Here is a 72,089-nt window from a genome sequence, read left to right as displayed (position 1 = left end):
GACTACTCTTTCTATTCAGCCCCCCATCAGTCTTACTCGCGGATCGATTATTTTCTAGGCACCAACAATGTACTCCAGGCATCCTCCCACTCCGACATAGGCCCAATAACTTGGTCTGACCATGCCCCTATCATACTCACCCTCTCTCTACCTTTCGTCAAAACGTCAGTATATACCTGGAAACTCAGCGACTCGCTTCTCAATGACCCACAAGTGATCAAGACAATTAAGCAAAAACTACACACCTTTTTCTAACTAAACGAAGGCTCAGTCCCTGCAGCAGCAATGCTCTGGGAAGCGCACAAAGCCACCATAAGAGGGGAACTCATATCACTAGCCTCCCATAAGAAAAAAATAAAACAAAAAGCCCAGAAAGAACTTATCGAAAAAATCTTAACGCTAGAGCAACTGCATAAACAATCCCTATCGAAAAAGGTGTTTAGGACCCTTGAGAAAGCGAGATCCGATTTAAAAATACTCCAGCTCGACGAGGTAGAGAGAGCCCTGAAATGGACCAAACAGCGGTTCTATGATAGGGGTAACAAAGCGGACAAACTTCTGGCCTCGAAATTAAGAGGCATTAGGACAAAGGCCCAAATTACAAAGATCAGAACCAAAAACAGCCAAATCTCATACAATGAGAAAGATATCGCGCGCGAGTTTGCGGAGTTCTATACGGACCTCTACAACCTCCACCCCATCAGCCAATCAAACGCTAATGATAAGAGCACCTCCGACTACTTAACCCAATGCAACCTCCCGTCCCTCTCACAAGAAGAACTCGAGTTCTTAAACCAGAGAATAACCCAAGAAGAGCTAGATAACGCAATATCCTCACTCAAAATAGCCAAGACACCCGGACCGGATGGATTCTCCAACGGTTACTATAAAAAAACTAGCAGAATCCCTGTCCTCCTACCTACTAGAAATGTTTAACTCCTTTCTCCAAGGAGAACAGATCCCAGGCACTATGTCAGCAGCCAATTTGGCCATCATACATAAAGAGGGCAGAGACCCACTTCAATGCGGCAGCTACCGCCCAATATCCCTGCTAAACACTGACCTCAAGCTTTTCAGTAAAATTCTAGCAAACAGACTGAACCCTATTCTCCCAAGACTAATTCATATAGACCAGGTGGGATTTGTGTCAGGAAGACAGGCCTCTGACAACACCCGCAAAATTATTGATATTATAGACCACGTGCACCTCAAACAGTCCCAGGCCTTGATACTCAGCCTCGACGCGGAGAAGGCCTTTGACCGGATCAAATGGTCCTTCCTTGACCAGACGATGCGCCAATTCGGCTTTTCCGGCCCATTCCTTGATGGAGTCCGAGCCCTCTATACTAACCCCACGGCCTTATTAAAACTCCCGGGTGGCCGATCCAACCCAATAAAAATCCAAAACGGTACCAGGCAAGGCTGCCCCCTTTCCCCTTTACTCTTCGCCCTGTCCATAGAGCCCCTAGCCGCCAGAATCAGAACTGATCCCACCGTAAAAGGAATCCTAGTCGGAGACAGGGAGTATAAAATCTCCCTGTTCGCCGATGATATTATCCTTACCCTATCAGATCCCCTCACTTCCCTCCCCAACCTAGAAAAACTATTAGACCAATTTGGCCGCCTCTCAGACTACAAAGTCAACACAGACAAGTCAGAGGCCCTCAATATCTCACTACCGAATCCCATATGGACATCCCTACAAAAGAAATTTAAGTATAAATGGAATAGCTCCCATATTAAGTATTTAGGGATTAAAATAGCGAGCTCATATGGCTCACTATACCAAACCAACTACCCTCCCCTTTTCCGTCAGATCATAAGAGATCTCGAGACCTGGCAGTCCCACCAAATATCCTGGTTCGGCAGAATAATATCCACCAAAATGAATATCCTCCCCCGCTTGCTTTACTATTTTCAGACCCTCCCTGTCCCCGTTCCACTAGCAGATCTGAAGAATATCCAGTCCCATATCCTGCGTTTCATCTGGCAACAACGAAGAGCCAGGGTCCCACGGTCAGTACTCTTAGCGTCGAGGACGAGAGGGGGTCTGGGGGCGCTGGATGTAGTACGATACTATCAGGCAGCCCAGCTGAGGCAGGCGGTGGTTTGGAACAACCCCCCGACCTCTAATTGCTGGTTAGAGATAGAGACGCACCACGCGTCCCCGACTCCCCTCTCAGCCCTACTATGGACCCACGTCCACAAAGGTAGGAAGCCCATGAGACAATGAGATGCACGTGGTCGACATGGTTGAAAACCAAAGGGAAATATGGCCTAGCTTCAACCCCCTCTCAATTGACCCCCCTATTCGGGAACCCGGATTTCCCGCCCGGTTGCTCCCGACCCCAATTCAGCCAATTTCAAGGCCTAAACATCAGAGTGGTTGCGGACTTACTGGAAAACGACGAGGTCATGCCCCTCCGGGAACTACAAATTAAACTAACGTCCCCTGATCTCCCTATATTCCAATACCTGCAGATTCGCCACTTCCTGAGAACCCAATCCCCTAACCTAAAATTCCCGCCGCGCTCCAGATTTGAGACACTCTGCCTCAGAGGCGAGTACCAAAGAGGCCTCATCTCTGAGATATACAAAACACTAGAGGCGGCCCAGCCCTCCCCTAATCATTCATATATGCAAAGGTGGAGCGAGGACCTGAACACCAACATAGATATTGAGGACTGGGAGGATATCTGGGAGGCAGCCACCAAAACTTCAATTTGTTCCGTCACAAAAGAAAATATTTACAAAATATTATTCCACTGGTACCTGACCCCGAGTAGACTGAGCCAAATCTACCCAGCCACCCCCGACGAATGCTGGAGGAGATGTGGTCAAAGGGGGGACATGTCCTACATATGGTGGACATGCCCGGAGATCCAAAAATTCTGGACCCGGATCCAGGGCCTTCTGACCGAGACCCTGGATGTAGAGATACCCCTGGACCCCCTGACCTACGTGCTGGGAAAACCAGTCGATGACCTCCCCACCCCTATAGCTAGGCTCACGACAGCGATCCTAACGGCTGCCAGATGCTGCATTGCAGCAGCTTGGAAGAAAATCAAAGCCCCTTCTAGAAGAACGGTAATCACTAGGGTAAATGGAATTATGGGTATGGAAAGACTAACGGCAATGCTGAGACAAAAATGCCGCAATTCTACTCAACGTGGGAACCTTGGCCAGGATCAGACTCCCTGACTATCACATATACTCTACCATAGGACTAACCCCCCCGACCCCCGCTCCCCATCACCGCCCTCCCCCCCCCTCTCCTCTCTTTGTCCAAGTCGTTCCCAACTATCCACCCCTCCTTCGTCATCCCCCCTCTTTTTCACCACCGAAAATAGGAAAATGGACTATTGTGTGTCATCAACTTCTCCCCAAACTTTGTACATGTACCGTGCCGTATCCCTGTGCTGGTTCGCTTTTCAATGTCTATAACATGTACCGATACGCTGTCTGACACCGATAAAGGAAAAATATTTAAAAAAAAAAAAAAAAATGGTTTATTGTAAACACACCACAGTACAATGTATATTTTGGTGACATAATAGATGTAAAAATGTGAGGCGTGTGTCCTGCTAGGGTGTGAGGCGGCCCCGATGTGCCGTCCGGCTGAGTGAGGCGTGCAGGCTGCGGCAGGAAGCGCCCTGTGTGGGCCTGAGGCGGGAGGCTGTGCGTTTGGGACGCGCAGTGACTTACCTGAGGGGGAGGTAGCGCCGGGGAGGTAAGGGAGCGGCTGGGGTAGGAGGGCCGCGCTTCCCCTCCGTCCGGAGCCGGTGCAGGGCGGCGCACGTGATGGGGGACGGACGGACAGGGGGGGGGGGTGGTGTGTGTGTGTGTGTGTGTGTGTGTAACCGGCCAATGAGAGGTGTGCGGGGGCGGGCCAAGGGAGCCAATCTGATTGCCGCCAGGGACACAGGGAGGGACACAGGGAGACACATACATACAGACAGACAACGACACATAGGACACTTTGAGAAATATATAGTAGACTAGCTGAGAGACCCGGCGTTGCCCGGGATGTAATTTTGGGGGGGAGGCGTACGACAGGGTTAGGCTTCCACCCCCCCATTGACAGCTAGGTGGGTGACTGAGTTGACTGAGTTTGTGGGTGACTGTGTGGGTGGGTGGGTGACACTTGACTGAGTGGGTGGGTGGGTTGGTGACTGAGTGGGTGACTTTGGGTATATAGTAGATACACACATACGCATGCAGAAGCATTATCCAGGAAATTATATATAGTTTCTGTCACGTTATTGCCATTTTTTTCTGTTCCGTTGTATTAGCAGTACAGCAACCAAGGGGTTAATTGGAGATCTAAAAATACTTATTTTACTGCACAGTATTGCGGGGAAAGTTATCTAAGAGTGACCTAGTCTGAGTTTGTGGGATAATAAAACAATCCGTTGGATGATAGTATATATGTCACACATCGACCTTGGCCCCCTGCAGACGCACTTACCAGAACACCCTGTCTGTACGTCCCTCCTAACAACCAATTAGATTGCCAGCTCTTCGGGGCAGGGACACGTTATCCTTAATCTTACTTTTATGTCTGAAGCCCTTCTCCTCTTTATGCTTTTTTGGATAATGTGTTATTTATATGATTGTCGCGTGTATTACTGCTGTGACGCGCTATGTACATTAATGGCGCTATATAAATAAAGATATTAATACATAAAATTGAACAACAAGCATGTTGACAGTGAGTTGACAAGCAGTGAATATACCGGCTGCCCGGGCCTGACAATGGATCTTCAAACGCTCTCGTAAAACCTCTCTAGCCGGAGACAACAGATGACAGAAGGGTCACTATTGATTTCCTCCCAGATTTACAAAATGTAAGGTAAAAAAAAATCTGATATTCGCAATGACGAAAAATATTGCACAAAAGCGCGATCTAGGATGTTTGGCTGCGACCAAAATGCTGTTGGCATTCTGCCGCTGGGACATTTCGCCGCGATGTCCGCTCTCGCACCCGACTCAACAAGCGACGTGTGCCGCGGCCGCCCGCCCAATCCGACAACTGCAAGTTGAAATGTCCTGCGGCGCATTTAAGGATGGCGCGTTGGAGCAGACTCTCTAGGCAGTCCAGCGGTGCCACCCCAGGCATTTAAACCTGCAGGTGTCGGCGTAGGCGATCGGGACAAGCAGTTGTCGGAGTGGCAGCAGGTGGTCGAGCACAGGAGTGGACATCGTGGTGAAGTGTCCCACAGTGAGCTGTTCTATGGCAAAGTGCCCCGGCGTTTTAGTCGTGGCCAAATGGCCTGTTCCGTGATAGCAGGCAAACACAGGCGGATGCATTAATATCAAACGTGACAGAGTATCTGCATGCATATCTCAGATACCTGTTTACTCATACAAGACTAAAAAATTGCATTTGCAAAAGTGGTAGCTACACCTTCGGGAGAATCATACGAACACATTGATGCAGTTAGCATTATTCTAGTGGTTATGGGGGGCAAGTTATAGGGTATTTCATACTCTCGGATTCCTTTTCTCTTCCAGCCAGACATGTCACAAGAGATGAATGAGTGGGAAAATATGATATGCCCAGGAGGATGGGCGAGCGGGATAATTGCAGACGCCCATGAGGGTGGACAAGCGGTATAACTGGACACGCCCAGGAGGGTGGTCCCCGGCGTGCGCTGTGTGCACCTTCTCGTTTTTCCTTATTGTGGTCCCATTGAAAGATTTGAGGATAAAAACCCTGTATTTTGATATTCAAACTAGAACTCAACAAAGAGGTTTTTTTTTTATTCCAAAAACATGTGAATTCTCATAACTTCAACTCCACAACCTCTAATATTGTTATGTGGTAACGTTAAGTTTTCTGTTTTATATCCCGTTATTTTCTGAAACAGTTTGCATTTATCTATTGTGTCTTTCTGACATTCTTTTTTTCTGTAAACAAGCACTGTACTCTCTTTTTTGTATATTAAATCTCAAATGTAATAAGTATTGTCTTTGGGCTCTAATTGAACCTAGTACCTTTTAGAAGAGATTGCTGCCTTTTTGGACACATTTTGCTACATCGGGTTTTTGCGTTAGTTACATATTTCAACCAGTAAACGGGAAACCCTGAACTCCTAAGATCAGACCTTCAATTATTCTTGGTGGTGGCAGCGTATTGAGGGCTGTGAAGGTTTTTGGGGAGATATTGCTCATTTTGACGGTTTTGAGGACGAGGAACATGAGTCAGCTGGATAGCCAGAGGTATTAACCCTTTCCACATACACAAGTCACGTGCTCACAGGTGTGGCATTGCTGACAGCTACCTATTAATTAGAACACATCGGCTCATGTTTACTAAGCGGTGCTTTGTCATTGAAGTGAATGGGCTTGTGCGTGTCGTGAGCTAGAAACAGTCTTCTGATATAGCACTGCTCAGTAATATGTGTCACAGGGAAGGACAACAGCTTGTAAGAACACACATACCTATAGACAGCAGACACAAAAGCGTACAGACACAGATACACTATGACACACAGGTGTGCCACTGACCAGTGGTCCTGCAGGACAAGCACCCATATGCATCAGCACTTTCTGCTTTGGGTGACCTTCTGTCACTCGATCTCTGCCTGCAATGCATTGCTTAGATAAGGGACAGTATTGCATTGGAACGTACAGTAGATAAGGGACAGCAATTAAAAAGTTATAAACAAATGTTATTACCATTGGCACCCAATGAAAACCAAGCAAAAGAGATAAGCTGGCTGTGGCAGCAATCACGTACATTAATTATTGGCTCTGCTCGTCTCCCTGGAACAGAATCAGGATAGATATGACATTATGGGGCCAATGCAGAGAACTGCGAGAATGGCCATTCTCCATACTTTAAACTCTCCATGTTTTTTGGCGGATTCCCCTCGCAGTATGCAGGAAAGTGCGCATATCTGGGAGAGGAATCCGGCAGAGAGATGGCGAGCCCTATAGTGTCATTGAACTGAAGGTGTTACTGGTGTATTATTTAGTTATATATATATATATATATATAAGACACACAGATGAAAAGAACAAAGACAATCCCCTTAGTAGCACTCTAAATTACACCTAAACTAATCTATAAGATAAAGATGGTTATAAAAGAAACAGATAGCACTATCTAGATTACAATCGGGATTCAAGGTTCATGGTCATTAAGGTCACTGTTAGTGGCACTGAGTTGATGTCACTATCATTTTATGTTGCAGTTCACAAAATATGCTTTGCTTTTTCCTTTTTGAAAAGTGCCGGGGGAGATACTCCCCTTCGAGCATGTGTCCCCTTCATCGGTCCCCAAATATGAGGGACCGATTCCAAGACCCAGGGTGGGATGTCTTCAACACAGGAGACTGGCCCATCTTTAAGATGGAGTCAGAAGACCCACCCTTTGGGCACAGGAGCTACTCTCGGGGGCTCCCGAGACACGCCCTTGTTTTTTGTTTATCCCTTTTTACAATTTTGTTATTATTTTCCCTTTCCCGTTTTAGCCCTCTTATCGCTTCCCCTGTCTTGTCTACCTTTCCCTGCCCTCTCCCTTTCCCTTCCCTCTCCAGGGAGCATAGATTCCACCCAGAGCGTCTAGCCGACACGATAGTTTGGGACACATCCGCCAGAAACCTCAGATATAATTTCACAAGTAAGTATGCAGATCACTATATATATCATTCCCTGCTTCGTAATACATGGCGTTAACATTAATCTCTCACAATGTGAAGGGCTTTAATAGCCCAATCAAAAGAAAGCTTGCTTTTACAGATTACAAGAGAAAACAAGCGGATGTGCTATTTCTACAAGAAACGCACTTTAGTAATAATAGCTCCCCCAAGTTCCTAGATAGGGGCTTCTCCCAATTTTATACAGCATCAGCATCGGTCAAAAAACGTGGGGTAGCCATCGTATTTAACAACTCAATCCCATTTATTCTCCAGACAATCAAAAAAGATGTAGATGGTCGTTATATCATTTTAACAGGGACCATACATGAGCAGCCTATTACGTTGGCCTCCCTCTACGCGCCCTGTACACAGGATGCGTCCTTTTTTGACAGATTCTTTCGCCTGCTAAACTCAGCAGCTAAGGGATACACTATAATAGCAGGAGATTTTATCATCACAATGCAATCTTCAATAGATAGATCAGGGGGAAATGACTCCGATAATAAAAAAGCTCAAAATTCCCTGCACAATGCCCTGAAAGATAATCAATTAGTAGACATATGGAGGGAGCTCCACCCTACGACAAGGGACTACACTTTCTATTCACACCCACACACCTCATACAGCAGAATCGATTATCTCTTTGTTTCGTGCCACCTGGTCCCTAAGGTCAATCATACAAAGATTCATGATATTTCATGGTCTGACCATGCACCACTTGAGCTCAGGTGCAACAATATTCAGACCAATAGACCAGGCGCAAACTGGAAACTTAATGAATCTATTCTTAAAATACCCGAAACCTGCGAAACGATAGGTCAAGAAATAACTCAATTCTTTGAGATAAACACAGGCTCTGTGGAGTCCCATATGACTTTATGGGAGGCTCATAAAGCAACGCTAAGGGGCATAATAATTAATCTCACTGCTAAAAGAAAACGAGTGAGGGATTCCAAAATTCGGACGCTCCAATCCAAATTGCATTCCCTCTCAGCGAGTCATAAGATCAATCCCGATCCACTTACGACACAGGAACTTAAAGATACAAAAATTGAATTAAATATGTTATTGACTTCCCGGGCGGATAACTCCCTATGTTGGTCTAAGAGGAAGTTTTATGAAAAAGCTAACAGGCCGGATACGATGCTGGCGCGCGCACTGAAGGATCGGCAATCTAAGTTTAATATCCAAGCTATACGCTTAAAATCGGGTGTACTTACGGCCAATCCTAAAAAAATAGTGGAAGAATTCGGTTCATTTTATGGCTCCCTATACGACGGTAAGAAGGTGGCACACAATAACAACACGAGCAGCGCACTGAGATATTTCTTAGCCAGCTCAAAACTGGAGAGATTGACAGAGCAAGACAGAGAAGCTATGGGCGCTGACTTCACATTGGAAGAAGTGTCGCTGGCCATCAAGGAGCTTAAGCCATCAAAGGCACCAGGCCCTGATGGCTTTTCGGGGCTTTATTATAAGAAATTTTCCGAATCACTTGCTCCGAGGCTGCTCCAAATGTTTAATGCTATCTTAGCAGGAGCCCCTATTCCCAGGGACATGCTACGAGCGTCTATATCACTTATACATAAACCTGGCAAGGATCCGCTAAATTGTAAAAGCTATAGGCCAATATCTCTAATTAATACCGATATCAAAATATATGCGAAATTATTGGCCAACAGATTAAGTCATATCCTACCCAGACTAATACACCCAGATCATGTTGGGTTTGTTAAGGGGAGGCAGGCAGCGGATAACACCCGACGATTTATTGATCTGTTGGAATTGGCTAACAAAAATAACACACAAAGCATGCTATTAAGTCTGGATGCAGTAAAAGCTTTTGATAGGATAGACTGGCCATACTTAAAAGAGACGCTCGCGGCATTTGGCTTCGGAAATCGGGTGAGTAGAGCGATTATGTCACTATACTCAGGCCCAACCGCCAGGGTCATACATCAGGGCTTCCCCTCGGTCCCATTTCAAATTCAGAGTGGCACAAGACAGGGATGCCCTTTATCTCCCCTCCTGTTCGCCCTATGTATTGAACCCCTCGCGGCACGAATTCGAGATAGCCCGGATATCTCAGGGTTAAACGTTTACTCCCAATCACATAAAGCGGCCCTGTATGCTGATGATATCCTATTAATCATCTCCAAACCCCTTACGTCATTACCTAACCTGTTTGACCTACTAGATAAATTCTCCAAGGTCTCAGGTTTCAAGATTAACCAATCCAAATCTGAAGCTCTGAATATCAACCTCCCTAGACATACAGAGAAATTACTGAAACTAAATTTCAATTTTAACTGGCAAAAGAACTCGATAAAATATTTGGGGACCTATATCACCAAAGATGCAAAAAGCATCTATAAAGCAAATTATCCCAAACTGATCTGGACTCTAAAACAAGACCTAATCAGATGGTCTTCCAAGAAGATTTCTTGGATCGGAAGGATTCACAGCGTTAAGATGAATCTACTTCCCCGTATCCTATACCTCTTCCAGACACTACCTGTGCCACTCAAACTGAGGGACATACTCTCACTTCAGTCTGGAATATCTAATTTTATCTGGGGAGGTAAAAAACCGAGAGTAAATAAATTATCTATGAAGAGACCTATCTTAGCGGGTGGCCTAGCGGTACCCTGCCTGTTGTCATATTTTAAAGCGGCTCAATTAAGCCAGGTCATACAATGGCATTCCGACCCCAAATTAAAAAGATGGGTTGAGCTCGAACATGCGGCTTGCTCCCCTTTAGAGCTTAACAATTTGATTTGGCTACCTAAAACATCAAGGAAAAACACTATTTTACCGCTCACCTCAATGGCTAACTCCTTATCTGTTTGGGAAGCATCAAGTTTAAAAAATTCACTTACTTCAGCAAATTCCCTGAGGTCACCCATTTGGAATAATCCTAGCTTTGCGCCGGGTCTTATTGGTCATAATCACTCAATTTGGAAACAAAAAGGCTATACTAGACTCAAAGATCTGGAGGGCCATGATCTAAAAATTAAATCTTTTGACCATCTCAGACTAGAAAAAGACATTCCCCACGCTGAATTCCATAAATACCTCCAGCTCAGATCATTTTATAATAAATTTGCCCCATACCCCCCATTGACAAATTTTGAAAAGCTCTGTCGGGCAGAAACCGACACTAAGGGACTCATATCTACGATATACAGAGAGGTAGTCGAACCTGCAATCTCAAAGCACCAATCACCTACATTCCGTACCCAATGGGAAAGGGACCTAGGGGAGACCTTGGACGACGAAGAGTGGAATGCTATATTCCTAGGAGCCGCAAAAAGTTCTATATGCACCACACTGAAGGAGAACGCATATAAAGTTCTTATGAGATGGTACCTCACCCCACTCAAATTATCTAAGTTTGTACCAGGGTCCTCCCCATTGTGCCCTAAACAATGTGGAGGAACAGCTGACCTGTTACATATGCTGTGGTCTTGCCCGCTGATATACCCGCTATGGGAAAAGATCAGAAATTGGATCCAGAGAGTATTTGATCTCACTATTCCCCCAGACCCGTGGCTGTTTCTCATGAACAGACCCCTAAAGGGCCTATCAAAATCAAACAATAAACTAATTGCACATTTTGCTCTAGCTACGCTGTGCGAGATCGCAGCACTATGGAAAAGCCCCGATATTCCAATTATCCCAAAGATTCGGAATCGTATTTGGTTTATTTGCCAGATGGAAAAGCTAACGAGCTTAGTTAATGACACTGGCGACAATTATCTAAAAGTTTGGGCCCCCTGGCTTGCCCAAACAGACATCCCTGGGGTAGAGCATAACACAATTTGGCTATAATAGTAATAAATGCGTTCTCCTTTGGGGGCATGAGAACCAACCCCACACCTAGAACCTCATACTCCTTACGCCCAATCACTTATTCTACAGAAAGGCCTCACTAGTTGATACATAATCCTCATGCTGTCCTGGTGTTCCCCAGATATATTCTTATCCTTGGATACACCTTCCCCCTCTCCTTCCCCCCCACCCCCTCCTTTACCTCCTCCCCCCCACCCCCCTTTTTTTTTTTTTTTTTTTTTTTGTTTGTTTATATATTATTATTTACCCCAGTACCTTACACACATGACGATTCCCACTCACGTGGTTAAGTAGGGCTCGAAAAACTACGTGCGTTTAATATGCTTTTGTTATTGTAAATGATATGCTAAATATGCACCTGATGTCTTTTTTTATGTATATCATGCATTTATGTATAATAAAATACAAGTTATAAAAAAAAAAAAAAGAAACAGATGCTCCGCCAATTCAGAAAAAATGAACAAGATTTTATTGATTAAACAACAAGACACACTAACTTAAAAACATAAAAATACTAAAGACAGCCTATGAAAATATATATGTATCAAAAATATAAAGAGAGGACTACTAATCAAACACTATCAGTATTACAAAAAGAAAAAAAACTAAATTGTGTCTAAATAAAGTTTAAATAATGACAACAAAGTAGTTTAGTCTAACATAATAGGCAATACAAAATATATTTCCACTGACATATGCATGAAAGAATAATAAATCATTGCGTTGGAAAAGTATATAGTCAATGACCCAGTATATAGCCTGGAAAAATTAGTATGTATACCAAAAGCAGAGGGGGAAAAAAAGAGATAAAGCAACCAGGGAAAAATAATATAACAATAATAATAGTTATACCCTGAACAGCATTTCCCCAAAATGAAATCAATGAGAACTGATGCAGCAAATAAAGAAAAATATGACTAATAAAGACATATTAGCAAACAGAGTCATACATATTGAAAACACCACAAAGCGCAGCACTGCAAGGACAGGTAATGCCCAAACAGTGTTTACTTTACTACAGCCTTTATGTAATCTTCTATTTTGAGGGACTTATGATGGATCTGATGCAGCATTTTGGACTTTATTTTTTGTTCCTGTTATAAGCAGACTTTGGAAACACATCCTGTACAATCAATATGGACACAAACTCTACACAATCTAGCTGCAGCTGAGTATTACCCTCCTTACTGTTTGGGCATTACCTGTCCTTGCAGTGCTGCGCTTTGTGGTGTTTTCAATATGTATGACTCTGTTTGCTAATATGTCTTTATTAGTCATATTTTTCTTTATTTTATTTCAAACATTTTTATTGTTTTCTGACAGGGGTACATTCACATCACATGGTTGTTTATAGACAGTAAACTTAATTAACATATACATTTAAAAGTGAACAACCCGAAGCATCTCAAAGTTGATTGATCAAGAAGAGTCGATCTGCTCCTAGTATTTTGTAACCTCCTATGCATTTAGATTCTATTATGTAGATCCCCATCCGGGAGAATTAACAGTTATAGGAGGATCTTAGATCAAACCCCTTATATTAGTACTGTAAAGGATAGACAGAGAGAAAGAGGGGGAAAAGAGAGAAAAACAGAAGGAGAGGGGAGAGACGGGATAGGAACGGGGAAACCATATCTCATTTTTAATCTCTTTAATTATAAGGCCACTGTGCCCAAACTTTCTCATATTGTACTATATTCTGTTTCAGGAGCGCCGATAGGTATTCCATAAGCTTGACCTCGCTTACCTTGCGAAGGACCATTTGCTTCGAAGGGGGTTTAATCTTTTTCCAGTTAGCTGCTATTGAGCAGCGAGCCGCAGTCAGGATGAACGAAGCCAATTTTTTAAGAGGGACAGAGATATCTTCGATGGGTTTCGCGAGTAGGCATATCAGCGGGTCCATCCGTATCTCAACTCCTACCGTCTCCTCAACCAATGAGCATATCATATTCCAGAAAGTCTGGATCTTTGGGCATGTCCACCATATATGCACCATATCTCCTCTCTGGCCGCACCCCCTCCAACAGAGGTCAGACAAGCCAGGGAAGATCCGGCTCAGCCTACTCGGGATTAAGTACCATTGATATAGAATTTTATATATATTTTCCTTAGTAGTAGTGCAAATAGAAGTTTTGGCTGCTGCTTCCCAAATATCCTCCCATTCATCTCTGTCTATATCAAGATTGAGGTCTTCAGCCCATTTCATCATATAATTGTGGTTGACGGGACTCCTGGACCGTGCTAGCCCCGCGTAAATCTCTGAGATCAGACCCTTCCGGTATGTGCCTACCATACACATCTTTTCAAAAGACGTTGGACCTTCAAATTTGGATGTTTGGGAAATTGTTAGGAGAAAGTGTCTGATCTGAAGATAACCATAAAGTGGGAGTTTCAAGGGGAGGCATTTCTCCTGTAAATCAAGTAACGGAATAATAGTCCCTTTGTCTATTAGATCTCTTGCTGATTTCATATTAGCCAAACTAAATGCTTTAAGGTTCCCTGGGACACAACCCGGAGGGAATTCTGGGTTACCAAAAATGGGAGTGAGTATGGAGGGTGAAGACGTCAGTTTATATTTTTTTCTTGTTTTTGTCCAAATTTTCCACGTGCATCTCATTGCTCCCAGGCCTGTTCTGTCCGATATTATCTTCTCTCCCCCTCCGGACCAAAGTATTGCCCCGAGTGAGAGGGGAGCGACACAGGAGGACTCAATTTCCAACCAGCCACAAGACACTGGATCGTTGTTCCAAACTATCGCTTGTTTTAGGTGGGTCGCTTGATAATAATTAATTATATCTGGTACTCCCAGACCTCCACACTCCCGTGGTGCCAACATTACCGATCTAGCCACCCGCGGCTTTTTGTCCTTCCAGATAAATTGGAAAATACTATTTTGAATGCTTTTGAGGTCTGCCAGCGGAACACAGACCGGGAGTGTCTGGAAGACGTATAGTAGCCTGGGAAGGATGTTCATCTTAACAGATGTCACTCTTCCGAGCCATGAAATGTGGTACTTGTTCCAGCACTGGAGGTTTTTTTTAATTTCTTTAAATAAGGGGGGGAAATTATATTTATATAAGGTAGTATAAGAATTTGCGATTCTGATCCCTAGGTATTTAATGTTGTTAGGGCTCCATTTATAACTAAAATTAATTTGCAATAGTTTTACCTCGGGGTCGAGGAGAGATAGGTTCAGGGCTTCAGATTTATCGCTGTTAATTTTATACCCTGATACCCGGCCAAATTTTTCCAGCTGTGATTGGAGGTTAGGTAAAGTCGTCATTGGGGACGACAATGACAAAATGATATCATCGGCAAAAAGAGATATTTTGTATTCTCGCTCTCCAATAACAATCCCTTTTATATCATCGTCATTTCTAATTGTGGCCGCTAGTGGTTCAATCGACAATGCAAACAGAAGTGGAGATAAGGGACAACCCTGCCTTGTACCATTCGTAATTTTTATGGGACTTGAGTCTCCTCCCGGGAGTTTTACAACCGCTGTTGGGTTTTTGTACAGAGCTCTGATCCCCTCTAAGAAGGGGCCCCTGAAGCCGAATTTAATCAATGTTTGGTCTAAAAAGTCCCACTTAATTCTATCGAATGCTTTTTCGGCATCCAAGCTTAACAAAAATGCTCTTGTACCTGAGAGATGCACGTGGTCCACAATGTTTATTATTTTCCGAGTATTATCTGAAGCTTGTCTGCCCGAAATAAATCCAACCTGGTCTTTATGAATCAAGCTCGGAAGAATCAGGTTTAGTCTGTTTGCTAAAATCTTACTATATATTTTTAGATCAGAATTTAGGAGAGATATCGGCCTGTAATTGCCACATTGCAGTGGGTCTCTACCTTCTTTGTGAATTATTGCCAGGTTGGCTGTAGACATAGAGGCCGGGACATCTTCACCCCCCATAAATGCATTGAAAACTTCCACTAGGTGAGGAACCAGCACGGCCTTAAACTTCTTGTAATATTGGTTTGAGAACCCGTCTGGCCCTGGAGTCTTATTTATTTTTAATTGTTTTATTACTTCAAATAGTTCTTTGGGCGTTATTTTTTCATTTAATTGTGAGATAGTTTTTTCTGGAAGGGCCGGAAGGTTGCATTCCTCTAAGTACTTTGAGATGGTCGTCAATCCGGACTGAGTATTTTGGGAGGAATTTAAATTATAAAGTTTCGTATAATATTCTGAGAATTCTTGGGCAATCTCGCTTTCTTTAAATGTTTTGAGACCAGATTTGGTTCGGATTGCTGTAATTTGGTTTTTGACCCTTTGACCTCTTAATTTATTGGCCAATAACCGGTCTGCCTTGTTTCCTTTATCGTAGAAACGTTGATTCGTCCATCGAAGTGCCCGCTCTACCTCCTCTAATTGGACTCTTTTAAATTCAGTCCTTGTTTCAACTAGGGTCTTATATATTTTTTTAGTAGGCTTGGATTTATGTTCAGTCTCCAGAGCCTGGACCTTGTCCATTAATTCTTTATATTCTTTTTGTTTTTTTTTCTTTTTATATGATGCTAGAGAAATGAGAGAGCCTCGAATAGATGCCTTATGGGCTTCCCACAGCGTGATCGGAGACTCGACTGACCCCTTGTTTAGGTCGAAATATTCTACTATTTTTTGAGTAAATGTGCTCACTATTTCAGGGGAATTTAACAGGGAATCATTTAGTTTCCATTTATAACTGGAATTCTTTATAAAAGGCAAAGAGAGCTCCATTTCGATGGGGGCATGGTCAGACCAAGAAATTGAGCCAATATTCGACTGGGAGGACGCCTGGAGAACATCCCTGGTACCTAGAAAATAGTCAATCCTCGAGTAGGTCTGATGTGGGGTTGAGAAGAAGGAGTAATCTCTCTGTCCCTGGTGTTGGGACCTCCAGATATCAAACAGTGGGAAATCTTTCATTATTTCCTTAAATTTCTTAGCATTAAGGATAGTAGTCTTGGGTGGGACTGTGCCATGATCATTGGCTCTATCATGTTCCGGGGAACTGATCATATTAAAATCACCTGCAAGTATTACTGATGTGTGATTATGTCTACTTACTATCTCCAACACTGTCTCGAGGAAAGGAACCTGGTTTTCATTTGGTGCATAGATGTTCACCATGGAGATCGGCACCCCTGAAAGAGAACCCAATAGGATTAAATATCTTCCCTCCGGGTCTGCAACGGATTTATCTATCGCAAAAGGAGTGTTACTACGAAATAAAATGGCCACTCCTCTCTTCTTCTTGCAGCTTGATGCATAGTACGCCTGAGGATATGTGTTATTAAAAGTGTTGGGGGGTGAAATAGAGTTGAAATGTGTCTCTTGCAGGAAAAGGATATCTCCTTTGAGCTTATTCAGTTCCTGCAGAGCTAATCTTCGTTTCCTCACTGAGTTTAAACCTTTCACGTTCATGGATATAAGTTTTAATGTTGTTGTATTAGTCATTTCATGGCTGTTGGATTTGAGACCCTTGACTCGGCCGCTTTCCCAAGGCAGCTTAGGTCTGGGATGGGGAGGGAAGGAGGGAGAGGGGTATAGGACAGGAGATAGAGTAAGAAGATAGGAAAGGAAACAGATGGGCTTTTAAAGAGCCCTAACATTGGATCCTCCGGTGCCCTAGTGGCCGAAGGTAAGAGCTTATTGCTCTTTGGAGAACTTCCTGTGCGCCCCCGCAACGGCTCCCTGAGAGAGGACTCCGAGCCCTCCTTTCGTGCTTCATTTCTACCAGTTATGTACATAAACTAATTAATAAAGGCACTTTAACTTTTTCTAGCATACATATTATTTTCCCTGTCTCCAGGTCCTAGGAGGCATCTGTGCATTGCAGTTTTTCCCCTTTTTTTTTAACTTTAAACAAATTAACATCTTATAAACGAAATTAACTCTTCAACATATATGTGACTTAAAATATTCAGCCTATTACCCCAACCCCGAAATTGACCCTCATTGTCCACCATTGCTTCCTATACGCCAGATCTGGTTTCTTCATGTGTTGGACTCTCATTCTTTTAGTAGGATTTTGGCGCCTAGCCTTCGTGGTTTCACAATTCATCGCAGCGTGGGGTCCCCAAACCTCTCCCCCCTCCCCTGCCAGCCCCCAGGCCTGGAGTTATTCCTGAATGCAATTCGAACAGATGCTCGCCTGTTCCTCGTTTGCACCGAGTCCACGTCCACCCCCTGCTCCTCCTCTGCGACCGCCGTTGGGGGCAGGCCTATATCCTTAAGGAAGCGTGGTGCGTCTTCTGGATAAGTAATTGAGTGGAATTTGCCATTGATGGATACGATTAGCTTGAAGGGAAAGCCCCAACGATAGCGTATATTGTGGCTTCTCAGCGTTTCCGTAATTGGACGCATTTCCCTTCTTCGCTCTATCGTGGCCCTGGAGAGGTCACTGAAGATCTGGATTTGGGCATATTTTTCTTTATTTGCTGCATCAGTTCTCATTGATTTCATTTTGGGGAAATGCTGTTCAGGGTATAACTATTATTATTGTTATATTATTTTTCCCTGGTTGCTTTATCTCTTTTTTTTCCCCTCTGCTTTTGGTATACATACTAATTTTTCCTGGCTATATACTGGGTCATTGACTATATACTTTTTCCAACGCAATGATTTATTATTCTTTCATGCATATGTCAGTGGGAATATATTTTGTATTGCCTATTATGTTAGACTAAACTACTTTGTTGTCATTATTTAAACTTTATTTAGACACAATTTAGTTTTTTTTCTTTTTGTAATACTGATAGTGTTTGATTAGTAGTCCTCTCTTTATATTTTTGATACATATATATTTTCATAGGCTGTCTTTAGTATTTTTATGTTTTTAAGTTAGTGTGTCTTGTTGTTTAATCAATAAAATCTTGTTCATTTTTTCTGAATTGGCGGAGCATCTGTTTCTTTTTAACCATCTTTATCTTATAGATTAGTTTAGGTGTAATTTAGAGTGCTACTAAGGGGATTGTCTTTGTTCTTTTCATCTGTGTGTCTTATATAGTTTTCTTTATCCCCTAGCACCATCAGGTCCTATTTAATTTATATACTGACTTTAATTGGGGTATATATTTTATTTTACCCTTATAGTTAGTTTTATTAAAGGGCTTGAGTTAACCTTATATATTATGTGTTGAGCAACTTCTCCTTTTGTGTGTTCTATATATATATATATATATATATATATATATATATATATATATTATATATATATATATATATATATATATATATATTTTGTGGTTAGCAGGGATGGGTGCAGTGTGTAAGAGCCCCCCTGCATCAATCTGAGCCAGGAGAAGGGACAGATTTTTTTTCTATGTCCCTTTTCGCAGCTCAGCACCACTTTCTTGTTGGCGGAGCAATTTTGAGAAAATCTCTCCATTTTATAGCCGCGATCAGCTGATCGGGGCTACTAGAATACAGCGGGGTTTTAAATTGGCGAGATATTGCATCTCACCACCCGCGCTGCGAGATTTTTTTCACACCGGCGGATTTTCCTCATCTCGCCAGTTTTTCGCCATTTACTGAATTGATGTAGGCATATTTGGCAAAAAACTGGCGAGATAGGGCTTCTCGCCGATTTCTGCATTGGCCCCTATAAGTCATTCAAGTTTAAAACTAGCAACAACAAAAAAGCAAAAGCAATAACGTCTTGAAAACTGTGGTGAGATCTCCCTGATCCAGAAACCTTAAGATCAGCCTGCATAGTATCTCACACGATCCCTCTCCTAAATGTCAGATCCACCAGTGTCCGTGGATGTGAGGGGTTGGGAGATTTGCCAGTGACAGGCTGACAGGGGAGGAGTAAGGGTGAATAAGTCCTGGGGATGACATATCCAGCACTTAAACTTAACATAATAGCACAACTATTGTGTCTTGTAAACTTCCCCAATTAGTGAAAGAATGCATAGTACTCGTGTCCAGTAATAGTCAAATACTCTGTGACATAGCCAGCCCTAAAATACAAGTGTCAGATCCGCCCCTGAGCTGTGTATATACAGAGTGACTGACAGCCCCAGTACATATTCACACGCACTCTTACTCACACCTCCCCTGCCACAAGGTCTCATACACCCAGCAGCTCTGCCTCCTACTGTATGTATGGGACACACACACACACACACACACACACACACACCCACACACCATACTGATACAGAGATCCCAGGATAGATGCACTGTAATTACACAGATCTCCCACGATCTCAGAGACGATCATCAAAAAAGGATTGCTTGCAGAATAACCAATACAGACACGCTGAGACACTCACACGCGTGGGGAAGAACACAGCACACAAATTCATAGAACACACACATATACCCTTTCCACAGGTACACACATAAAGACAGGTACACTGTGCGTGAGTACACACATAGACCCAGGTACATAGAAATCCATTGCACTAGCACACACATACACCCCCTGTTGCACTAGCACACACATACACCCCCTGTTGCACTAGCACACACATACACCCCCTGTTGCACTAGCACACACATACACCCCCTGTTGCACTAGCACACACTGGAGATCCCCTGGCACAGATACCATGCTTCGGAAAGTCAGGAATATCCCATTTATTAGGGTGCGATCCAGGACCCTAACGAACTCCCTACTTTTCCTGTGCCTCCTGACTCTGCTGGGGCTGTTTATCGCCCACCAGGAGGAGATCCTCTGTAAGTGCTCCCAGAGCCTCCCAGCAACTTACAGCAGGTAAGTGCCTCAGAGAGCAGCTTACAAGGCTGGCTACAATGATCAGGTCCTTCCATAGTGCCAAGGGTGCAGAAGATGTACCAGATACATAATACATAGACAAGAGCCAGGGCACCCCTGCAATGAGTTCAATTCCTCCATGGGGATAAACGTTTGTGCAGGAATGTAATGGGATATCTTGCACTGCATCTTGTGTAAGCTCCTAAACACACCGCTTGTAGGGACGCTTTCCCCCAGCACAGAGACTGGCACTCAGACATAAGCTGTGCTACACTTACCAGGCTTTACTTCTGTGTTATAAAGTAACAAAGAACTTGGCATGGGCACTTTAGAAGGTGGAAATCCATCCAAAACCCCAGGAAAGGGAAGGAATACAGTAGCTCTTTGAGTTAATGACTGTCCCAAATGAGTATCCTCAATGACTCTATAAATGACAACGAGTTCTAATCAGGAGAAACTGGTTCAATTCCTGGTGTCACCTCCTTGTGACCTTGGGCAATGTCACTTTATCTCCCTGTGCCTCAGACTCCAAAACACATAGATTGTAAGCTCTACGGGGCAGGGACTGTGTGTAACCTTCCTCTGTGCTGTGTACCGCGCGCTGTGCTGTAACTGTAACGCGCTGTGTCTCCCATTGGGAGAACGGTGCTATATGAAATAAAGTTGTTATTATTATTAAAACAGTGCACTTGATATATGACATGTATATATGGCTGTTTACATGACACTGCGCTTACAGATTCCATAGCACGCGTTTGATCATTGGGCACAGAGCACATTGAGAGCCGAGAGAGCACTTATAGGAATTAAATAGAATTTTGGAATGTGAGGTCCCCGTCCTTACACCTTAAAGATATATGTATATTATCTGCCCTTGCTTCTTCTTCCTGCCTGTGTGCAGTTTTTAAGGTAACAAATGAAAATGCCAGCTGCACCTGCGGAGAGAACAGCGTCCGCGTCGCTGAGTAAAACACCCCAGGAGTTAGCAACGCAATTTGTAGCCAGATATGATACAAGACCACACCGGGGAAGATATCAAAACCTGCAGACCAGGGGCGGCCAACGCCAGTCCTCAGGGGCCACCAACAGGACAGGTTTTCAGGCTACCCCTTAAAATACTCGAAGATTGAGCCACCTGTGCTGAAGCAGGGGTATCCTGAAAACCTGACCTGTTGGTGGCCCTTGGGGACTGGAGTTGTCCGCCCCTGGCGTAGACAATTAGGGCAAGAGACGAGACCATTGGAATTAGCTGAAAAACACCCAGGCGCCACAGGTGGGGGTGTTATTTTCTCTCTATGGCGCCTCTGTAGTGTGGACGCCATCTCTCGCGCCCGTCCTGTACCCGTAACGCCATATACACCTGTCTTGGCGCTGGATGCTTGGGAGTTTGTCACGCCTCGATATTAAAAGGGGGCTGCACAGTGATGGGGTCTCGCCTCTTACACTCATCTTGTACCTGCTCCTCTGGTGTCTTGTAACATATTTGGCTACAGCAGGGGATTCTCAACTCCAGTCCCCAAGACCTCCTCCTAACTGGTCAGGTTTTCAGGATAGCCCAGCTTCAGCACAGGTGAGCCACTGATTGAGCCACCTGTGCTGAAGCAGGGACTGATTGAGCCACCTGTGATGAAGCAGGGATAACCTGAAAGCCTGACCGGTTGGGAGGTCTTGCGGACTGGAGTCGAGAACCCCTGCTGTGGGTTAACGTGTAGAGCTGCATAGGGGCACCTGTGCTGAAGCACAGACTGATTGAGTCACCTGTGCTGAAGCAATGAAATTCTGAAAACCGTACCTTGTGAGGGGTCTTGAGGACTGGAGTTGAGAACCCCTGCTGTCGGTTAACGTGTAGAGCTGCATAGGGGCACCTGTGCTGAAGCACAGACTGATTGAGCCACCTATGCTGAAGCAGGGAAATTCTGAAAACCTTACCTTGTGAGGGGTCTTGAGGACTGGATTTGCCCACCCCCGGGCTAGTGTTCACACCTTTCTCTCCTGGCATTTTAATCCATTACCTTATCTCACATGAGGACCGCTGGACAACACTCCAGTAGAGTCTTATGACCCGATTTCCTTCTAAGAAAATGTAATATTTGTTAAAGTGACAACGTATCACCCGGGAAGAATTCGACACGTGTCTTCATAGGTATATAATGGTAAACAAAAATACTATCTCAAAACCCCTCATTCTGCATTAAAGCATTGAAACCAAGGCATTTTTAAGAGGGCTTGATAAAAAACAGCTGACATATCAAAATAATGACAATATTACATTTTATGCGGCTGACATTTAAGATGTCCGCTTCCATATCGTTTGCTTTTCCTGCCCGTTCTGAAGCGAGAGGAAGCAGCCTGCTATTAACCCTTTGTGGGCTGTGTAATCATTATGGAGAGATACACCTTAAAGCTGCAGTTCAGGCTCCCGTTGTTTATTTTTTTTTATTTTTTATTTTTAACTTCAATAGTTTTATCTGGGCAATCTCTACTTACCTAAAAAAAACTGCATAGCTGCCGGTTAATTCGTTCTCCGTCTATTGATCGGCAAAGTTTGGCGACATCTTTATATGTGGTGAATGTAAATCGTTGCTGTAGGAACAAGCGTGCTTGTTAAAATAGAATACAAGAAAATTGGTCTTTCAAAGTTGTTGTTTTTAAAACAGAAAATGCTAAAAGTATTGTTTCTTACTACAGAACTGATTTATTAAAAAAAACACACATGCAGGATATTGCCTGAACTGCAGCTTTAACCAAGTTCATTAACCAAGTCCCCGTTTGGTTTTTTTGTCCATCGTTAAATAGAGTGTAAAATGAATATTCAAGTGAAAAAAGGAAAAGTTGAAACGCTAATAAAAAAACGGAAAAGTTCTTCTTTCGTGATTTGTGGTGTGTGGTTGTTGAGTTTAAGCTGAAAGTCCTTGCATTGGACCCTGTGCTTAACGGAGACGCCGGTGACACGCTTCAATGTGCTTCGCCTGGCAGTGAAAGGGTTACATTTGCTGTATGTATGTATATTTATATAGCGCCATTCATGTACATAGCGCGCCACAGCAGTAATACACGTGACAATCATGTAAATAACAAATAATACAAAGAACATGTTATGGGGAGAAGCGCTTCAGACATAAAAGTAACATTTAGGAACAGGAGTCCCTGCCCCGAAGAGCTTACAATCTAATTGGTAGGTAGAGAGAACGTACAGAGACAGTAGGAGGGCGTTCTGGTCAGTGCGTCTGCAGGGGGCCAAGCTTTATGTATGAGGTGTTAATTATCAGCCATGGAGCTGCTCATATGCTTCGTTAAGCAGGTGTGTTTTAAGGTGGGTCTTAAAGATGTGTAGAGAGGGTGCTAGTCGGGTATTGAGGGGAAGGGCATTCCAGTAGTGTGGGGCAGTCAGTGAGAAAGGGTTAATGAGGGAGAGGGCTTTAGATACAAAAGAACACAAGATTCGGGATGGTGTATTACTGCGGGTCTGCTACTATGTGACACCTTTTATTTCCCCCTCCCCTAATTCTCCGTGACACCGCGGGGACAGGATGAGTGACGTGCATGCCTGGCTGTGACATTAAAAGTGACCTTGTGAAAATAACTGCTCTGTAACTGTCCAGATTTCTGGGTATTATAATAATTGGGCGGATCGGCCCGCCCAGCGCCTCTGCATCACACAGGTGTGGGCTTTTCTGAGCCCGTACAACGCGTGTTAAAGCGACAGTCTGCGCTGATGGACAGTTTGCTTTAACTTGCATTTAGAGATCTTTTCTTTCCCTTTTTCAAAGCCATTTTTATTTTGAAATCGGATGCTTCCACAGCAGCCAAGGATTCTGGGTAATGAGCACACAGAGTTGGTCCTTTTTTTTGGCTTCTTATCCACTTTAACATGGATCTCTTTAAATCAGCAGTCAGCCTGCATGGCCTTTGTTATCTGTGAGATACGTTTGCGATATTAAGAGTCCGGGACGATAAAATAGAGTCCTCCCACAGTCCAGTGAAGTCTAAAGGTTCCCATAATAACCTCAGAAATCAGAGATTGGGAAAATCCTCTTTGTTTTAAACAGTCCCAAAAAAAACAGGGGACACGATTCTAACATTATACGAGTTAAACTCATACAGGGAGAGAGGGAGAGAGGGAGAGAGGGAGAGAGGGAGAGAGGGAGAGAGGGAGAGAGGGAGAGAGGGAGAGAGGGAGAGAGGGAGAGAGGGAGAGACCTTTAAAAACAGAAATACCATCAAGAGGAACGGTGCACAAAAGAATAAACAAAGTTATGTATATGGAGAGGTCTGACTGCCCAACTAAACAGTTCTACCGAACATGGGAGCCTTGGCTACAAAGGTAAGTAGGCAAGGGGAGAGTAAACCCAGTGCCAAGCATGCCACTAAATCACCCCCCCCCCCACCCCCACCACCACCGCTCAACTCTATCCTTTCTATCTTATCTATCCACTTTGAGTTCGCACCAGAGACTACGGATCAGCAGCTCACTGTTAAGGAACAACAGGGATCCAGAACCAGAACTGTAGATCTTAATACTGTCTGAAATTAATTAGTATAATGAGTACCGCCGTTAATGTGATGTTCCCCGTGCAATGTAAAGTGGTGTATGTCTCAAAAACTCAATAAAAAAGATTGAAACAATAAAAAGCAGAAATACACCCCCCCCCCCCATCAGAAACCAAATTGTGAGTCTAACTTACATAATGTTAGTATTTTGCTCCCTGAGCATGTCCTGCTCGTTTAGAAAAAATAAAGTCATGTTTTTCTAGTGTTAATCTGTCATTTCTGAGGTTACCGTGGTAACTTTTACACGGCGCTGGGGAGAGTCCATTTTAACCTCCCGGACACTAAATATTTCAAACGCTTCTATCTCCCGAATGAAGCCACATATTTTCAAATTAAAACCAGCCTTGGGAAGGTCAGGCAGAGATCTCTTCGAGTAACGTAAAACGCAATCGAAAATGGCGACCATCTGGAAGTGCTAGTTCCGAGGACGTTGCTGCGCAAGAATGAAATGGTTAACAGCGTTTTCTGCGTGACAGCCCTCTTTATAATGTTGGTTCAGGAATGTAAGGACTTGTGAGAAATCTATAAACCCCGCTGTATCCGAACTCCCCGCGTCCGGCCCAAACACCCGCCATTCAGGCCAACAGGAGCCTCTGCGATCGGCGCCAACGTGGGTCATTAAATGGTGTTTGTGTCAATGGGGGGGGGGGGCACTTGTGCGTGGAAACGGTCGTTAAAGTCACATGGTGTTGATCTTACTAGTTTAATGAGTAACCCTCTATATTATCTGTGCTGGTTTCACTGCAGTCATCGTCCCCAAACTTGGGGACAAACCTCGAGAGGCCCCCGAGCACTGACAAGATTACGGTGCCCCACATATGTAATTTAAAATAAAAGTTATACTAAACCGTAAAATAAAATTGTGTTTTTCAAAATGACAAATTAAAATAGCTTTTTTTTTTTTTTTTTTACAATTTCAATAAAAACGGCTTTATTGTTGATTTACCAAAAATGTGTACAAAACGCATAAATATTTTCCATTATTACCCATTGCGGTTTTTTTTAAGTTACTAATAAACCAGTATAATACTTACATATGCTTTGCAAAATTGAAGCATTGAAAATGAGACGATAGCTTTGTACGTACGAAATCCTGCATTTTGAAAGAAATTCTTAGTATAGGGATTCTAACCCGTCTATGGCTCGCGTCGCCCCAAACCCCGTACCGAAATGTGGGGGTTACTTACTCAAAGCCATGCACTGGCTGCGTAGCAGGGATACAGCAACGAGCCATAGAAAATGGCGTCGGTCCTGACATCTAACGGGGACGATGAGAATGATTTTAGAATCGGCCGATGTTGCAACTATTATGACCTGTAAAAAAATAACTAAGAAATCTACTCCCACAAAGGAAATGGAAGCGGATAATCAGTAAGTCCCCACTATTGCGTGCACTCAATAGTCCCATACAGGTGCGGTAGCAAAACAATTACGTTTGTAACGTATATGTAGTGAGCTAAAGAATATAAGGATAAAGTGCTTCAAACAAATGAACGGGTGAATACTGTCAATGGTTTAAAACAAGTTTATTAATTACTAATTAAAATAAACGGGGGTAAAGCAAAAACAAAAAAAGCTATGTGTATATATATATATACACATACACACACACACACACACACACACACACACACACACACACACACACACACACACACACACACACACACACACACACACACACACACACACACACACACACACACACACACACACACACACACACACACAATAATATAAATGTAAAAAAACAGAACAATAATTTTTTGTGGAAAAAAATATGAAGAAAGAAAAATCATTTTAGTGAAGAAAACATTAAAAATGTATAACGGAATAAACATAAATAATTCAGTGCATATACTGTGTATACTGCACATATCCCGTACCTCCTGTCTCTAAGTCTCCCAACATACCACTTAGATTGTAAGCTCTCTGTGACAGTGATTTCCTTTCCTATTATGTGATCTTGTTTGTTGCACTTAGTGTCTTATCATTTTCTCTACTGTCTCTTTTCTAAAGCGCAGAATACATTGCAGGCACTATATAAATAAATTATATATATATATATATTATATATATATATATAATATATATATTATATATATATACACCTTATAAAAACATAATGCAGTGCATGCATATGATTGAAAAATAAAGAACACATTATAACAGCAAAGAAACCCTGACACAGAAATAATTCTGTGTATTAAGTCTCTGATATGTTACTGGGTAAGCTAAACCTCTCTCCATTGTCCTGATAAGCCCTGTGTAATGACGGCTGATTGGGTGTCCCTGGGCTGTGTTTTGTTCACCTGGATAAAGTGGGTGTTTAATACGTGTGTGCACAGGGAGAAGAATAAAGACAGGTAAAGGTAATAGGTGGAAAATAAATAGACTGGTCAAATACATGGAAAGGATTCATTCAATCTCTCATGAGCCGTTCTCACGGGCCTCTCTCCCTTGATGTTGAAACTAATGGCACCACTCCCCTCTTGTCCACATAATAATATATTAAAGACTCCCACGTAGGTCATTCCAGCCACGCAGTAACCCTTACACGGCCAGGGAGGTGTGTAACGCGCTGCTCTGCGTGCTATATTGCATTGGGAATCGTCAGAGAACACCAACGCTTAACTTTTATTAACCTAAACAACTGGTGTCATAAAACCCCTTCTTTAGTTCCCATCCATGATGCCAGCGCCAGGGCGAGTGGCGAATGATAAAGAATACTTATGTGCACAGTCACAGGTCTGAGACAGCCCCGCACAGATCCCGCGCCCCATAATCGCACTGCGTACCCCACATACGTGCTGCCACTACACCAAGGGGTTCTGGGTAAGGACGTGCAAATGAGCACTCGTTGTGCGCAATTCTTTGCTTTAACGAGGATCCCTTTAATCCAGGGGTTCTCAACTCCAGTCCTCAAGACCTCTCCAACAGGTCAGGTTTTCAGGATATCCCCTGCTTCAGCACAGGTGGCTCAATCAGTCCCACTGATTGAGCCACTTGTGCTTAAGCAGGGACTGATTGAGCCACCTGTGCTGAAGCAGGGACTGATTGAGCCACCTGTGCTGAAGCTGGGACCGATTGAGCCACCTGTGCTGAAGCAGGGATATCCTGAAAACCTGACCTGTTGGCGTGTCTTTAGGACTGGAATTAGCCACCCATATTTTTATTCTCATCTCTGCTCTCATGTCATGCACTTATTTAACCCCGGGCCGTGCTGTTAATTCTGAGTGACACAACAGTCCTATAGGGATCTATGTTTAAGTGGATAACAAGCAACGATTGACACACAAGGAGTGCTCATTTGCATGTCGTTGCCCAGAAGCCTCTGCTGCCGTGGAAGCACGGTATGCGGTGTGATTATGAGGCACGGCAGGTTGGGTGACCTGTCTGTGACATGTGAATGTGATCTTATTATTACGAGATTCCCATTGACTCAGAGGCGAGGCAGAGTATACCAAAGGACGCCAGCGAAGATCAAGGTTACACCAAGGAAAAAAAACATTCTACACATATAATTACAGGACCATTCACCGCCAACAGTTTTGTTAACTGCTTTGTTGCCAGAGGGGAAGCTCAGCTTTGCTGTGTTGCACCGACCCCAAAGACAGCACAGAGCTTAATGTACTGATGTGTAATGCTCATTACTGCCACTGACGCCTGTAATTAAATGATAGTAACAATCAGTACTTTGTCAGTCAGACTATTTGGAACTATCCTTCCCTGACCCTATATGCTGACAGGGGGAAGCAGCAGCTTTAATGGCACGGAGCCGACTGTTAATTAATGTGGGTGTGCCAGATTGTTATTGGATGCACCTGTGCCTTCGGGCTGCATATAATAATAATAATAATAACATATTCTTGGAAAGCACTGCTAGTGTTACGCAGCGCTTTACAGAGACATTTTGCAGGCGCAGGTCCCTGCCCCGTGGAGCTTACAATCTATGTTGTTGGTGCCTGAGGCACAGGGAGATAAGTGACATCAAGGAGCCAACGCTGGGAATTGAACCAGGTTCCCCTGCGTCACACTCAGTGCCAGTCAGTGTCCTTACTCACTGAGCCACCCCTTCTCTCTGAACTTTTCCAGTATTCAACAACAAGTACATCACTCCCCTGTTACAATGTAACCACTAGTATGGTCCTCTCTCTCCTCTCTCTCCCTCTCTCCCCTCTCTCTCCCCTCTCTCTCCCCTCTCTCTCCCCTCTCTCTCCCCTCTCTCTCCCCTCTCTCTCCCCTCTCTCTCCCCTCTCTCTCCCCTCTCTCTCTTCTCTATCTCCTCTCTCTCTCCCCTCTCTCTCCTCTCTCTCTCCTCTCTCTCTCTTCTCTATCTCCTCTCTCTCCTCTCTCTCTCCTCTCTCTCAAGCATGAATAACAAAGGGTAGGGTATGTTAACACAGTACATGGGTAACAGTTACACACAGGGATTTGGGGTATAGTGGGTGTCTCTCAGCAGGTGACAGGTGCTAATATCATGTGCAGCCAGTCATGCGGGGGCTTCCTCTTCTAGAAGTGGGCACTTCAGAGTATTTTTCACAGTGCATCAGGAAATTAGTTTAATCTTCTACCTCTCCTAGCTCACATCGCTGGCACAGTCTCACCTCCCGGGGCTTCCAGTTCTGCCTGTGTCTCTCACACACCTCTCCTAGCTCACATCACTGGCACAGTCTCATCTCCCGGGGCTTCCAGTTCTGTCTGTGTCTGCCTGTGCCTCACACACCTCTCCTAGCTCACATCGCTGGCACAGTCTCACCTCCCGGGGCTTCCAGTTCTGCCTGTGTCTGTCTGTGTCTCTCACACCTCTCCTAGCTCACATCGCTGGCACAGTCTCCTCTCCCGGGGCTTCCAGTTCTGCCTGTTTCTGCCTGTGTCTCTCACACACCTCTTCTAGCTCACATCGCTGACACAGTCTCATCTCCCAGGGCTTCCAGTTCTGTCTGTGCCTGTCTGCCTGTCTCTCACACACCTCTCCTAGCTCACATCGCTGGCACAGTCTCCTCTCCCGGGGCTTCCAGTTCTGTCTGTGTCTGCCTGTGTCTCTCACACACCTCTCCTAGCTCACATCGCTGGCACAGTCTCATCTCCCAGGGCTTCCAGTTCTGCCTGTGTCTCTCACACACCTCTCCTAGCTCACATCGCTGGCACAGTCTCATCTCCCGGGGCTTCCAGTTCTGCCTGTGTCTCTCACACACCTCTCCTAGCTCACATCGCTGGCACAGTCTCATCTCCCGGGGCTTCCAGTTCTGTCTGTGTCTGCCTGTGTCTCTCACACACCTCTCCTAGCTCACATCGCTGGCACAGTCTCATCTCCCAGGGCTTCCAGTTCTGTCTGTGTCTGCCTGTCTCTCACACATCTGTCCTAGCTCACATCGCTGGCACAGTCTCACCTCCCGGGGCTTCCAGTTCTATCTGTGTCTGCCTGTGTCTCACACACCTCTCCTAGCTCACATCGCTGGCCCAGTCTCACCTCCCGGGGCTTCCAGTTCTGTCTGTGTCTGCCTGTCTCTCACACATCTGTCCTAGCTCACATCGCTGGCACAGTCTCACCTCCCGGGGCTTCCAGTTCTGTCTGCGTCTGCCTGTGTCTCTCTCACACCTCTCCTAGCTCACATCGCTGACACAGTCTCATCTCCCGGGGCTTCCAGTTCTGTCTGTGTCTCTCACACACCTCTCCTAGCTCACATCGCTGGCACAGTCTCACCTCCTGGGGCTTCCAGTTCTGCCTGTGTCTGCCTGTTTCTATCACACACCTCTCCTAGCTCACATCGCTGGCACAGTCTCATCTCCCGGGACTTCCAGTTCTGTCTGTGTCTGCCTGTTTCTATTTGCAGGCTCATTCTGTACTGGCACAAGGTCTGTCTCTTCTTTGGATCCCTTACCTTCAGTAGGTAGGGTGCCAGGTTGTATTCTCTCTGCAGGCTGTGATAGGACAGGGTGGTACAGGGTTTAAAGAGGAGCTCCTGGCATTCCATTACTCTGTAGCAGTAAGACTGTGGATGTCTCTCTCTCTCTCTCTCTCTCTCTCTCTCTCGCTATATCCTTCTCTCTCTCTCCTTCTCTCTCTCTATCTTTCTCTCTAGCCACATCCTTCTCCCATCCTCTCTCCAATCAAACAGAAAAGTAAAAGGCTCAATCACTGTAGAAGGCAGAAGGGAAGGCTGCCTTCAGACATTTATAAAACACAGTTGGCAGATGGAAGTGATGGGTTAACTTCCCTACTCTTCCCCTCACCCATTACCTATGAAGGTGTAATGTGGGCATCAGCCAAAATAATACTGTCATTGTAGATTTAATATAGTAAGTTGTGCACACTGGACAATGTGGCATGAAACAGGACAATGCATTTGTGTCCCCAGGTGCTTATCGTCTTATTGTTTGGGGGTGGCGGGGAAGTAAGGCTAGGGGAGATAAAGTGACTTGCCCGAAATCGCCACGAGCTTGTCCCGGGTACAGACACCCCTGCTGGCACTGGGTCTGCCCCATTATCACACTGCTTTGTTTTTCATAGGTATATGGAGGAGCTGCCAGGAAACGAGGAAATGCTTCAGAACATTGATAAACAACTCCCAATGGAGGTGTACAATGATTTACTAAACAGCCATCGTGCAGCTGAGGCTATCATACTTTTGAATGTGACCACCAAATTTCCAGTTGCGGCCATCAAACCTTTGAAAGTGACCACATTTCCAGTTGTGGCCATCAAACCTTTGAAAGTGACCACCAAACGTCCAGTTGTGGTCACCGAACCTTTGAAAGTGACCACCAAACGTCCAGTTGTGGCCACCGAACCTTTGAAAGTGACCACCAAACGTCCAGTTGTGGCCACCGAACCTTTGAAAGTGACCACCAAACTTCCAGCTGTGGCCACCAAACCTTTGAAAGTGACCACCAAAAGTCCAGTTGTGGTCACCGAACCTTTGAAAGTGACCACCAAACGTCCAGTTGTGGCCACCGAACCTTTGAAAGTGACCACCAAACGTCCAGTTGTGGCCACCGCACCTTTGAAAGTGACCTCCAAACGTCCAGTTGTGGCCACCAAACCTTTGAAAGTGACCACCAAACGTCCAGTTGTGGTCACCGAACCTTTGAAAGTGACCACCAAACGTCCAGTTGTGGCCACCAAACCTTTGAAAGTGACCACCAAACTTCCAGCTGTGGCCACCAAACCTTTGAAAGTGACCACCAAACATCCAGCTGTGGCCACCAAACCTTTGAAAGTGACCAAACTTCCAGCTGCGGCCACCAAAAGTTTTAATGTGACCACCCTACCTCCGGCTGTGATTACTAAACCTGTGAATGAGACTACAAAAGCTTCAGCTATTACCATCAAATCCCCACTTGGACCCACCAAAAGCAAGCCCATCTCCACCACCACCTCCTACCTGGGGGATGAGTACGGGTGGGACGACACTCATCTCAACTCTGTAAGTCTCAGGTTTTCTGTGGGGAGCGGTTATCCTGTGGTGTTATGAATGCAGTATAGCGTACCAAGGGTTCCCCCTTTGTATGTCTTCACACAGGAGACCTTTTGAGGTACAGGTCCCTAGAGGGGTTATCAAAACATGTTTTTTTTAAAAATACTAAAGAAGACGCAAGTTCTGATATCTCCCATTATAATACTGCGCTGAGCATCATTCCTACACCTACTCAGCTAACTACTTGTATTTATACTCAAAGGCTACACCAGGCTGAAACTTTGCAACTACAAGCAGCGACGGCTACACAGTAGTTTGTTGCTTTTTATAATAATGGTTTTAGATTTGGACGTTTTGGCTTGCCACTTTGGTAGGGGGGCACATGTGCTCTCGGGGTGAGAGACTGGAGTACAACAGATTCAGACCTTGCAACACTGTAGACTCCTAACCAGGGGCGTACTACTACCCCAATGCAGGGGGGGGGGGGATCACAACAAGCCTCTCCCTGCTGGTGTACCCATGTCCCGAGCGGTGCCAGAAGTTGGGCCCGCCGCCAAGAGATTGGGCCCAACTTCTGCATCCACCCGCGTGGCCCCAGCTTCCCTGTGCCGCAGAAACCGAGACCTCTCCCCCATCCCACATTGGCCAGAAGGCAAGGTGAGAGGGAGGGGCGGTGGGGGTGATTGAGTGAAAGAGAGGGGGGTGGAGGGTGAGAGGAAGGGAGAATTGAGTATGAGAGTTGGAGAGGAGGGGGGAGAGTGAGAGGGTGAGATAGTTAGAGAGGAGTGGGAGAGTTAGAAGGGTGGAAGAGAGAGATAGGAGGAGTGGAAAGAGTTAGAGAGGAAGGGGGAGAGTTAGAGAGGAGGAGGAAGAGTTAGAGGTGAGAACAGGGAGTTAGAGAAGAGGGGGGAGAGCTTTAGAGACTAAGGGAGTGAGAGAGTTAGGGGTAGAGTGAGAGAGTTGGAGAGGAGAGGGGGAGAGTTAGGGGTAGAGTGAGAGAGTTGGAGAGGAGAGGGGGAGAGTTAGGGGTAGAGTGAGAGAGTTGGAGAGGAGAGGGGGAGAGTTAGAGAGAAGGGTGAAAAAGTTAAATAGGAGTGGAGAGAGTTACAGAGGAGGGGAGAGTTAGAGAGGAGGAGGAGAGTTAGAGATGAGAGGTAAGTTAGAGAGGGGGATAGTTAGAGAGGAGGGGGGAAGAGAGTGACAGAGGGGGGCCTTTAAAATATTAATTAAAAATGAATTTAAATTGTAGTTACGTCACTATACAATTAAAGCAGCACTTTAAAAAAATAATTTATATATTTAGTTTTAATATATACAGCCTTTGATTACCTTTATTGAAAACAGATTACCTATATTACTATCAATAATATGGATACAAGTAATATACACCGTATCAGCATACACTAAGACACAAAGAGCATAATGCTAGAAGCCCTGCGTAGTGGTTCTGATGGATCTCCCTTGCAGGAGTGAAACGCACGTCGGGCAGAGCTTCTGCCACTAGGCTCTTTATGTCCCAGTATACGTGCTCACTGTAGTAGGGTCTCTGGGGGGGTTGCTTGATTTTGCTGTTGGGACTAGAAAGAGGGTTATCTAAGTCAGGATAGTGCTCAGAGTAACCTCTTCCTGTCCGGAATGATCTGATCCGCCTGACACCTTCTTACTTTAAGTTACTATTCTCTCTGTGCCTCAGCCCTTATAGCTGGGGATTTATCAGCCCTTATAGCTGGGGATTTATCAGCCCTTATAGCTGGGGATTTATCAGCCCTTATAGCTGGTGATTTATCAGCCCTTATAGCTTGGGATTTATCAGCCCTTATACAGTAGCTGGTGATTTATCAGCCCTTATAGCTTGGGATTTATCATCCCTTATAGCTGGGGATTTATCAGCCCTTATAGCTGGGGATTTATCAGCCCTTATAGCTGGGGATTTATCAGCCCTTATAGCTGGGGATTTATCAGCCCTTATAGCTGGGGATTTATCAGCCCTTATAGCTGGGGATTTTTACACCCTGCTCAGAATATTGCATTTTGTGCTATATTGTATGCAGGATGATGCTGTGTATATCACTTGTATCAATATTAGTGGCTGTGACACTCTCTCTGTTTATACTATAATTAGTTAGTGTCACTAGACGCAGTGTTTTACAACCCAGGTTCCTAGGAACCCAAGGGTTCCCCGGGCGTCCCTAAAGGGTTCCTTGTAATGTTCAGGTCATTTCAAAATTGTACCAAACACAGAAGAATTTACAATGCATCTGATCTCAGACGCACTATTAGAGAGGGTCGGGGTTCCTTACAATGCATCTGATCTCAGACGCGCTGTTAGAGAGGGTTGGGGCTCCTTACAATGCATCTGATCTCAGACACGCTATTAGAGAGGGTTGGGGTTCCTTACAATGCATCTGATCTCAGACGCGCTATTAGAGAGGGTTGGGGCTCCTTACAATGCATCTGATCTCAGACGCGCTGTTAGAGAGGGTCGGGGTTCCTTACAATGCATCTGATCTCAGACGCGCTGTTAGAGAGGGTTGGGGTTCCTTACAATGCATCTGATCTCAGATGCGCTGTTAGAGGGGGTTAGGGTTCCTTACAATGCATCTGATCTCAGACGCGCTGTTAGAGAGGGTTGGGGCTCCTTACAATGCATCTGGTCGCAGATGCGCTGTTAGAGAGGGTTGGGGTTCCTTACAATGCATCTGATCTCAGACGCGCTGTTAGAGAGGGTCGGGGCTCCTTACAGTGCATCTGATCACAGACGCGCTATTAGAGAGGGTCGGGGCTCCTTACAGTGCATCTGATCACAGACGTGCTATTAGAGAGGGTTGGGGTTCCTTACAATGCATCTGATCTCCGACGCGCTGTTAGAGAGGGTTGGGGCTCCTTACAATGCATCTGATCTCAGACGCGCTGTTAGAGAGGGTTGGGGTTCCTTACAATGCATCTGATCTCAGACGCGCTGTTAGAGAGGGTTGGGGTTCCTTACAATGCATCTGATCTCAGACGCGCTATTAGAGAGGGTTGGGGTTCCTTACAATGCATCTGATGTCAGACGCGCTATTAGAGAGGGTCGGGGTTCCTTACAATGCATCTGATCTCAGACGCGCTATTAGAGAGGGTCGGGTTCCTTACAATGCATCTGATGTCAGACGCGCTGTTAGAGAGGGTTGGGGCTCCTTACAATGTAACAGATCTCAGACACGCTGTTAGAGAGGGTCGGGGGATTCCTTAGAATTTCACATACCGGGAAAAAAATTGAACCAGAAAAAGGTTGAAAACCACTGCACTAGAGGCTAGTTTGGTTTCTTTTACTGCCCATAGCCTTATATATTCGCATACATACTTCCCTCAGCTTATCATTCCCTATTGCGGTTATGCTATTACGTGTAAGGCTTTAGTACTTGGCTTTACATTAGATTCAGCTTTATTACTGATTCTGAGCCTGATCACCCATTTATTTAGCCATCTATACCACTCCACCCACCTATTTTTTAATTACTGTTGTGACGTTTACACAGTGATATATGTTTTAATCACACCAAGTGTCACGGGAGACCAGGCAATTTACACCTTTTTATCCGGATCATGCATTGAGCAAAACAAAATCATGATTTAAATTGTACATTTAGTCACAGGAAAAGGCAAGCACACAATGTTACACAAAATACAGGCAAAAAAAAAAAACTTACTTGGGACTGGGGTACAAAGCTAGACTCTTCTAGGTGCAGGGAATCCTAATAAGGATTTTCCCCTGATAACAGTTGCAAAAACAGGACAGAAAATATTCCAGGCAGCTTTAGCTGAAGCAGCCTTTTTCTTGCTGGAGAATTGAAATTTAGAATCCTAGAATCTGGAGAAAACTTTCAGAATCTTTAGAACCTTGAGAGAACTTGGAGAACTAAAATTTTGATTTGCGTAGGGGGTTTATAATACCTCTTGAGTTTCATTCACAAACTGCTACCCCCCTATCAGAACCGTGAGAATATTCTCAGCAACCATCCCAAGAGAAACCGGTAGAAAAAAACAGGGTTACCTGGAAATCTGAATGAACCATGGGGCAGGGGCAATTTGGCAGGCAGGGGCAATTTGGCACCTCTGGCCTTGGTTCCCTCAATGCCACCCGCGTTGACAGGCTCCTGTCAGTCTGGTGGTGGCAAATGGACATGCAAAGTGCATCCATTGATCTCAGGACGTGGATACTTGAGTCCTTCCCTCCTGCCCAAATGGTCTTGACACCTCATACATCCTCTGGGCTTTCATCTCCCCCTGTATGAGTAGACACAGTGGCACCCAAGTGGGTCTGAAAGTCCCAGCTCATCTCTGTGCACAAGCATATGTTTTAAAACACACAGTTTAATAAAATATACACTTTAAAAATATCCTAAGTCTGTGGGCTATGGGAAATAGAATAAGAAGCTGCACGTTATTTCTTACTAGCCATATTCCCCACACTCTATACAATAAACTTAGGACTGGGCTTTTAAAAGTCCCCTACAACCTTGTAGATGATTGGAGTACCCCCAGACCCCTATACCGGTTCTGGGTGACCTGGGCATTTACTGGGTATCCCCACTAACCTCGGGGCCACCTGCCTGGTTCAGGGACACTGCACATCCCTATGCCCCATTTACCTTTCTGGGCTGTGCTGAAGCAGGGACCCCTAGTAGTGAGTCGCACATGCGTTTTCCAGGGGAGATATTACAGAGACATTGTGTCTACATGTACATGCATCCAGGCATCCAACCTGATTCCTGGGTACATTTTTAGGGGAACCAGCAACGCTGTACCCCCCCCCCCCCCCCCAAAACTCATACCACAGCAATCCCTGCTTGCTGGCACACCTGGAAAGGTAAAAACACACAAATTCTTTATTGTCGCATAATTGCAGGCAATGACAGGTAATGCATATACAACAGTTAGGCCCAAGAGCTAACACTCTAGGACCCCAAAACATGGATCAGAGGTAACCAAACGGGCTTAACCTTTATTAGTGGGTCTGGCTACCTCTTCACGTCACACCAAGTAATCGTTATATTTTAGTTTGTGTTATGCAGCAAGTGAATTCTTGGTTATGAGCATTCCTCATACTGTATGCCCCCGGCACTCTTTTTCAGCTGCTGCTCAGTGTATATGTATAATACTCCATTAAAAATGGCATTAAAGCAGCAAAATGTAAAACATGAATGGGTTTTATTTTAAATAAAACCGGTCCTGCAGTATTAGATAATAAGGACTGTTTTTTGTTTTTATTCAACTCTTCATGCCATTTATAATGAGTTTTAAAGCATCCTTGGATTTCTATAGCAGGTTTAAACCCACCGCCCCAGCAGTGCAAGATCTTTGCAACACTTTCCCGTTTGGGATCATTTGTTACAAATGTTCCCAGCCGTTTGAGCTGCAAATGGAGTATTATCTAATTATCAGGGGTGCGCAAACTGGGGGGCACGGGATTCTTTTGGGGGGGGGGGGGGCAGCAGCAGTTGCAGAGGCCCTGCGCTCTTCCCTGGGGCATTTAATTTAAATGCAGGGGGGACCGCACAAGTCCTCTGCAACCTCAACTTACCGGGATTCGGTAGACTTCTGGACGCGTCGCCATGGCAACGCGGCTTCATTTGACGCGGCGGGATCACATGACTTGCGGCGTCATTTGACGCCGGGTCACAGGAAAGGGGGCAGGAGGGGTGCGAGCGCTGGGGCTGTCACACAGGGGGGCACAGCTCCGAAACTTTGCACACCCCTGAGCTAATACTACAGAAGCGATTTATTTAAACACGTTGGATATGGCATGGATCGCCCATAACATCTCAGCTCTTTACAGCTGTTAGTACACAAGCTTGGGAAACCTTGCTTTCATATGAGGTCTGATGATTACATGCATGTTTATTTATGTATAAAATGTGTTACCAGGCAGTAATACATTGATAGTTACCGCTCGTTTTCACGTATGTCCTGGGCATAGAGTTATGATGACAAGACATGGTTACATTAAGTGAGCAGGGTTATACATTATATACAAGACATTGCACGCACAGTTAGAGATAATATATATTATGGGCGTATGTAACAGTTACAGACCAGGTTAAAATGTGAGAAAGCTTTATTTTTTAAAGAACTTAGACTGGTGGTGGCTGTGAGAGTCTCCGGCAGACTGTTCCAGTTGTGGGGGGCACGGTAAGAGAAGGAGGAGCGGCCGGATACTCTGCTGAACCTTGGGACCATGAACAGTCTTTTGGAGACAGATCTCAGATGATAAGTGCTGCGTGTGACTGCTCTGTGCACCACCCGTGATTTATCTGAAGTCCGTGGGGACAAGGTGCCTGCACAGTAGGTCGCCATGGCATGCCTTTACTTTCTGCACGGAAAGAGTTGTGGTTTCACAGAACAGCCTCCCAGCAGAGGTGCTGGTGGAGACGACTGCAGTGAGGGAACTCAAGGGATGAAAGAAAGCAGAGGATCTAACTGGGCCTGGGGTTTTACAGCAAATGGGAGTAACGAGTGGGCAAGAGGGCTTTATCTGCCGTCGTATTCTGTGTGTCTTTTACCTTAACAGGGATCAGAGTGTCAGGGTGGGCGCGTGGGCTCAGAGCGCCAGGGGGGCAGGTGGGCTCAGAGCGCCAGCGGGGCAGGTGGGCTCAGAGCGCCAGCGGGGCAGGTGGGCTCAGAGCGCCAGGGGAGCAGGTGGGCTCAGAGCGCCAGCGGGGCGCGTGGGCGCGTAGGAATGAGTTTCTCGGACTAGTGATTTACAAGAAACCAAACACCCATTAAACGGAAAACCCTACCCTAGCTATCTGGGGATTTCCATGTCACCGGTAAATGTGAATTACTGCGTAATGAATGTAATGTTTCATGGGACCTTTTAAAAAGGTGACAGCAAAAAATGTGCTTGTTAAAAGCTGCTCAAAGTGTTCCGAACATTGATAGAAAGCCCTCCGTGAGTCCCAGCCCAGTGTCGGACTGTTTGACATCCGGGAGCAGGGCTGCAGGGCAGGGATTATTAGTGGCAGATTCCAAGGTGGGGTCCTGTTTGCAGAGCTGTTAAGTTCAAAGCCATCAACAATAAATACATTCCAGAGCTTCATCACAGGTCAAGAAGGGAAGACAGAGACTGACTGCATAGACCTGCGAATACAGTCCTGCAAGGGCGATACGGCTCTCGGGTAAATGAGATTATGTCAGCTGCTGTGTAGAAATTCACTTTATATGTGCGCTAAATATGACATCATCTAGTAAAAATGTAATACAAGCTCATTGTATAGAGTACCATTCCTACATATAGTAAGGATATACCATACACATTTTAAGTTATGGTGGGTGAAAAAGGCGACAAGAAACCTCCACCGTATAGCATATAGCAAATAAAAAGATCACTTGTGAGCACACTCACATGTTAACAGGTCTGCAACCCCGCCTTTCACCATTATCACCTAGCATACAGTGCTTCCACTGCAGCAAGGGATTCTGGGAAATTACATGCAAATGAGCACACTGTGTCACATTTTGCCTGAAATCCATTCTTACATGGAACCCTTATAAGCTAATGCTCGCTGTTAACACAGCTTTTAAGCACAGCATGGGATATATATGGCAAGTATTCAAGTATTAGTCCCCCATAAACTGTAACTTGGTAATTAAACTTTTGCATAAGACCTGCATGGGGTTTGAGCAATCCCTTCATCCATAAGACCTGGAGAGCCTGCTGTTACTCCCTTGTATTCCTAATACTTTTGCAGCCGAGAGGGGAGTGGGGAGAGAGAGGGAAGAGGGGGGAGGGAGAGGAGAGGGGAGCGAGGGGGGATAGAGGGGCGGGCGAGAGGGAAGGGGGAAGAGAGGGGGAGAGAGGGGGGAGGGACGGGGTAGAGAGAGTCGAGAGAGAGGGGAGAGTGGAGAGGGGAGAGAGAGGAGAGGGAGAGGATAGAGTGTGTGTTTTCCTTGCATGGAGTTCCCACATCTGTATCCAGACATAGACTGGGGCAATGAGATTAGCGTTACAACAAAAGGAAACAGGTTTTTGGGGGTGCGTAAAGACAATTATATGACCCAAATTATTGAGGATTCAACCAGGAGAGGGGCAGTACTGGATTTGGTCATATCAAACAATGTAGAAGTAATAACAAATATTCAAGTCCTGGAACATTTGGGTAACGGTGATCATAACATGGTCTCATTTGAAATAAATGATCAAAAAACAGATTACTTGGGTTCAACAAAGACCTTAAGCGTTAGAGAGGCAGATCAACTAAGGTCTAATCTACAAGTAATACATTTGGATGATGTTTTTGCAGGGAAAAATGTAGACGATAAATGGGCAGTCTTTAAACTATTGTTAGAAAAGCACACTTATCAGTGTATACCCTTGGGTAATAAGTATAAGAGAAATAAGTAAAAACCAATGTGGCTAAATAATCAGGTAGGGGAGGAAATGGACAAGAAGAGGAAGGTGTTTAGATTCTTTAAGTCAGAAGGGACAGAGACATCATATCAGAATTATAAGGAATGTAACAAAAGAAGCAAAAGAGCAATTAAGTTAGCAAAAATGGATAATGAAAAAAGGATTGCAATAGAAAGTAAGGTCAACCCTAAAAAGTTCTTTAAGTACCTTAAGAACAAAAAAACGAGAAAAGAAAATATAGGACCCTTTCAGTGTGAGATGGGCAGACAGATTATTGGAGATAAGGAAAAAGCATAGGTATTAAACAAATTCTTTGCCTCTGAGTTTACCAGGGAAGAATCAATTTCAATAGTAGTGCCACAGGAGGAAGCCACAACCTCCATGTTAATGAACCATTGGTTAACTGAGGAAGAAGTTCATAGACTGCCTGATAAAAAGAAAGTAAATAAGGCACCTGGCCCCGATGGCATACATCCAAGAGTTCTCAAGGAGTTAAGTTCAGCAATAGCCAAACCATTATATTTAATATTCAAGGACTCCATTTCCACAGGCTCAGTACCACAAGATTGGCGTAAAGCAGATGTGGTGCCTATATTTAAAAAGGGAGCTAGATCACAACCGGGGAATTACAGACCTGTAAGCCTGACTTCAATAGTGGGGAAACTACTTGAAGGTTTAATACGGGATAATATTCAGGAATACCTAATGGAAAACAAAATTATTAGTAATAGTCAGCATGGATTTATGAAGGATAGATCATACCAAACTAACCTTATTTGTTTCTTTGAGGAGATAAGTAGGAATTTAGACCAGGGTAATGCAGTTGATGTGGTCTACTTAGATTTTGCAAAGGCTTTTGGTACGCTTCCACACAAGAGGTTGGTGTGCAAAATAAAGCAAATTGGACTCAGTAAAAATATATGCACCTGGATTGAAAACTGGTTAAAGGACAGACAACAGAGGGTTGTCATAAATGGAACTTTTTCAGGTTGGGCTAGTGTCGTGAGTGGAGTACCTCAGGGATCGTTACTGGGACCCCTGCTTTTTAACTTGATTATTAATGACGTAGAGGTTGGCATTGAGAGCAAAGTCCCCATCTTTGCTGACGACACTAAATTGTGTAAGGTAGTAGAATCAGAGCAGGATGTAATTTCTCTCCAGAAGGACTTGGAGAGACTGGAAACGTGGGCAGGTAAATGTCAGATGAGGTTTAATACAGATAAATGTAAGGTTATGCATTTGGGATGCTAGAATAAACAGGCGACATACAAATTAAAATGGGGATAAATTGGGGGAATCCTTGATGGAGAAGGATTTAGGAGTGCTTGTAGACAGCAGGCATAGCAATAGTGCCCAAAGTCATGCAGTAGCTGCAAAGACAAACAAGATCTTATCTTGCATCAAACGGGCAATGGACGGAAGGGAAGTAAACATAATTATGCCCCTTTACAAAGCATTAGTAAGACCACACCTTGAATATGGAGTACAATTTTGGGCACCACTACTTAGAAAAGACATTATGGAACTAGATGGAGTGCAGAGAAGAGCCACCAAATTAATAAAGGGGATGGACAATCTAACTTATGAGGAGAGGCTAGCTAAATTAGATTTATTTACATTAGAAAAGAGGTGGTCTAAGAGGGGATATGATAACTATATACAAATATATTCGGGGACAATACGAGGAGCTTTCCAAAGAACTATTCATCCCACGGGCAGTACAAAGGACTCGGGGTCATTCCTTAAGGTTGGAGGAAAGGAGATTACACCAGCAACAAAGGAAAGGGTTGTTTACAGTAAGGGCAGTTAATATGTGGAATTCATTACCCATGGACTGTGATGGCAGATACAATAGATATGTTCAAAAAAAGGTTGGACATCTTTTTAGAAAGGAAAGGTATACAGGGTTATACCAAATAAGTATACATGGGAAGGATGTTGATCCAGAAATTAATCAGATTGACAATTCTTGGAGTCGGGAAGGAATTTATTTTTCCCCTTATGAGATAGCATTGGATGATCTGACTCTGGGTTTTTTTGTTTGCCTTCCTCTGGATCAATAAGTAAGTATAGATATAGGATAAAGTATCTGTCGTCTAAATTTAGCATAGGTTGAATTTGATGGACGTATGTGTTTTTTTCAACCTCATCTACTATGTAACTATGTAACTATATGTAACTATATGTAACTATATAATTATATGTAACTATGTGATATGTAATCTGAACAAGTAGAGTAAGCGATGGGGACTCATTGTGTGGCACTATTACACCTACACCACAATCCCTGCTCTGTGCACCACATCATTTATCTGAAGGGGGAAAAGGTGTCTGTACAATAACGCCCGTTTCCTGTGGGAGGGGTCCCGGTGCCTGTGGGAGGGGTCCCGGTGCCTGTGGGAGGGGTCCCGGTGCCTGTGGGAGGGGTCTCGGTGCCTGTGGGAGGGGTCCTGGTGCCTGTGGGAGGGGTCTCAGTGCCTGTGGGAGGGGTCCAGTGCCTGTGGGAGGGGTCTTGGTGCCTGTGGGAGGGGTCCCGGTGCCTGTGGGAGGGGTCCAGTGCCTGTGGGAGGGGTCCTGGTGTAGGAGGGGTCCGGTGCCTGGGGGGGTGGGTCCCGGTGCCTGTGGGAGGGGTCCTGGTGTAGGAGGGGTCCCGGTGCCTGGGGGGGGGGGGTCCGGTGCCTGTGGGAGGGGTCCCGGTGCCTGTGGGAGGGGTCCCGGTGCCTGTGGGAGGGGTCCGGTGCCTGTGGGAGGGGTCCGGTGCCTGTGGGAGGAGTCTCGGTGCCTGTGGGAGGGGTCCCGGTGTCTGTGGGAGGGGTCCCGGTGCCTGTGGGAGGGGTCCGGTGCCTGTGGGAGGGGTCCGGTGCCTGTGGGAGGGGTCCCGGTGCCTGTGGGAGGGGTCCGGTGCCTGAGGGAGGGGTCCCGGTGCCTGTGGGAGGGGTCCTGGTGTCTGTGGGAGGGGTCCGGTGCCTGAGGGAGGGGTCCCGGTGCCTGTGGGAGGGGTCCCGGTGCCTGTGGGAGGGGTCCGGTGCCTGTGGGAGGGGGTCCCGGTGCCTGTGGGAGGGGTCCGGTGCCTGTGGGAGGAGTCTCGGTGCCTGTGGGAGGGGTCCCGGTGTCTGTGGGAGGGGTCCCGGTGCCTGTGGGAGGGGTCCGGTGCCTGTGGGAGGGGTCCGGTGCCTGTGGGAGGGGTCCGGTGCCTGTGGGAGGGGTCCGGTGCCTGAGGGAGGGGTCCGGTGCCTGTGGGAGGGGTCCGGTGCCTGTGGGAGGGGTCCCGGTGTTTGTGGGAGGGGTCCCAGTGCCTGTGGGAGGGGACCCGGTGCCTGTGGGAGGGGTCCTGGTGTCTGTGGGAGGGGTCCTGGTGTAGGAGGGGTCCCGGTGCCTGTGGGAGGGGTCCCGGTGCCTGTGGAGGGGTCCTGGTGTAGGAGGGGTCCCGGTGCCTGTGGGAGGGTCCTGGTGTGGGAGGGGACCCAGTGCCTGTGGGAGGGGTCTCGGTGCCTGTGGGAGGGGTCCTGGTGTGGGAGGGGACCCAGTGCCTGTGGGAGGGGTCTCGGTGCCTGTGGGAGGGGTCCTGGTGTGGGAGGGGTCCCGTGTGCCTGTGGGGGGGGGGGGGTCCCAGTGCCTGTGTGAGGTGTCCCCGGTGCCTGTGGGAGGGGTCCCGGTGCCTGTGGGAGGGGTCCCAGTGTCTGTGGGAGGGGTCCCGGTGCCTGTGGGAGGGGTCTCGGTGCCTGTGGGAGGGGTCCTGGTGTGGGAGGGGTCCCGTGTGCCTGTGGGGGGGGGGGTCCCAGTGCCTGTGTGAGGTGTCCCGGTGCCTGTGGGAGGGGTCCCGGTGCCTGTGGGAGGGGTCCCGGTGCCTGTGGGAGGGGTCTACGGGACCCCCGCAGTAATTCCCCCCCCCCCCCCCTTGCCTCCCACCAGAGCTGTCCCAACCGCACCAGAGACAAGCTGAGAAGCCCGGCATTTAAGGAGATCTTCGTGGAAACGATCCCGGTTTTGCAGTGGAAGAAGCACGCTACGCAGGCGGAGTACCGGAGACTGCAGAGATACGCGGGGCCTTATGGCTGGATGGGTGTTACGTGGCACAGTGAGTGAGCACTCCATAGTCCCCCTTCTCCTGCTGGTCGGGTGGGTGCCACACTACAGTATAACACACCGACATGCACGGTAATGGATAATGGATCCTATTGCTGACAATGGACGCAGCGCTGTACATAGAATTTTGCCGGCACAGCTCCTGCCCCACAGAGCTTACAATCTAAGTTTGGCAGCTGAGGCACAGGGAGAAAAGGTGACACCACCAGAGCCGAACCCGAGGCTTTCTGCACCCACCTTAAAGCAGCAGTCTCCTTTGATAAATGTACCTGAACCTGGGGGTCCCGAGAAACTCAACGGGGGTCCCTCCAATGTCCGGGGATGCTCTGGTTCAAGAGCGGCGAGCCTGTTCCCGGTAGGGGCCAAGCCGGCAATCCTAGGTGAACATTATGGCCACTGAAAAGTCACCATGAGATGATGCGGCTTCCAATTAATGACCCTGGCGGCCATGTTTGTAGTCCGTGGCCATGTTTGTAGTCCGTGGCCATGTTTGTAGTCCGTGGCCATGTTTTACTCTGTGGCCATGTTTGTAGTTCATGGACATGTTTTAGTCCGTGGCCATGTTTTAGTCCGTGGCCATGTTTGTAGTCCATGGCCATGTTTGTAGTCCGTGGCCATGTTTGTAGTCAGTGGCCATGATTTAGTCCGTGGCCATGATTTAGTCAGTGGCCATGATTTAGTCCGTGGCCATGTTTGTAGTCCGTGGCCATGTTTGTAGTCTGTGTCCATGTTTGTAGTCCGTGGCCATGTTTGTAGTCCGTGGGCATATTTGTCATTTTTTTGTGTCCGTGAACAGACACAAACACAAACTACACACATCTCCGGAATATTGGGGGTTCCCAGACTTTGGGGAATGGCCGATGAGCTCAATGGGACCCTCCCCCCCCCCTCCCCCCCCCTCTCCACCCCCTCCCCCCCCCTCTCCACCCCCTCCCCCCCCTCTCCACCCCCTCCCCCCCCCTCCCCCTCTTCCCCCCCCTCCCCCTCCTCCCCACCCCCTCCTCCCCCCCCTCCCCCTCCTCCGCCCCTCCAGGTAGGAGTTAAAAAAACACCAATGCGGAAATGCTTTTTTAAAGCGATCTCTTCTTTTTCCGACGCTGCTTTTATTTTTACATCTGAAACTTTGTTCAGCCGACACGAGCGCTGGAAAGCGCCCGGGGCGATAAAATGAAGCTCCCCCCCCCCCCCCCCCAGTGCGGTGTAAAGGTTACCGTGGCAACCTCGGAAGCTACAGATTAACATGATTTTTAACGCTAGAAAAAAAAAAACAGGACATGCTCAGGGGGCAAGATACTGACATTGTAGGCGTTAAACTGCCAGACTTGGGGCGGGGATCTCCGATTTAAAGGCAGTGCGCTTAACACTAAGTTACTCACACAGCCCCAATTGATCTAACACAATCCTTTACATTGGTTTTGCTGCCCGGCTGCTCCCGTGAGTCTTCCAATCACCGTTCTGCGCCCCCGCAGTTATCACTGCAATGTCCTTGTTCTGCTGCAGGTGTGAGCTTCTAACCCCCGATGAACTGAATGGAAGGGCAGGAGGGATGTGTACCATCTCCCCCCCCCCCCCCCAAGAAAACTTCACGGGGACCCCTGCTGTGCCGACACACATTATCCCCCCGGTCATAAGGGTTATACAGAAAAGCGGTTTTTCTGCGTGGCGCAAAGTTCCCTGGGAACGCTTACATGGGGAACAGTTACATGGTAACGAGGTGCATGAAACTCTGCGCCTCTTTTCCTCTTAATGTTATTCACGCCATATTTGAGCCCGATCCGAAGTGGATGAAACCCAACGGCGCTGTATCCGGCGTGACGGGAGACCGCGCGTCTTACAGATGACGCAGCTGTGCACCGGGGCATCTCAATGTACTTTTCTCTGCGTTTATACACAGGGCCGTAATTCTGTAGGGTTTCATCTAGTCACCCCGCACGATTCTGCCTGTAAAGCAGATGGCGCAGGCGACACGTATACTTATCCTGTGGGATCGGTGCTGAGCCAGGTTGGCAACACCGGATATATCATTTTCAAGAATCCTGCCGCACACGCACACACGTGTCCCAGTGGGGATAAAGACATTTCAGCCATGTTTATGGATGCAGTTGTGGGTACGACGTTTTGAGGGAATCCCCTTTGTCACGTGTAAATATGTTGTCCTATCAGATCTATTTCCACCCGAGAAAGGGGTTTCCTCAAAATGTTGTGCCCAAAACTGCATCGATAAAATGACTTTTTGAGCGACTGAACTTTGTGTGTGTGAGGCAGGATTCTGGGAAGTTGGTTCTGCCTGTAACCCAAACCAGTAGCCACAGTATGGTCCAAAGCTGCTGGGTGTGGGCTGATTGGCATTTCCCATTCAGAGCGAGATGAGTCTTAGGCCTCGTTTCGGGTGCCTGCTTTGCGACGTGCGCGCGCTTACGTGCGCGCGCACGTTCGAAACAAAGTATTTCAAGTTAATGTCAGTTGTCAGGGTAGCAGCTGCCCTGTCGCCGAAGTAAGGAGTTGACGCTGGCTACAGTTTGCATAAACAACCCAAGTTGTTTTATTCAAGCTGCAGCAGCGTCACTGGTACTTCGGCGGCCAATCAAATCATTCGGGAAAGTGTACTGAGAAGAGCAGCACCCTTCCCTAACCTCAGGTCTGTCGCCCCGCCTCCTCAACGCTTGAAAAGTTCTGCTGGGGACGATGAGCACACATCGCCCAGCAGACTGACGCGCGGACGCGCGCCCTCCGCCTCCTGTCTCTGCCACCCTGGACGAGGCCTTACTCTTGCCAGTCATGCTTTGGTGCACAGCTGCCAGACCGCGCTCCTTATTGGAACGCGCACGGGTTATTGGAACGCGCAAAAGAACCTCCCCAGCTGCGTCTTTGCATCAACATGAAAGATTTATTCACGCAGAACGGCGTTACAGTCACAGCGGCCAACGTTTCGGGACAGCCCTTCGCCAGCTGCCCAAAAAGTTGCTGGGGTTTGAGATTCTGCCGCTGTGGATTTTTTCTCGCATAATGTAGCTTTGGGGTTTCGCGTTCTGTAATTACAAGAAGCTCTTAAGGATCGGAAGTGGGTAGTCAAAGATATTCTCGCCTCGCCTGTTAACCTCTTTGTTGCCAGTGTGAGCCCCTTTGGCAGTGATGGGGTTCATTTTTAGAAAGAGGGGGATTTATAGCCCCACCTTGCTTTTTGGATAGTGTGGTGGAAAAATGGGGTTCACACTTGTCACTTTTAGGGTAAGCGATTTGGTTGAGAACTTTTATTGCAATCAGCTGTATGCACGAGTGCATTTAATACAAATCAAACATCGCTGTCTGACTAACACAAAATGCACTGCTGAGATAGTCCAAAACAGTTTAACTTATACCCCAAAATGGGGCGGGCGTGCGTCATTTCATATGCCATTATTGGTTATACATCTACTATATATTTCTGAAAGTGTCCTATGTGTCCGTGTCTGTATGTGTCTCCCTGTGTCCCTAGCGGCAATCCCATTGGACATTGGGCCAGGCCAATGAGATTGCTCCCTTGGGCCGCCCGCCCCCGCACACCTCTCATTGGCCGAGGCGGAGTGACGACACACAGACACACAGACACACAGACACACAGACACACACCGGGACCCGCGCGCACCTCCTCTCCACCCTGGTCTCCCGCTTTCCCGCGCTTTTTCCTCCCCCCCCCCCACCCGGTGACGCTACAGTCAGCGGGGGAGCGGAGCGAGCGCCCGGGACACAGCGGGGGACTCTCACCTCCCACGGCTCTCACCACCCATAGGCCACTCCCTCACCCGACGCTCACCCCCCCCCGCTCACCCCCCCCCCGCTCACCACCCCCCCCGCTCACCACCCCCCCACTCACCCCCCCACACACACAGGGCACGCGGCTCTCCCCTCACCCGGCGCTCCCCCCCCCCCCCACACACACACACAGAGCACCCGGCTCTCCCCTCACCCGGCGCTCCCCCCCACACACACACACACAGAGCACGCGGCTCTCCCCTCACCCGGCGCTCCCCCCCCCCCCACACACACAGAGCACCCGGCTCTCCCCTCACCCGGCGCTCCCCCCCCCCCCCCACACACAGAGCACCCGGCTCTCCCCTCACCCGGCTCTCCCCTCACCCGGCGCTCCCCCCCACACACACAGAGCACCCGGCTCTCCCCTCACCCGGCGCTCCCCCCCCACACACACACACAGAGCACGCAGCTCTCCCCTCACCCGGCGCTCCCCCCCCACACACACACACACAGAGCACGCAGCTCTCCCCTCACCCGGCGCTCCCCCCCCCCCACACACAGAGCACGCAGCTCTCCCCTCACCCGGCGCTCCCCCCCCCACACACACAGAGCACGCGGCTCTCCCCGTCCCAGAGGCCGCTCCTCCGGCTGTCTCCGCCTCTCCTCCGGCTGTCTCCGCCTCTCCCCGCGGGAGGCCCAGCACCTCCTCACCGGAGCGTCTCAGTCTCTCCGCGGAGGAGCCCGAGGTTGAGGAGGAGGGCAGCCGTGTGCAAGGTGAATAAACGCAGGGGAATGAGTTATTTAACGCGTCCCTGACTCACCCTGCCCTTTGCCCACCCTGCCCTTTGCCCTCCCTGCCCTCCCTCCCCTTGCCCTTTGCCCCCCCTGCCCTTTGCCCACCCTGCCCTTTGCCCCCCTGCCCTCCCTCCCCCTGCCCTTTGCCCCCCCTGCCCTTTGCCCCCCCTGCCCTCTCTCCCCCTGCCCTTTGCCCCCCCTGCCCTCCCTCCCCCTGCCCTTTGCTCCCCCTGCCCTCCCTCCCCCTGCCCTTTGCCCCCTGCCCTCCCTCCCCTGCCCTCCCTCCCCCTGCCCTTTGCCCTCCCTCCCCCTGCCCTTTGCCTCCTGCACTTTGCCCCCTGACCTCCCTCCCCCTGCCCTCCCGCCCCCTGCCCTTTGCCCCCTGCCCTCCCTCCCTTGCCCTTTGCCCCCTGCCCTCCCTCCCAATGCCCTTTGCCCCTGCCCTCCCTCCCAATGCCCTTTGCCCCCCCTGCCCTCCCTCCTAATGCCCTTTGTCCCCCCTGCCCTCCCCTGCCCTTTGCCCCATGCCCTCCCTCCCCTGCCCTTTGCCCCCTGCCCTCCCTCCCAATGCCCTTTGCTCCCCCTGCCCTCCCTCCCCTGCCCTTTGGCCCCTGCCCTCCCTCCCAATGCCCTTTGCCCTCCCTGCCCTCCCTCCTAATGCCCTTTGCCCCCCCTGACCTCCCTCCCTCTGCCCTTTGCCCCCCCTGCCCTTTGTCCCTCCTGCCCTCCCTCCCCCTGCCCTTTGCCCCCCTTGCCCTCCCTCCCCCTGCCCTTTGCCCCCCCTGCCCTTTGTCCCTCCTGCCCTCCCTCCCCCTGCCCTTTGCCCCCCTTGCCCTCCCTCCCCCTGCCCTTTGCCCCCTGCCCTCCATCCCCTCCTCCCTCCCCCTGCCCTTTGCCCCCTGCCCTTTGCCCCCTGCCCTCCCTCCCCTCCTCCCTCCCCCTGCCCTTTGCCCCCTGCCCTTTGCCCCCTGCCCTCCCTCCCCTGCCCTTTGCCCCCTGCCCTCCCTCCCAATGCCCTTTGCCCCCCCTGCCCTCCCTCCTAATGCCCTTTGCCCCCCTTGCCCTTTGCCCCATGCCTTCCCTCCCCTGCCCTTTGCCCCCTGCCCTACCTCCCAATGCCCTTTGCTCCCCCTGCCCTCCCTCCCCTGCCCTTTGCCCCCTGCCCTCCCTCCCAATGCCATTTGCCCCCCCTGCCCTCCCTCCTAATGCCCTTTGCCCCCCTGTCCTTCCTCCTAATGCCCTTTGCCCCCCCTGCCCTCCCTCCTAATGCTCTTTGCCCCCCTGCCCTCCCTCCCCCTGCCCTTTGCCCCCCTGCCCTCCCTGCCCCTCCCTCCCAATGCCCTTTGCCCCCTGCCCTCCCTCCCCCTGACCTTTGCCCCCTGCCCTCCCCCTGCCCTTTGACCCCTGCCCTTTGACCCCTGCCCTTTGACCCCTGCCCTTTTCCCCTTTGCCCCCCTGCCCTTTGCCACCCTGCCCTTTGCCCCCCTGCCCTTTGGCCTCTTGCCCCCCTCCATCCCTGCCCTCTTGCCCCCCTCCCTGCCCTCTTGCCCCCCTCCCTCCCTGCCCTCTTGCCCCCCCTGCCCTTTGCCCCCCTCTCTCCCTACCCTCTTGCCCCCCTGCCCTTTGCCCCCCTCCCTCCCTGCCCTCCTGCCCCCCTGCCCTCCCTGCCCCCTTGCCCCTCCCTGCCCTTAGCACCCCCCGCCCCTCCCTGCCCTTTGGCCGCCCCTCCCTGCCCTTTGCCTTTGGCCCCCCCGCCCCTCCCTTCCCTTTGGCCCCCCGCCCCTCCCTTCCCTTTGGCCCCCCGCCCCTCCCTTCCCTTTGGCCCTCCCGCCCCTCCCTGCCCTTTGGCCCCCCCCGCCCCTCCCTTTGGCCCCCCCCGCCCCTCCCTGCCCTTTGGCCCCCCCGCCCCTCCCTGCCCTTTGGCCCCCCCGCCCCTCCCTGCCCTTTGGCCCCCCCCCGCCCCTCCCTGCCCTTTGGCCCCCCTGCCCCTCCCTGCCCTTTGGCCCCCCCGCCCCTCCCTGCCCTTTGGCCCCCCCGCCCCTCCCTGCCCTTTGGCACCCCCGCCCCTCCCTGCCCTTTACCCCCCGCCCCTCCGTGCCCTTTGCCCCCCTGCCCTTTGCCCTCCCCGCCCTTCCACGCCCCTTGGCCCCCCCCACCCTTCCACTCCATGCCCCCTGCCCTTCCACGCCCGGGCAACGCCGGGTATATCAGCTAGTTTCTATATATTTTAGCCGACTAAACACACGGAAAAACTTATGCTGCTGGCAATCTCCCCCTTCAAGGCTAACAGCTGTATATCTCTTGACTAAGGCTTGTAATATAGTGCGCGCTGGTGCGTGTGCGGGCAGGCGCACGGCGGCGCGCGGGCATTTCGTGTGCAGAGGGTGAGCGGTAACGCACACGGGTAGGGGGCGTCACGGCGCTAGGCCGCGCTCTGATTGGTTCTCTGCGTCACGTGGCGCGGCGACAGCGCGAAAATACAATTCTCTCGTACTTTCCCTGGTCTGCCGCGCCACCGCTCGCGGCCGTGCACACGCGCGGCCCTAGTATAGAAACGTCTGGCTAACACAGCCAATTATAATTGACGTGCGAACGGCAGGGCCATGCGCGCGCACTATATTACAAGCCTAACTCTACAAGGACAATTAACAGATAAGAACTGGAGGGGCCCACCTCAGGAAAATAAGCACAGTCAGCTATTTTAAGGGGACAGAAAGTTCAGAGAAGAAACAAAACTTCTTTCCAAGGTCTATTCTGCAGCTTCCCTGCTACGGTGCTTCCCGTTATACACGGTAACACAAAACATGGCTTTACATACAGTTAAAAGCAGTAAAACAAGGCACTTCTCGGATTTCATTCATCTAATTTATTTAAAGCCAAAGCACAACGTTTCGACCCATAGGTCTTTGTCAAGTGAAATAAAGTGGCATTAATGTGAATGTCCGATGTAGTCCTCCTTATAGCCCCCACCTCCCTATAGCGCCCTCTGCTGATTATCCTTGAGCTTCCTCACGTGTGCTGATAGAACCAAAGTTCAACTTAGCTCTTCTACATCTGCAGCTGGTCCTCTCGCCGCCACGTGCTGTATCCTTGACGCTTGTTGTCATCACGTGGTCCGCCGCCATCTTGACTTTTTATATAGTTATACACATTTATTTATGGTGTCAAAAAGATTAGACTTCCACAATAGCGATAACTGCAGTGAGCACAGGGGCTGGGATATGATTGGAAGGGAAGTTGGGGCAGGTTCACCCGGCCACCACGTGTTGTCTCCCTGTCCTTCTAGTTGTGAACGAGACCCTGAGCCTCCTGAACTCCTCGAACGGCGGGTACATGTTTGACGGCTGGAACAGGCGGGCTCCCTGTGTACGTTGCGCTGTGGTGGGTAACGGAGGCATTCTCAACGGATCCGGGGTGGGAGAGGAGATCGATGGACACGACTACGTGTTCAGGTAACAGCTGGGTGACGTGGCAAGCAGCCACGCAACCGCCGGGTTGTCCCACTGAGGCGGTGATTTCCAACCATTTTTGTTTGGAGGAACCCTTGAAGTATTTCGAAAAATCTCGGGGAACCCCTATCTGGCTGACACATATTAGGTTCGACAGGGGTCAGTCACAACATTTCACACCTCACTGGCCCCCTCTATTTCCCACCCTCTACCCTTGTATTTCTCTCCCATCCATCTCACTAACTCTCCCCCCTCCCGCCTCGCATGTATTTATCCCTTGCGTCTCACTCTTACGCCCTCTTTTCCTCACTCGCTCCCTCCTGCCCCCCTCTCTTCTCTCACTCTCGCCCCTACCTTCCGTCAACTACCCGACTCTCTCTCAATCCACTCTACAAAATACATACCAAAAAAAACACCCCCAGGGGGAGGGGTCTGTGGTCCATAGGAGGAACCCCTGAGACTGCTTCAAGGAGCCCCAGGGTTCCCTGGTTGGGAATCACTGCACTAAGGGCACATTGTGGGCACTCTCCCTCAATACTCACTCACTGCCTCCACAGAGTCAACGGCGCCATCACCAAGGGCCATGAAGAAGACGTTGGGAATCGGACTTCCTTCTTCTTCTTCTCAACAAACACTTTGATGAATTCATTAACTGCCTACAAGAAGAACGGGTTCCAACAAGTCCCACGCACAGAGGTAGTATAACCTCCCTCTCACATCGGGACGGAGGCCCCTTCCAGATGGGCATACTGTAGGTCCTTAGTCCCTAGTTATGTGCTGTATTGACCAAGACCCTTGTGACTACCTCTTTGCTCTCCACAGGAAACCCGCTTCCTCCTGTTACCGGATCATGACCGGGATTATCTGCTGGTCCGGGCGGCTCTCACCAACAGCACTGTAGACAGAGGTAAAGACAAGTCGAAACGGTGAGACTCTAATGGCGCTGACCTCTCTGCCTCCTCTCTCTCTACTGCTCTCTCACATCTCAACCTTTTGCCATTTCCCTACCTCTCTCTCCCCGTCTTCAAATGTCTATTACGCCCGTCTGTGCCCTTCCAAGGCTGCGATACCTTATAGAAAAACAATGACAATTTATAATTCTGCACATGAAGAGGAGACCTGTGAGGTTGGGAAAGCTCTGTACATGTGAAGAGGAGACCTGTGAGGTTTGGAAAGCTCTGTACATGTGAAGAAAAGACATGTGAGGTTGGGAAAGCTCTGTACATGTGAAGACGAGACCTGTGGGGTTTGGGAAAGCTCTGTACACTTGAAGAAGAGACCTATGAGGTTTGGAAAGCTAAGTAGACGTGAAGAAGAGACCTGTGAGGTTTGGAATGCTCTGTACATGTGAAGAAGAGACTAGTGAGGTTTGGATAGCTCTGTACATGTGAAGAAGAAACCTGTGAGGTTTGGGAAGCTCTGTACATGTGAAGAAGAGACCTGTGAGGTTTGGGAAGCTCTGTGCATGTGAAGAAGAGACCTGTGAGGTTTGGAAAGCTCTGTACATGTGAATAAGAGACTTGTGAGGTTTGGATAGCTCTGTACATGTGAAGAAGAAACATGTGAGGTTTGGAAAGCTCTGTACATGTGAAGAAGAGACCTGTGTGCTTTGGAAAGCTCTGTACACTATAATTTCCTCTGTGGGGACTCACAATGTTTTACAACCTGCAAATAATCTACTTATGTTGGACCAAAATATGCTGAAGGAACATTGAGACCTTTTTTTTAACAGGACCTTCCGATAGACGCATTTCTTTTCCAGGGATATGACTTGCTGCATTAAACTTACATAATTACTAAGCAATGCTAAGCTATAAGGCGTAGCACTGCTTCAATATGACTATATTATATTATTAGTTTGTTGTACCAACCAGATGACTTTCTAAATGTATATAAGTAAACTTACAACAGCCATTTCTGCCTGCAGCCTTTGCTCTTAAGCAGAAATGCTTTTAAGTAGAAATCTTTAAAGTAGTATGGAAGTTCAAAAAGGAAGTTCAAAAAGAAGCGGAAAAAGTGGACACCATCTACTGCTTCTGATTCCTGCATTTGAACTACGCTGGAAAGGAGGTTATCATCCCACTCTGCACATCTCAACACATTACTATTGCTGTGATGCCGCCTTTACTTTTTATATTTGCTGTAACCTCACTTATTTTCAAATTATGCACTTCCTTCCACCAGCCTCATCATGTCTCTAACTCTATTCATATTTCGCCATCTCTCCTTACTTCACCACTTCTCAGTTCACATGAACTCCTTTCTTACCTGCGCCCTCTGTCACCACACAGCTATATCCCCTGCACTAAAACACACCCCTACAAATCATCCTCACACATTCTCTTTCTGTCCATTCTTGTCCTCCTTGCTTCTGGGGATATCTCTCCCAATCCTGGTCCCTGCCTTATTTCTACATGCGCTTGTCCTCGCCTCCCACATGCAACTTCTACGCCTTCTGGTGTTAACCCCTCCAACCTCATACCCATCCCCTGCCACCCTCCCTCCTCTCTCCCTTTCTCCTGTGCTCTTTGGAATGCTCGCTCCCTTTCTAACAAGTTCCTCTCTGTGCATGACTTCTTTCTCTCTCACTCCCTGCTCCTATTTGCCATAACTGAGACCTGGCTCACTCAGACTGACTCTGCTCTGGAAGCTGCCCTCTCCTATCATGGCCTTTCCTTCTCCCACACTCCGCGCCCTGGTGGCAGGGGTGGAGGCGTGGGGCTCCTGCTCTCCTCTCTCTGCCGCTACCGAACAGTTTCTACTCCCCCCTCTCTTGCTTTTCCCTCCTTTGAGGTTCACACAGTCCAGATCTTCTCTCCTCTCCCGGTCCATGTGGCGGTCATCTATCGCCCACCTTCCTCTACTCATCCCCCTTCTGCCTTTCTCTCTCACTTTGAATCCTGGCTCTCTTTCTTTCTCTCCTTAGACTCCCCTGTTCTTCTCCTTGGGGACTTCAATTGCCACATTGATGACCCCTCTCTCCCTTGGGCTTCCCGCTTTCTTTCTCTAACCTCTTCTTTTGGCCTTCAACAGTGGACTGAAGCCAGCACCCACAAGGATGGACACTACCTAGACCTGGTTTTCACTAAAAACTTCTCTCTCTCCGACTTCTCCATCTCCCCTTTTCCTCTCTCTGACCATCACCTCATCTCATTTTCTCTCTCTCGCTTCTCTCCATTTCCATCTCGCCCTCGTTTTTGCAGAAACCTGTGCTCAATTAACCTACCAGTTCTTGATTCCACTTTACGCTCCTCCCTCTCCTCTCTCAGTTTTGCTTCAGACCCTGACAACCTGGTCAGGAATTACAACTCTGCCTTATCTTCCTCTCTTGATCTTCATGCCCCGCTTTCTCTCTGCCGTCCTCGCCCTTCTAACCCCAGACCCTGGCTAAACTCCCACACATGCATGCTGCGTTCCTCCACTCGTTCATCTGAACGCCTCTGGAGGAAATCTCATACTCTCGCAGACTTTCTTCACTACAAATGTATGCTATCCTGTTTCAACTCTGCCCTCTCTCAAGCTAAACAAACCTACTTTTCATCACTAATCAACACACACAAGTCTAACCTACGCCGTCTCTTTTCTGTCTTTGACTCTCTGCTCAGACCACCCTCAGCTGCCTCCTCTTCTTCCTCCATCTCACCTCAGGACTTTGCTGACTTTTTTAAGGAAAAGGTGGAGTCCATACGGCAGAACATCCCATCTGTTGCCTCCTCCCATCCCACAATGCTTCCCAACTCTCCTCCTGCCTTTCTTGACTCTTTTTCCGCTATCTCGGAGGAGGATGTGTCGCTGCTGATCTCCTCTTCTCCCTCTACCACTTGCTCTCTTGATCCCATTCCCTCCCATCTCCTAAAACCTCTTGCTCCTTCTATAATCCCTATGCTCACACAGATCTTTAACTCTTCCCTCAACTCTGGTACCTTTCCATCATCCTTCAAGCATGCAACAGTCATACCATTACTCAAAAACAGCAAGCTTGACCCTACCTGTCCTTCTAACTATCGACCTGTCTCCCTCCTGCCTTTTGCCTCCAAACTCCTTGAACGTCTTGTATTCTCTCGATTGCTACACTTTCTCAACACCTATTCTGTCCTAGACCCTCTACAATCTGGCTTCCGCACTGCTCACTCTACTGAAACAGCACTCGCTAAAATAACTGACGACCTCCACGCTGCCAAAGACAGAGGTCATTACACTCTGCTCATATTACTCGACCTCTCTGCAGCATTCGACATCGTGGACCACCCTCTTCTCCTTCACATTCTCCATACTCTTGGTATTCGGAACAAAGCTTTATCCTGGATCTCCTCTTACCTCTCCCATCGTACCTTCAGTGTCTCTTTTGCTAACACCTCCTCCTCTATTGATCTCTCTGTGGGGGTACCCCAGGGCTCTGTCCTGGGACCCCTTCTCTTTTTTCTCTACACACTCTCTCTAGGTGACCTAATCACATCTTTTCGGTTTAAATATCACCTCTATGCTGACGACACACAAATTTACTTTTCAACCCCTGACCTTACACCTGCTATACAGACCAAAGTTTCTGAATGCCTCTCTGGAATATCATCCTGGATGGCCATCCGCCGACTGAAACTTAACATGGCAAAAACAGAGCTCCTTATACTTCCTCCCAAACTTGGCCCTACTACCTCCTTCCACATTGCTATTGGAAATACGATCATTCACCCAGTAGCCCACGCACGCTGCCTAGGGGTTACACTTGATTCCTCACTCTCATTCTCCTCTCATATTCAAAACGTTTCTAAAACTTGTCGCTTTTTCCTCCGCAATATCACAAAGATACGCCCTTTCCTCTGTTACTCAACTGCTAAAACTCTGACTCAGGCCCTCATTCTCTCACGTCTCGATTACTGCAACCTCCTGCTGTCCGGCCTTCCTGCCTCTCACCTGTCTCCCCTACAATCTATCCTAAACGCTGCTGCCAGAATCACTCTACTCTTTCCTAAATCTGTCTCCGCATCCCCCCTCCTGAAATCCCTCTCCTGGCTTCCGATTAAATCACGTATCTCACACTCAATTCTCCTGCTCACTTTTAAAGCTTTACATTCTTCTGCCCCTCCTTACATCTCAGCCCTAATTTCTCGCTATGCACCATCCCGGCTCTTGCGTTCTTCTCAAGGATGTCTTCTTTCTACCCCTTTGTATCTAAAGCTCTCTCCCGCCTTAAACCTTTCTCACTTTCTGCCCCACACCTCTGGAATGCCCTTCCCCTCAGTACCCGACTAGCACCCTCTCTATCCACCTTTAAGACCCACCTTAAGACCCACCTTAAGACACACTTGCTTAAAGAAGCATATGAATAGCACTGTGAACATTCTGAACACATGATACATAAAGCTTGGCCCCCTGCAGACGCACTTACTAGTATTCCCTCCTACTGTCTCTGTACGTTCTCCCTACCTACCAATTAGATTGTAAGCTCCTCGGAGCAGGGACTCCTTCCTTAATGTTACTTTTACAGTATGTCTGAAGCACTTATTCCCATGATCTGTTATTTATATTATTTGTTATTTATATGATATGTATTACTACTGTGAAGCGCTATGTACATTTATGGCGCTATTTAAATAAAGACATACAATACAATACAATACAATATTATATAATATAAGTGACTCGCTCACAGAGAGGATACTGGGTTTTAATTCGGGTTTCGGCAGTAATATTATTCCTGAGACGCCCTTCCCCCTTATCCGCAGCCCGTCAAAGTATTTTGGACAGAACCTGACAACAGAACATTTCAAGATCCTGCATCCGGACTTCATGCGGTATCTGAGGAACAGGTGAGGGCTGACACGCGGAACATGCGGAACACGCGGAACACGCACAACACGCAGAACACACGGAACACGCAGAACACGCGGAACACGCACAACACGCAGAACACGCGGAACACGCGGAACACGCGGAACACCCTCACCATGAGCCGGATCAATCTCCCTTTTCCTGCTAAACCGTTTGTTTGCATTTTCTACATTGCACCTCAGGATATTTCTATCCTCTCACTCAGAGGAATCTGCAACGCACGGCACAGGGAACCGTTACAGCCACGGCATAGCCACGGCATAGCCACGGCACAGGGAACCGTTACAGCCACGGCATAGCCACGGCATAGCCACAGCACAGGGAACCGTTACAGCCACGGCATAGACACAGCACAGGGAACTGTTACAGCCACGGCATAGCCACAGCACAGCACAGGGAACCATTACAGCCACGGCATAGCCACAGCACAGGGAACCATTACAGCCACGGCATAGCCACAGCACAGGGACCCGTTACAGTCACGGCATAGCCACAGCACAGGGAACCGTTACAGCCACGGCATAGCCACAGCACAGGGAACCGTTACAGCCACGGCATAGCCACAGCACAGGGAACCGTTACAGCCACGGCATAGCCACAGCACAGGGAACCGTTACAGCCACGGCATAGCCACAGCATAGCCACGGCATAGCCACAGCACAGCACAGGGAACCGTTACAGCCACGGCATAGCCACAGCACAGGGAACCGTTACAGTCACAGCATAGCCACAGCACAGCACAGGGAACCATTACAGCCACGGCACAGCTTAGGCTGCGCTTAGATTGCGCCACAGAACAGCATAACCACAGCATACTTACAGCCACAGCCACAGCATAGCCACAGCCACAGCCACAGCCACAGCATACGTACAGCATTGCCACAGCACACCTACGGCATAGCCACAGCTACAGCCACAGCATAGCCACAGCCACAGCACACCTATAGCATAGCCACAGCCACAGCATAACCATAGCAACAGAACAGCATAGCCACAGCACACCTACAGCATAGCCACAGCATAGCCACAGCTACAGCACACCTACAGCATAGCCACAGCATAGCCACAGCTACAGCACACCTACAGCATAGCCACAGCATAGCCACAGCTACAGCATAGCCACAGCTACAGCATAGCCACAGCATAGCCACAGCTACAGCATAGCCACAGCATAGCCACAGCTACAGCATAGCCACAGAATAGCTACAGCCACAGCCACAGAACAGAGTAGCCACAGCCACAGCCACAGAACAGGTGGCTCAATCAGTCCCTGCTTCAGCACAGGTGGCTCAACCAGTGGCTCAGTCTCTGACTGAGTCTCTGATTGAGCCACCTACTGTATTTTGAAGCAGCGCTATCTTTAAAACCTGACCTGTTGCTGTCCCTTGAGGACTGCAGACGCCCGCCCCTGTATTACGGTAAAGTAACGGTGTCTCTGTACACGGCAGCGGTCACTCACCGCGCGCATTCCTTTCCTGCCGGCAGGTTCCTCTGGTCTCCCATTCTAAACACGCGGAGCCGGGATATTTACCGCCCGACGACCGGAGCCTCCATGATGCTGGCCGCGGTGCACACGTGTGACCAGGTACAGGGGGGAGGGGGCCCACGTTATCCGACGGGGCCTGGGAGTGACGGGGTTAAGCGCCAGCACTTGTCAGGCGTGTGGTCAGCGGCGGCCGGAGTGGCTTAACCCCTCCAATGCCAGAGGGGACCAGCAACGCATTGTGTTGGATTATAAAGCATAGGCTGGCCTCTCTGGCAGTGAATGGGTTAGAAAAGTACTGGTACCGAGCCTGGTTTAATAACACCTCCAATAATAGAGTTCGGGATATTTGTGCTAACCATAGGTCACTATTTAGTAGTACGTGGCTGCCCCCTTCTGGCAGTAATTGGTACTGTGACTCTGTATTATGTGTACCATGGATGAAGTATACAGCACATAACAATCTCACACGGTGCGAGCACACTCACACGTCCCAGGCAGCACTACAACTCTGCCCTTCCCCCTTATCTCTTGGCATGCAGTACTTCCACTACCGCCAGGGATGCTGGGTAATGACATGCAAATGAGCACGCGGTGTCACCTTTTTGCTTCAAATGCATTTTGAACACTGTGCTCATTTACATGTCATTACCCAGAGTTCCTGGCTGCACTGGAAGACGTGTACTCTAAGAGATAATGGGGAAGGGTTGCAGTGCTGCCTGGGAGATGTGAATCTGCTCACACGTGGTATTTTTATTTGCTTCACGGTGGAGGGTTTTTGTCACTTATTTTTGTTTTTTAACCCCCATAACTTATTTCCTGTGTGTCGATGAATTAAGTACAAACAGCTGTTTTAATCCAGCTGGGGGGAAAAAAAGAGACTTCTGTGGCGCCGGGATGAAAACTTGGTAATGACCTAATAATAATCAGCCAAGCCCGTTCCGAAAGTGATTCCTCCAGTTGAATCCTCTATAGGTTCCTCGGAAGACTGCAGCACTGCACACCCGCTGTGATCCTCATGCATAGGGAGAGATAAGAAAGGCCGGACATCCTGCAATGGTGTATCACCCTTAATAAGGATCAGCGGTGAACAAGGGCGGAGGCGGTCACACCCATATGTTTAATAAAGATAAAGATAAGATAATATAAAGATTGCCACAGCAACAGAATAAGCAAAAATAAAACAATCACCATGGATGGCACCAAGAATGAATATAGGTTCCTCCGTCATTGGGACCAATTGGAATCCTACTTACGACAGGTGCGTAGGACCGGCGCCTTGTAGGGAGCACTCGGGGGATGTTTTGACTCCGTTTTTAAGCTCGATACGGCTGTCGGTGTCTCAGGGGGGCTGCGCAGTTCCAACTCGCCACTGCCCGGCCTCCGACGACGACGTCACTAGCAGATGGTCGGCGGCTACAGAATCCCTCTGTTGCACAGGGATAACCCTACGCGTTTCAAGACGTAAACATGCGTCGCTTCCTCAGGGGTGATCAGTGCACGAGTTCTTCAGAATTAGGTGGTACCTTTTTTATTTGGACTAACAATTGATATTATAATGCCAGTGCCAGTATCTGCTCCTATCGGCTAGCAGGGTTCACATAATGGCGGTGTTTCAACGCTCCCGCGCCATGCCGGCCAATAGGAAGCCGTGACATCATCAGGTTCCGATTCCTATTGGCTCACGGGATGTGGGAGCGTTAAACTTGAAAGCTCAGCTAGTTCAGCCGGAGCGGCTGCCGGCACCTGCTACGGAGGTGTGTATCTCTGGAAATAGGGGGTCCCCAGAGCTGAAATCAACGGGGGTCTGCTCAACAGACCCCCTGCTTCAATCCTGTGTAAAAATGTGTTGTTTTGTTTCTAAAGCACTTGGATAGCCCCTTTAAAAACTAGTGAAAATAACATAGCTTCCGTCTGTTCCTGGCCCCTCTGGGAGTGAAGGAGTTAATCCCCGATACTGTACAGAATCTCTCCATAAAGTCCGTGTTATCTGCTGGTAAATTGATTGCGTTATTGAGGAGAGAGGACTTATTCAATGTATATTCAGTGAATCCGTTCAGTTATTCAATGCCATTTGCTTTCCGGGTGTTTGTCAGCAAAACATTTACGGGGTGTGTGCGTTGCAGAGATATTAAGTCCGCCTCCTCCCTTCTCCCCAGGTCAGCGCCTACGGGTTCATCACCCCCAACTACGCCAAGTATTCGGACCACTACTTCGACCAGATCTACAAGAAGGTCGTCTTCTACAGCAACCACAACTTCAGGAAAGAGATCGTTCTGTGGCAGCAGCTGCATGCGGCCGGCGTCATCAAGCTGTATATGAGGGACTGAGGGGACGCGCCTGTCACCTCCTGCTGACCGTGCCAGCGGGCACAGCGTGAGGCTGAAGGGATGCCCTTACCCGCAAACAAACACTGCAAGCGGAGGCAGTGCCAGGGGACCCCTCACTGCCCTGCCGAACCCGTCACTTACACACACAACGGGTGTTGGGCAGGTGCCAAGGGGCAGTGCCAGCCTCCCCCCCCCCCCTTCGCCCCAGTCATGTGACTGTTCCTGCATCCTCTTCCTGTGAGCGTGGCAAGGACCACGACATCACGGATGTCCCACGCGAAGGAGAACGTTCTCCCCATGTCGTAGAACGCAAAGACGGAGAGCCGGACGCGCCGGTGCTGGCGCGCTTACATAAGCAAGGGGAAGAAAATCCAAAAGGGCCCGGGCCTTCACGGAATCGGCCAATCAGAGCTCGGCGTCGCGTGCTCTTTCGGTGGCTGGCGGGAGCGGCCGTTTCCTCGCAGAGATGAAGGCCACGTGAACCACGCACGCAGAGCTCTTCCCCATCCACGTGGCAGGAATATCACGGGGCCACGGTTTATGCTTTTCATGGGATAATCGGTACAGCGACACTAAGAGATCACATGTACAGCACCGAGTAATGCGTGGGTGTGGCGGTATTTATGTTTACCACCTGGTAGTACTTCCCTTGATGGAATAAAGCCCAGATCATGGCGAGAATTAGCTGTTATTTTTATGTTTTAATTCATGCAGAAAAGTTCCCAGGATGATGGGCAGATCATTTTAGTTATTGTAATGTTGAAATAAAAGAAATATCACTGTAAAAGTCTGCGCTTAGATACAGGGCGGGCACGGAATGAACCAGCAGCCGTGCCAGCCTCTCTCTCACCGTCCCGTCAAACGCTCCATACACGGGGCAAAGAGAGAGTGGGCAGCAGCCGTGCCAGCCTCTCTCTCTCACACCGTCCCGTCAAACGCTCCATACACAGGGCAAAGAGAGAGTGGGCAGCAGCCGTGCCAGCCTCTCTCTCACCGTCCCGTCAAACGCTCCATACACGGGGCAAAGAGAGAGTGGGCAGCAGCCGTGCCAGCCTCTCTCTCTCACACCGTCCCGTCAAACGCTCCATACACAGGGCAAAGAGAGAGTGGGCAGCAGCCGTGCCAGCCTCTCTCACACCGTCCCGTCAAACGCTCCATACACAGGGCAAAGAGAGAGTGGGCAGCAGCCGTGCCAGCCTCTCTCTCTCACACCATCCCATCAAACGCTCCTTACACGGGGCAAAGAGAGAGTGGGCAGCAGCCGTGCCAGCCTCTCTCTCACACCGTCCCGTCAAACGCTCCTTACACAGGGCAAAGAGAGAGTGGGCAGCAGCCGTGCCAGCCTCTTTCTCTCACACCGTCCCGTCAAACGCTCCATAAACGGGGCAAAGAGAGAGTGGGCAGCAGCCGTGCCAGCCTCTCTCACACCGTCCCGTCAAAGGCTCCATACACAGGGCAAAGAGAGAGTGGGCAGCAGCCGTGCCAGCCTCTCTCACACCGTCCCGTCAAACGCTCCATACACAGGGCAAAGAGAGAGTGGGCAGCAGCCGTGCCAGCCTCTCTCTCACACCGTCCCGTCAAACGCTCCATACACAGGGCAAAGAGAGAGTGGGCAGCAGCAGTGCCAGCCTCTCTCTCACACCGTCCTGTCAAACGCTCCATACACAGGGCAAAGAGAGAGTGGGCAGCAGCCGTGCCAGCCTCTCTCTCTAATACCGTCCCGTCAAACGCTCCATAAACGGGGCAAAGAGAGAGTGGGCAGCAGCCGTGCCAGCCTCTCTCTCACACCGTCCCGTCTAACGCTCCATACACAGGGCAAAGAGAGAGTGGGCAGCAGCCGTGCCAGCCTCTCTCTCTAATACCGTCCCGTCAAACGCTCCATAAACGGGGCAAAGAGAGAGTGGGCAGCAGCCGTGCCAGCCTCTCTCACACCGTCCCGTCAAACGCTCCATACACAGGGCAAAGAGAGAGTGGGCAGCAGCCGTGCCAGCCTCTCTCACACCGTCCCGTCAAACGCTCCATACACAGGGCAAAGAGAGAGTGGGCAGCAGCCGTGCCAGCCTCTCTCTCACACCGTCCCGTCAAACGCTCCATACACAGGGCAAAGAGAGAGTGGGCAGCAGCCATGCCAGCCCCTCTCTCTCACACCGTCCCATCAAACGCTCCATACACAGGGCAAAGAGAGAGTGGGCAGCAGCCGTGCCAGCCTCTCTCTCACACCGTCCCGTCAAACGCTCCATACACAGGGCAAAGAGAGAGTGGGCAGCAGCCGTGCCAGCCTCTCTCACACCGTCCCGTCAAACGCTCCTTACACAGGGCAAAGAGAGAGTGGGCAGCAGCCGTGCCAGCCTCTCTCACACCGTCCCGTCAAACGCTCCATACACAGGGCAAAGAGAGAGTGGGCAGCAGCAGTGCCAGCCTCTCTCTCACACCGTCCCGTCAAACGCTCCATACACAGGGCAAAGAGAGAGTGGGCAGCAGCCGTGCCAGCCTCTCTCACACCGTCCCGTCAAACGCTCCATACACAGGGCAAAGAGAGAGTGGGCAGCAGCAGTGCCAGCCTCTCTCTCACACCGTCCCGTCAAACACTCCATACACAGGGCAAAGAGAGAGTGGGCAGCAGCCGTGCCAGCCTCTCTCACACCGTCCCGTCAAACGCTCCATACACAGGGCAAAGAGAGAGTGGGCAGCAGCCGTGCCAGCCTCTCTCACACCGTCCCGTCAAACGCTCCATACACAGGGCAAAGAGAGAGTGGGCAGCAGCAGTGCCAGCCTCTCTCTCACACCGTCCCGTCAAACACTCCATACACAGGGCAAAGAGAGAGTGGGCAGCAGCCGTGCCAGCCTCTCTCTCACACCGTCCCATCTAACGCTCCATACACGGGGCAAAGAGAGAGTGGGCAGCAGCCGTGCCAGCCTCTCTCACACCGTCCCGTCAAACGCTCCATACACAGGGCAAAGAGAGAGTGGGCAGCAGCAGTGCCAGCCTCTCTCTCACACCATCCCGTCTAATGCTCCATACACAGGGCAAAGAGAGAGTGGGCAGCAGCCGTGCCAGCCTCTCTCTCACACCGTCCCGTCTAACGCTCCATACACAGGGCAAAGAGAGAGTGGGCAGCAGCCGTGCCAGCCTCTCTCACACCGTCCCGTCAAACGCTCCATACACAGGGCAAAGAGAGAGTGGGCAGCAGCCGTGCCAGCCTCTCTCACACCGTCCCGTCAAACGCTCCTTATACAGGGCAAAGAGAGTGGGCAGCAGCCGTGCCAGCCTCTCTCTCACACCGTCCCGTCAAACGCTCCTTACACAGGGCAAAGAGAGAGTGGGCAGCAGCCGTGCCAGCCTCTCTCACACCGTCCCGTCAAACGCTCCATACACAGGGCAAAGAGAGACTGGGCAGCAGCAGTGCCAGGCTCCCCTCTCCATAGAGACCAGACCAGAGACACAGGACAGTGACAAAAAATATTGAATATGATGGCGTTCCACTGCCACACGTCGCCACAACGCCATGGGACAACTCACCGACAGGACACCTGGCCATGTGCGCTCGGACGCCTAATTCTATACACCCTAACATCCCGCTGCTAATACATCTCCCTATACACCCTAACACCCCGCTGCTAATACATCTCCCTATACACCCTAACACCCCGCTGCTAATACCTCTCCCTATACACCCTAACATCCCGCTGCTAATACCTCTCCCTATACACCCTAACATCCCGCTGCTAATACCTCTCCCTATACACCCTAACATCCCGCTGCTAATACCTCTCCCTATACACCCTAATATCCCGCTGCTAATACCTCTCCCTATACACCCCAACATCCCGCTGCTAATACCTCTCCCTATACACCCTAACATCCCGCTGCTAATACCTCTCCCTATACATCCTAACACCCCACTGCTAATACCTCTCCCTATACACCCTAACATCCCGCTGCTAAAACCTCTCCCTATACACCCTAACATCCCGCTGCTAATACCTCTCCCTATACACCCTAACATCCCGCTGCTAATACCTCTCCCTATACACCCTAACATCCCGCTGCTAATACCTCTCCCTATACACCCTAACATCCCGCTGCTAATACCTCTCCCTATACACCCTAACATCCCGCTGCTAATACCTCTCCCTATACACCCTAACATTCCGCTGCTAATACCTCTCCCTATACACCCTAACATCCCACTGCTAATACCTCTCCCTATACACCCTAACATCCCGCTGCTAATACCTCTCCCTATACACCCTAACATCCCGCTGCTAATACCTCTCCCTATACACCCTAACATCCCGCTGCTAATACCTCTCCCTATACACCCTAACACCCCGCTGCTAATACCTCTCCCTATACACCCTAACATCCCGCTGCTAATACCTCTCCCTATACACCCTAACATCCAGCTGCTAATACCTCTCCCTATACACCCTAACATCCTGCTGCTAATACCTCTCCCTATACACCCTAACATCCCGCTGTTAATACCTCTCCCTATACACCCCAACACCCTGCTGCTAATACCTCTCCCTATACATCCTAACATCTCGCTGCTAATACCTCTCCCTATACTCCCTAACATCCCACTGCTAATACCTCTTCCTATACACCCTAACACCCCGCTGCTAATACCTCTCCCTATACACCCTAATATCCCGCTGCTAATACCTCTCCCTATACACCCTAACATCCCGCTGCTAATACCTCTCCCTATACACCCTAACATCCTGCTGCTAATACCTCTCCCTATACACCCTAACACCCCGCTGCTAATGCCACTCTTTATATACCCTAACATCTCGCTGCTAATACCTCTCCCTATATACCCTAACACCCCGCTGCTAATACCTCTCCGCTAATACCTCTCCCTATACACCCTAACATCCCGCTGCTAATACTTATCCCTATACACCCTAACATCCCGCTGCTAATACCTCTCCCTATACACCCTAACACCCTGCTGCTAAAACCTCTCCCTATACACCCTAATATCCCGCTGCTAATACCTCTCCCTATACACCCTAACATCCCGCTGCTAACACCTCTCCCTATACACCCTAATATCCCGCTGCTAATACCTCTCCCTATACACCCTAATATCCCGCTGCTAATACCTCCCCCTATACACCCTAACACCCTGCTGCTAATACCTCTCCCTATACACCCTAACATCCTGCTGCTAATACCTCTCCCTATACACCCTAACATCCTGCTGCTAATACCATCCCCTATACACCCTAACATCCTGCTGCTAATACCTCTCCCTATACACCCTAACACCCTGCTGCTAATACCTCTCCCTATACACCCTAACATCCCGCCGCTAATACCTCTCCCTATACACCCTAACATCCCGCTGCTAATACCTATCCCTATACACCCAAACACCCCGCTGCTAATACCTCTCCCTATACACCCTAACACCCCGCTGCTAATACCTCTCCCTATACACCCTAACATCCCGCTGCTAATACCTCTCCCTATACACCCAAACACCCCGCTGCTAATACCTCTCCCTATACACCCTAACATCCCGCTGCTAATATCTCTCCCTATACACCCTAATATCCTGCTGCTAATACCTCTCCCTATACACCCTAACATCCCGCTGCTAATACCTCTCCCTATACACCCAAACACCCCACTGCTAAAACCTCTCCCTATACACCCTAACACCCTGCTGCTAATACCTCTCCCTATACACCCTAACATCCTACTGCTAATACCTCTCCCTATACACCCTAACATCCAGCTGCTAATACCTCTCCCTATACACCCTAACACCCCGCTGCTAATACCTCTCCCTATACACCCTAACATCCTGCTGCTAATACCTCTCCCTATACACCCTAACATCCCACTGCTAATACCTCTTCCTATACACCCTAACACCCCGCTGCTAATACCTCTCCCTATACACCCTAATATCCCGCTGCTAATACCTCTCCCTATACACCCTAACATCCCGCTGCTAATACCTCTCCCTATACACCCTAACATCCTGCTGCTAATACCTCTCCCTATACACCCTAACACCCCGCTGCTAATGCCACTCTTTATATACCCTAACATCTCGCTGCTAATACCTCTCCCTATATACCCTAACACCCCGCTGCTAATACCTCTCCGCTAATACCTCTCCCTATACACCCTAACATCCCGCTGCTAATACTTATCCCTATACACCCTAACATCCCGCTGCTAATACCTCTCCCTATACACCCTAACACCCTGCTGCTAAAACCTCTCCCTATACACCCTAATATCCCGCTGCTAATACCTCTCCCTATACACCCTAACATCCCGCTGCTAACACCTCTCCCTATACACCCTAATATCCCGCTGCTAATACCTCTCCCTATACACCCTAATATCCCGCTGCTAATACCTCCCCCTATACACCCTAACACCCTGCTGCTAATACCTCTCCCTATACACCCTAACATCCTGCTGCTAATACCTCTCCCTATACACCCTAACATCCTGCTGCTAATACCATCCCCTATACACCCTAACATCCTGCTGCTAATACCTCTCCCTATACACCCTAACATCCCGCTGCTAATACCTCTCCCTATACACCCTAACATCCCGCTGCTAATACCTATCCCTATACACCCAAACACCCCGCTGCTAATACCTCTCCCTATACACCCTAACATCCTGCTGCTAATACCTCTCCCTATACACCCTAACACCCCGCTGCTAATACCTCTCCCTATACACCCTAACATCCCGCTGCTAATACCTCTCCCTATACACCCAAACACCCCGCTGCTAATACCTCTCCCTATACACCCTAACATCCCGCTGCTAATATCTCTCCCTATACACCCTAATATCCTGCTGCTAATACCTCTCCCTATACACCCTAACATCCCGCTGCTAATACCTCTCCCTATACACCCAAACACCCCACTGCTAAAACCTCTCCCTATACACCCTAACACCCTGCTGCTAATACCTCTCCCTATACACCCTAACACCCTACTGCTAATACCTCTCCCTATACACCCTAACATCCCGCTGCTAATACCTCTCCCTATACACCCAAACACCACACTACTAATACCTCTCCCTATACACCCTAACACCCTGCTGCTAATACCTCTCCCTATACACCCTAACATCCTGCTGCTAATACCTCTCCCTATACACCCTAACATCCCGCTGCTAACACCTCTCCCTATACACCCTAACATCCCGCTGCTAATACCTCTCGCTATACACCCTAACATCCCGCTGCTAATACCTCTCGCTATACACCCTAACATCCCGCTGCTAATACCTCTCCCTATACACCCTAACACCCCGATGCTAATACCTCTCCCTATACACCCTAACATCCCGCTGCTAATACCTCTCCCTATACACCCTAATATCCCGCTGCTAATACCTCTCCCTATACACCCTAACATCCCGCTGCTAATACCTCTCCCTATACACCCTAACATCCTGCTGCTAATACCTCTCCCTATACACCCTAACACCCCGCTGCTAATGCCACTCTTTATATACCCTAACATCTCGCTGCTAATACCTCTCCCTATATACCCTAACACCCCGCTGCTAATACCTCTCCGCTAATACCTCTCCCTATACACCCTAACATCCCGCTGCTAATACTTATCCCTATACACCCTAACATCCCGCTGCTAATACCTCTCCCTATACACCCTAACACCCTGCTGCTAAAACCTCTCCCTATACACCCTAATATCCCGCTGCTAATACCTCTCCCTATACACCCTAACATCCCGCTGCTAACACCTCTCCCTATACACCCTAATATCCCGCTGCTAATACCTCTCCCTATACACCCTAATATCCCGCTGCTAATACCTCCCCCTATACACCCTAACACCCTGCTGCTAATACCTCTCCCTATACACCCTAACATCCTGCTGCTAATACCTCTCCCTATACACCCTAACATCCTGCTGCTAATACCATCCCCTATACACCCTAACATCCTGCTGCTAATACCTCTCCCTATACACCCTAACATCCCGCTGCTAATACCTCTCCCTATACACCCTAACATCCCGCTGCTAATACCTCTCCCTATACACCCAAACACCCCGCTGCTAATACCTCTCCCTATACACCCTAACATCCTGCTGCTAATACCTCTCCCTATACACCCTAACATCCCGCTGCTAATACCTCTCCCTATACACCCCAACATCCCGCTGCTAATACCTCTCCCTATACACCCTAACATCCCGCTGCTAATACCTCTCCCTATACATCCTAACACCCCACTGCTAATACCTCTCCCTATACACCCTAACATCCCGCTGCTAAAACCTCTCCCTATACACCCTAACATCCCGCTGCTAATACCTCTCCCTATACACCCTAACATCCCGCTGCTAATACCTCTCCCTATACACCCTAACATCCCGCTGCTAATACCTCTCCCTATACACCCTAACATCCCGCTGCTAATACCTCTCCCTATACACCCTAACATACTGCTGCTAATACCTCTCCCTATACACCCTAACATTCCGCTGCTAATACCTCTCCCTATACACCCTAACATCCCACTGCTAATACCTCTCCCTATACACCCTAACATCCCGCTGCTAATACCTCTCCCTATACACCCTAACATCCCGCTGCTAATACCTCTCCCTATACACCCTAACATCCCGCTGCTAATACCTCTCCCTATACACCCTAACACCCCGCTGCTAATACCTCTCCCTATACACCCTAACATCCCGCTGCTAATACCTCTCCCTATACACCCTAACATCCAGCTGCTAATACCTCTCCCTATACACCCTAACACCCCGCTGCTAATACCTCTCCCTATACACCCTAACATCCTGCTGCTAATACCTCTCCCTATACACCCTAACATCCCGCTGTTAATACCTCTCCCTATACACCCCAACACCCTGCTGCTAATACCTCTCCCTATACATCCTAACATCTCGCTGCTAATACCTCTCCCTATACTCCCTAACATCCCACTGCTAATACCTCTTCCTATACACCCTAACACCCCGCTGCTAATACCTCTCCCTATACACCCTAATATCCCGCTGCTAATACCTCTCCCTATACACCCTAACATCCCGCTGCTAATACCTCTCCCTATACACCCTAACATCCTGCTGCTAATACCTCTCCCTATACACCCTAACACCCCGCTGCTAATGCCACTCTTTATATACCCTAACATCTCGCTGCTAATACCTCTCCCTATATACCCTAACACCCCGCTGCTAATACCTCTCCGCTAATACCTCTCCCTATACACCCTAACATCCCGCTGCTAATACTTATCCCTATACACCCTAACATCCCGCTGCTAATACCTCTCCCTATACACCCTAACACCCTGCTGCTAAAACCTCTCCCTATACACCCTAATATCCCGCTGCTAATACCTCTCCCTATACACCCTAACATCCCGCTGCTAACACCTCTCCCTATACACCCTAATATCCCGCTGCTAATACCTCTCCCTATACACCCTAATATCCCGCTGCTAATACCTCCCCCTATACACCCTAACACCCTGCTGCTAATACCTCTCCCTATACACCCTAACATCCTGCTGCTAATACCTCTCCCTATACACCCTAACATCCTGCTGCTAATACCATCCCCTATACACCCTAACATCCTGCTGCTAATACCTCTCCCTATACACCCTAACATCCCGCTGCTAATACCTCTCCCTATACACCCTAACATCCCGCTGCTAATACCTCTCCCTATACACCCAAACACCCCGCTGCTAATACCTCTCCCTATACACCCTAACATCCTGCTGCTAATACCTCTCCCTATACACCCT

General features: G+C 48.6%; 1 protein-coding gene across 1 annotated transcript; it reads left to right on the top strand.

Moving 5' to 3' along the window:
- Positions 1–19,535: 19,535 nt before the first annotated feature.
- LOC142472856 (uncharacterized) lies at positions 19,536–62,952 on the top strand. Its single transcript, XM_075580051.1, has 9 exons — positions 19,536–20,206; positions 31,272–32,187; positions 44,480–44,645; positions 52,467–52,632; positions 53,187–53,325; positions 53,452–53,555; positions 58,353–58,436; positions 59,944–60,043; positions 62,101–62,952. The coding sequence occupies exons 1-9, from the start codon at positions 20,043–20,045 to the stop codon at positions 62,269–62,271; spliced, it is 2,010 nt and encodes a 669-aa protein (XP_075436166.1). The 5' UTR covers positions 19,536–20,042; the 3' UTR covers positions 62,272–62,952.
- The last annotated feature ends 9,137 nt before the right edge of the window (positions 62,953–72,089 follow it).

Source organism: Ascaphus truei, chromosome 22 (assembly GCF_040206685.1).
Source record: "Ascaphus truei isolate aAscTru1 chromosome 22, aAscTru1.hap1, whole genome shotgun sequence".
Classification (NCBI taxonomy): domain Eukaryota; kingdom Metazoa; phylum Chordata; class Amphibia; order Anura; family Ascaphidae; genus Ascaphus; species Ascaphus truei.
The sequence above is the reverse complement of the archived record's forward strand: the minus strand, read 5'-3'. Positions and strand labels throughout refer to the sequence as shown.

Bases quoted from the DNA above. Each gene is read 5' to 3' on its own strand.
- LOC142472856 (XM_075580051.1), top strand. From the start codon at position 20,043: ATGCTTCGGAAAGTCAGGAATATCCCATTTATTAGGGTGCGATCCAGG. The intron at 44,646-52,466 runs GTGAGTGAGCAC...CTGTCCTTCTAG, and splicing joins GATGGGTGTTACGTGGCACA to TTGTGAACGAGACCCTGAGC. The intron at 58,437-59,943 runs GTGAGGGCTGAC...TCCTGCCGGCAG, and splicing joins ATGCGGTATCTGAGGAACAG to GTTCCTCTGGTCTCCCATTC.